Genomic DNA, 70,595 nt, shown 5'->3' with positions numbered 1-70,595 from the left:
TGGGGAACAGATGCAACATGAAAGGTAACATTGTTCCTAACGTATTTTGGTTTTCTCTGGTAGCAAGATTGAGTTTTAGAATTTGAAAAAGAATTTCTGAACATTCCTCCAACTCTTTAGATTAATCAGTATTTGATTTTTTAAATGTTTTTATTATTATGTAACATTTTAAATTACTACGTATCAGAGGGTAACTTTCAGGAGTTAGTTCTTTCCATCATGTGGGCCCCAGGAACTGAACTTGGGCCACCAGACCTAGTATCAGGTGCCCTTACCCCCAGAACCGTAATCTGAATTTGGAATGTTTTGTGTTACAGGTGAAAAGTGGCGTGTCTATGATGGGGCTTCAGTTCTGTGGGTGGCCTGCCGCCGGTGTGCTCACTTCCAGTGTCCCATTCACATCGCCCTTGCCTGGTCTCGGCTCAGGCTTGGGACCGCCAGAAGGAAATGGTAGCAGTTCGTTCTTGACTTCCAGTGTTGCTTCAAGTAAAAGTGACTCTCCAGTCCCGCCAGCTGACAAGACCTCCACTGTTCAGCCAGCGGCTGCTGAAGGAGCAAAACCAGTAGATTTTCCTAGTCCCAAACCTATCCCAGAAGGTAGGTGCAACATGCTGACCTGCAGTCACTTGCTGTATCTGGTGGTTCCTCATCTATAAATGTATCTCCGATGGGTATGTGCGGCTGACAAATCCTGAGATTTACTCTGTGTCACTCTTTCCTACTCAAAATCATGTAAACCATGTATCTACTCTCATGACTTAGAAATGCAGTTCGGTTGGTGGCGAATCATTGACCCCGAGGACCTGAAGACATTGCTAAAAGTGCTGCATGTCCGAGGGATAAGGGAGAAGGCACTGCAGAAGCAAATGCAGAAGCACTTGGATTACATCACCCAAGCCTGTGTCAAGAATAAGGACGGTGTGTGCCCAAGGGATTTCTGCTCTCTTATTTTATTATGAAAATTCATTGTTTTACCCTAAAATGTTTTAATATGTCTCTACCTTTTTTATTTTTCAAGTTATTTTTAGTTTTTGTGTGTGCATAGGCCGAGGTGTTAGCTCTCCTGAGCTTGAATTACAGGTAGCACCTAATTTGCATGCTGAGAATCCAACTCAAGTCCTGGATGAACAGTTGATACTTTTCGCCACTGAGGAGCCTCTGCAGTACACACACACACACCCTTAAATGTCACTTAGCAATGGCCGAATGCTTTTCTCTCATTGTGTCACTTGTCATTTTAGCGCCCACCCACATGCTGTCTTCCATCTTAGATGGTTGCTTGTGTGTGCACAAGTCCATTGTATGTCTTGAGAAGGTGATATATGTAGGGTCCCTAGCATTTTACTTTTTTAGAGGAAGAAATCATTTGTTGGATGGGTTAGAAAAATAAATGTAATAAGTGATTTCTTTTCAAATGTAGTTGCTATTATTGAATTAAATGAAAATGAAGAAAATCAGGTAACCCGCGACATAGTGGAAAACTGGTCGGTAGAAGAGCAAGCCATGGAGCTGGACCTGAGCATGCTCCAGCAAGTAGAGGACCTGGAGCGCAGGGTGGCGGCCGCCAGTCTGCAAGTGAAGGTAAAGCTGCGTGGCCTGAATCTGTGCTTAGGGTAAGGGAAGGTAATGAAGCTCTACTGCGTGCATCGCAGAGATGCGTTACTGTACTAGACATGTTCTCAAAACTGTCCTGAGTGAATTTCTCCCACCTTACAGGTAAGGAAGCAGGCTCAATATAAATAATCCTCCAGTCATCATTTAAGTGACAAAGAGTGTGTGCAGACTACACTCTGAGCTGTATAGACGCTGTGGTTCCCGACAGCTTGTTTCAGTGCTATTTACAGAAATCTTTTCTGGTGTGGAGTTGTTTGCCTCAAGCGAATTTTTGTTTTCACCATGAGAAATACAGTTTTACCTGTAGATCTTATCAGAGTCTTGCTATAGTGTTTCATGGAGGACCTTGAAGCCCTTATTTATAACTGCATTACATGACACAGTTTTACTTTGTACAGTTTAAATTCAAAGACAATACAGACATATTAGGATTCATGTTCTAACAGCTCAGACACACCCTGAGCACACATGTAAGCTCATAGGTCATCTGAGGGGTGTGGTGTATCACAGCAGTGGGCAGAGCTGAGAGAGGCAAGGCAGGAAGGCTTTTCCTGCTACCCATGATGCTTAGGTTTAAAAAGAGGGCAGTGGTAAGGCTGTTCCAGTAGGTAAGTATCTGCATGTTGACTAAGCAGAGAAACCTGAAAAGGTTTTGAAAACTGGGGACTCTTCTGAACTCCACATGCTATTTAAACTTTATTCAGAAGGAAAATGTATGGTATAATCCTGTCCTGCCCACTCATTTAAATCTTGCTTCATAATTTTGCTTCATAATTAGTTCTGAAGGTCTCCCAATTCTGTCATTTTCCAGAGCTAATATGATGTCCTTCTTTTGCCATGAACATAATTACTAGCAACTGTATCACCTCCTCAGACTATTGTGCTGTTCCACAGCACATCTCCTCCTCCTCCTTCTCCCCCTCCTTCTCCTCTTCCTTGTCTGTGCACTGTCCACACGCCTCATTTATCTGGCATCTTCAACAAAGGAACACTTCCACACAAGTTAATTTTCTAGAGAAGTGAAAATTATTCTATTTAGTGCCATAATTTTTTAAGCATGTTTGTTGGATCTGTTAGTTTATGCCTTTCACCACCTCCTTAAATTGAAAATAATGAATGTAATTTAAATTGTCTTGGTGGCATAATATCTCGAGTGTGAAGACCAATTACCAGGCTGTGGGCCCAGGAAATGTCAGAGGGTTGTCCTGGGTGCTGAGTAGAGTCCCTGCTTTCCAGCACACCGTATCTGCTTTCCACATTCTGACTTTGTCCTCTCTTGGTTACTACTTGTTGTTCATGTGGTTTTAATTTTCCTTCACCTTATTTTAATTTGCCAAGGTTAACCGACCAGGAGTTGGGAAAGCGTATCATGCGTTTTTAGAGTTTGGCTGGAACGTCATGCTTGATCCTACCACATCACTGGCTGTCATGCCAATGTTTGTAGTCAGAACATTTTAGGATTCTTGGCAGCTAAAATGAGTGGATTTGTTAAGTGGCATGTCTTAGCATCCTGTTGATATTAAGCTAGTTGTGAATGATGCTGTAATATTCTGAGAACTGGATTATAATTTTATTAGTCTTGAATTGTCTTTAAGTGATGAAAAAGTAGTAAAATAATGAAATGTTTTAGTGTCTATTGAAGACTTTAAGTGTGTGTGTGTTTGTGTGTGGGTGTGTTTCATATAAACAAAATATTTTTAGCCCAAGGAGCTTGGCATTATGAAGGCACATTAAACCATTATATTGGTCTCTAATATATTGATTTGCATTTTTATAATGTTGATGTTTTCTTTGTACATTATAGGAAAGTCTGACCCTAGTCTTGGTTGTTGAGTATGCTGGAGTCCTATTACTCTGCATCCCTTAGATAGCTCTCCTGTCTCCTATTTGTTTTCCCTTCATCATGAGCCTTCTGAAATGGTTTCCAAGGTCCTGGTGTTACCTGAAAACCATGAGGGTCTGCAGCCTCTCTCAGCTATTGAATCCCTAACTGTATATGGAGATATGCACAGGTTTGCATGGGATTGTCTATCCTTGGTCTGACTTTATGTCTCTACTACCACTAACTGAACTGGTGGCAGTTTTTACCATCACCCCATTTGTAGACTTTGCTAAGTGTGAGCCTCAGCAAAAACATCCCTGAACCTATTTCACATATTCTATTTTTTCTGATTTGTTGCTGAAATATCAAAGCTAAAATTTGCATTTCTTTGTTATATTATTATTATTAGTTTCATCTGAGTGTACTTTCCAACATACAGAGATACTTTTGTCCAACTCTGTTACCCAAAGCATTGTTTTCTTTCTAGTTTTAAATCTTACAGACTTATAGCAATCAGCTAAGTTATTCATACATTTTTTAACAGAACAAATCAAATGAAGGCCTTTGGACACTGGCACAAAGGGTCTTTTCTAAAGTGGCACTAGCCATCAGCACTCTTCACGTGCATGCACAGCATGTGGCCTTGCCAGGGACCTTGCAGAAATCAAAATACACTGTATTTACAAGGTTTCTGTTATTTAGCAATGTTGCTTCCCTTTTAGAATGTGGGAAAGATTTGTTATAAGTTATTACTGTTTTCATATAAAGCATTTCTGTGTCTCCTAAGTCCTCCTCTGCCTTAGCCAGGGCCTGATACTTGCAGCCCACAAACTCACCACCCCTCCTGTTTTAGCTCTGCATGACTCTGGGTGTGGCTCCCACACTTCTTTCTTTTCTAAATGTAAATATTCTGTTGAGATAAAGGAGATCTTGTTTTGATGCAGAAATTAAATTAATAGTTTCTAAAGAGATTTAATCAGGCCATAGATATTGCATAACTGGATTAAATGTGCTTCTAGTTCCCAGAAAGCTTGCCTTGTAGTAGAAAGGTAAGGTGTGGGCACATGGGTACAGTCTAGTAACTAACTGTAAAGAAGTACAGTTTTGTGTGTGAATTTTAAAGAGTGGACTGGTTTCTGCTGGGTATTTGGAAGAGATCAGTCCAAGCCATGAAGAGTTGAGACATGTAAGACGGTGGCATAAGACTTTGTCAGGCAGAAACCAGGTGATAGTGAGTAAGAGGTGTGAGCGTGGGCAGCACCGGGAACTAGAAACAGCCTGGTAGAGAGGAGCGAGGCATGGAGTGGGAACGCAGTGTGGAAGTCCAGGCAGGACGTGAGAAGAACCGTAGGCCAAGGTACTCGAATGTCAGCAGCTGGGAACTTGTTAAAGCTGGGTAATCGTTGAACTGAAGACAAAGAATCAGTATGAACAAGTTTGGTTATAAGACTATTCATTTATTCAATCAGTACGTATATAGTGAGTGCCCATTATTTTCTTTTTGCTGTGCTGGAAATAAACAAAGGCTCTCATGGGCCAGCCCTCCTCATGAGATTTAGGGGGAGAAGGATAGGACTGAGGTCATCATGCTGTCGAGAGGGCACAGCCAGGCAAGGCTCCAAGGGACCCTCTAGAAGGAGGATGTCGAAGGAGCTGAGGGAAGGATTTCCTTCAGGGAATGAATGCCCTCCTGACATGGATGCTGCAGGGTGAGTGGACTTACTGGGAGAAGACAGGGAAGCACTTCATGGTCATGGGCAATTGCATATGCCGAGGCTTGGAGCAGAACGGAGTTGGTGGGTATGCGGACCTGCATGGGAGCAGTAGAAGGCATGCAGTCAGAAACCAGGAGAAAGCTCCCCGGACATTCCTTGGCAGTATATGCATAGCATTAATGAACTGTTAGTCTAAAGCTTTGCAATCCTTTGCTGAATGTCATCGCTAATGTAACCAATGTTGCTTTTTAGGCACTTTTCTTACCAACTGCTTTTTGTTTTTTTTGTTTTTGTTTCTTGGTTTTTTGTTTGTTTGTTTGTTTGTTTGTTTGTTTTGTTTTTTGGCTCCCATTTTAACCTAGCATTAGAAACACAAGGTAAATCTTTCTAGTAAAAGATCCTTGGGATCAACTGGTGGTCGCTGCTGAATCTTAAGTAAAGGTAACTCACCCATCTAACATTGCCAGAAGAAACCATAATGACATTATTTTCTTGATGTATAGGGTTGGATGTGTCCAGAGCCTGCGTCGGAAAGGGAGGACTTGGTATATTTTGAACATAAGTCATTTACTAAGTTGTTCAAGGAGCATGATGGAGAACTTACTGGTGATGAAGAACACAGTGCGCATGCACTGGCTCGGAAGAGTGACAACCCCCTAGATATAGCTGTAACCAGGCTGGCTGATTTGGAGCGGAACATTGAGAGAAGGTATCTGAAGAGCCCCTTAAGTACCACCATTCAGATCAAACTGGATAATGTGGGCACAGTTACTGTCCCTGCTCCTGCACCATCCGTTAGTGGTGATGGTGACGGGTAGGTTATTGAGATTAACTTGACAAATTATTGTGCTTCTTTGCTAATTGGAGCCTATTTCTATTTCTATTGCCTGTTATCTATGTATCTTCTTGTGTGTCTGTGATCCGTGTGGATCATGCTATTTGCATGGTGCTTTGTAAAAACTTTTTTTTTTGTTATGTGCATTGATAATCCTGCAAAGTGATCTTACATTTATCTGGTTGTGACTAAGCTTCAAGGCACGTAGCCAGTCTGTGCACTACATCAGATTTAGTTGCTTAAACTTTATACTTATTGGCTGTTACATGTTTTTGTCATTGCTTGGCTTTCAGTGTGATGATTGTTTCACATTCAGTGACCATAAATGTGGCCATGACCTACTCAATTTCTCTGTATCTCAATGCAGAATTGAAGAGGATATTGCTCCAGGGCTCAGGGTCTGGAGAAGGGCCTTAGCGGAAGCTCGCAGTGCCGCACAGGTAGCCCTGTGCGTCCAGCAGTTACAGAGAGCAATAGCATGGGAAAAGTCAATTATGAAAGTTGTAAGTGTTCTTATTTAAGAAATACTATGACTGAGTCCCTCTGTCTTGTTTTTTCCCCAACCTCCAGATCTTTCTTAACTATATATTACTCTATTGTTAAAATGATGTATACTGTACTTGGAAGTATGTCTAATTCTTAAATAGCATGTAATCTTACTCTTACTCTTCCCATACCTTGGGTTTTTTTTTTAGCTACCTGCCAAATATGTTGTCTTCTCTGTTCAGATTTTGTTCTTGACTTCTTTTAATACTTGTTTATAATCCTAACAAGTTGCCTCGTACACTGTATCAGCATAATGGTTGTTAATGTAAATATTTGGAAGGTTATCACTCCTGTAAGCCATTGGCATTTCTGCTCCATCAGACTTAACTGTTTTACTTCTCTATACTAATCAGAATACTAAATACAGAGCTCAGACTTAGTGTTTCATCAGATGAGGTTGCATCAACAGCAGAACTTTTTATCCTTTTCATTAAAATAAAAAACGTTTTTCATCTTTGTATAACTCCCAGTTGGTTATTGGCTAGCAGGCATTTACTTTATATGTCAGGTATCATAATGCTACATATTTTAAAATAAGACAGTTATTTTAAATCATGTAGAAAGTGCCCTATTATCTTATTTATGTTCCGTACATAGAAATACCTATTAATGTATAGACTTTTATGAATCACTTTAATATTTGCTTTTGAATTAAAGACCAGCTTTAAAAGTATTTGAGATTTTGTATTGAGGAAGTTGAAAATTCCTTTATTGAAATAGTCATTCCTAAGAAAAGAAGTTACCTCAATAACCCATCTTGCCTTCCCCATAACCTAGCCTGCCTTCCCTCAGTTTTATCCTGGTGCTTGGACTACTCAAGGTCTTATATGTAATTTGTGCAAATACATTTTGCATCTTGTGGTTTTTCCTTTCTTCCTAAAGATGTGTGTGGACTCTGAGTCTGCACTGTTTTACAGTGTGTCTAAACTTAAGGCCTTTCAACTCATTAAATTTACCATAGACCTGAAAGCACTATATTTCACCACAAACTATTAGAAATATAATTCTCCTAAAAGTATTATTAAAGCAAGTTTAATAATCACCTTGGGCAGATGTATTTGTTAATCTAGACTACAGTGAATAAAAACAATTAATTGAATTTACATTAAAATGAAATTTATAATTTTTTAATCCTCTTCTGAGGTCATGATAATGGTCAGTTTTGTTTTAAACCTAAACAGAGAAACCCATGAGTATGACTCTGTTAGTGTACTTCTCTTTTATTGGTTTGCTTTTGAGGCAGGCTCACTGTGTAGTCCAGGCTGGCCTTGAGCTCACAGTTCTCCTGCCTCTGTTGCCCAAGAAGAAAAAATGGGAGGCAGGTACCACCACAGCTGTACCCGCAGCTTCTCAGATTGGAATTCATGTCTTCCCACATTAGTAGTGCGCATGTATCATCATGTAATATACCCTTATCACAAGAGTCATTTTAAAAATATCCATTACCACATGTTTGCAGCTGAGGGCATGGCCCTGCCTAGTGCGCATTGTCTTAGGTTCCATCCTCAGCACTGCAGAGAGCTGGCGATGGAGGCCATGTGATGGTGGGAATGGTGGTGGTGAAGGGTAATATGACGTGGTTTGCTGCTGAGAGGTTAAGAAGTCCTTTTGTAAATATCAGTCCTCATAATTTTCCTCACAATAAATTAAAACAACATGTTAAGTGCTCCATATCCTTAAAACAGTCTTACCAGGAAAGAGGAACCTGCCAGTTTACTTCTAGGTAATTTTCTGCCTACATATTGTTTTGCTTTTGCAACAAAGGAGTTAATCAACAAATATCATTGTACATGCACTCACACCATAACCGTGAGCTTTTACTGTGATTTTTTTCAAAAACGCTAGGAGTTTTATATTTGATACCTTTTCTCTGAAAAGATTTAATATTTTTAAATTGGGCATGAGATGTCAAAATAGACTTTGTAGTATTTCTGGTGTTTTTCCAGTAAATAAAAAATTATTTTCACAAATACAATTTTTAATATTATAGATTTAAATATAACCTTATACATGTTATTTCTGAACAAGTGTTTTTGCAAGGGTTTTTAAAGGCAGAGCATGGATTTGGTGAAATACCCTCTTAAGTTACTCATGGTACTGCTTTTGCCGTTCATACATGACTATTTTACTAATAACATATCTGATACATTTACTGGATAGATTTCATATTTGTTCTCTTGAATAGTGCCTTCCATTTCAATTAGTTTTGAGCAATATCTTTGGATACATACTGGTTATATAAGATTATTTTAGAGTTTCTAGGCTAGTATATAATGTATTAGAAGCTAAATGAAGTAATTTCAAATTGTAATTATAAATACCTAACTTTAATATAAGCTAATTCCTATTTAAGTATTTTTACTCTTTCTGGAGTATAGGTTTTTTAATTGGGAGGCAGAGGTAGGCAGATCTCTGTGAGTTTATGGCCAGCCTGGTCTATAGAGCATATTCCAGGACAGTCAGAGCTGCTCAGAGAGACCTGTCTCAATCCTGATTGCAGGGCACTTTCTGTCATGACTAGACCTGACCTAAGACAATGGTAACAGGACCTTGAATGCTGGGCAACTTTTCCTTTCTCTTTCTGAAACTTTCTCTATTCATACTAAAGTAATTAATTGCATTATATATTTTTCAATAAAAAAGAAATTATTATGTTTATTTATAGAAAACAAGTTATGACTGTAAATTACTGTATTGTATTTTTCTTGGAAATAATTTATGAGATGCATTTTCTGTATTTGTGGCAGAGATTGACTCTGGTTGATTTTCAAAGTTTCCTGTTTTAGACTCAGTTTTTAGACAGTTATACAGCATAGATGTATAATATGCAATCTAGGAATATCTTCTTTATATATATATATAATTATACTAATACAAGTTTCTGAATTTTGATATTAAAAACTATTCTAACTCTCATTTCTCTCTCAGAATAAAACTATTCTAACTCTTATTTCTTTCTCAGAATATCATAAGGACAGTAAGATAAGCAAAGATGAAACATTAAAAGTCCCATGCACTAAAGCTCCTCATTGCTTCGTGTGCGCTGACGTCATGTTGATGACTTCATATGTTGATGTGTACATGCTTCTGAAGTGTGTGAAAGCATCCAACCTTTAGCTTTGTTCTATGCAGTGTATCTGAGATATGCATTTACCACAAAAGATTGCTCACCCTGTCATGTGGTTCATATCTGTGTAACGAGAGATACATAGATGTGTGTGGCTATTCTACATTTGTTAGCAAGTGGAATGCTTGTTACTAATATGAATGAGGAGTCGTGGTTTGTTTGACATCCCAGCAGTTAGTCCTCACAGCAGAGAACTGATCTTAGCCATTTCCTTGTATTGCAGTACTGCCAGATCTGTAGGAAGGGCGACAATGAAGAACTGCTTCTCCTCTGTGATGGCTGTGACAAAGGCTGCCACACCTACTGCCACAGGCCCAAGATTACAACCATTCCCGATGGGGACTGGTTCTGTCCAGCTTGCATCGCCAAGGTAAGAATGGCCGGAAACTAAGTTGTTTGAAATACCAGAGTTTTGTGGCTTGTTTTGTTTAATGATATAAATCACATTTTAAAAAAGCAATGCATTCACAAAGTTGTGCAATATCACCACTATCCAATTCTAGAGCCTTTTCTGGAAGACTACAGAAATACAGTGTGTCTGCCTTCTTTTCCTAACCACAGTACTTTGAAAGTTCATACATAGTCCAGCACTTCTTTTTATAGTCAGAGGATCTCTGTTATATAGATTCACTACATTTTGTTTATTCATTCATCAGCTAATGAACATCTGAGTTGTTTCCAGATACTGTGAATGATTCTCTTCAGTTCATGTACCAGTCTTTATAACAACTATATCTTGGATACATGACCTGTAGGAGAATGTCTAGGTCAGATGGTAATGGACAACTGTATTTTTAGTCATTTTCAGTCACATTTAATATAGGAACTTGTGAAGCAAACTAAGAGAGCAACAGAAATATATATTTATATATAAATTAGGAAAGAATGGGTTGGGTGTGGTCCCACACACCTATAATCCCAGTACACTGGAGCCATTGACAGGAAGATGAACTTGGGGGCAGCCTGAGCTACACAAATATCTTGACTTAATGAAGGAAGGGTTAAGGCTTTAGCCAAGCTACACAGTGCTTTTGTGCCATTTTTCAAGGCCCTGAGTTCAGTCCTTAGCACCACAATAAAGCCCAAGAGGAAGGAACAAACTTAATTTCAGAACTAACTGGTAAGGAAGAGAAGTGTGTGGAGATCAGGTCGTATTGAGGTCCTGACTGGGGCGAGGTCCTTACATCTGACACTCTTCCAACTTCATAGCTTCCTCCTGTTCTCAAGCTCAGCTCTAAAGTTGCATGTCCCAGGTCACTTCTTCTGTCACTTCAGTTTTCCTCTGTTCTACCCAGGACCTTGATTTACGGCCAATGTCTCCGTCCCTTACAACTTAACTGATCAGTCACTCATTATTAGAATGATTGTGTCCGGCGTTTGGCCCTTTGCCTCCCTCAGTAGCTGAGCGCATGCTGGAGTGGCCCTGGCACTCCATGGTTCTTTTTCCTTCCCGTCTTTCCCTGCCCTCTCTGAACCACAACTTGTAAAACTCTTCTCATTGCGAATACATGTCATTCTTTATCCAGAAAATACTTTTTTGTAGATTTGATCACTTTGAAAATCAAATTTATTTTTGCTTCTTGAGCTCATTTTCCCATTTGTCTAACTTTGTATCACCTCATCATTCCTGCTGGTGACCTCCATGGTTTTATCTCCAGACACACTCATTCCTACGTGTATACTGTGCTCTGAAAGAGCCCTGTGGGCCTCACTCGGTCAGCAGCCTAGACTGCAGGAACACTGGCTCTAACTGCCAAGGTGGAGCTAGAGCTCCAGTCTTTGATAGCTTTTTTCATGCTTTACCAGGAGTAATTCTTCAATTAAAGGAGAAGAAATTCCCAGATCTCTGTAAAAGAATTACCAGTCTTCTAGAGCAGCATTAGGATTTCTTGTTGATCCTATCAAACATTTAAGATCTGAGGTGATGGAGCATCTGTTAGCAGCTGCTGTCTTACACCCCACTTCATTTTTTTTTTAATTAAAGGCAAGCGGTCAGAGTATAAAAATTAAAAAAATTCATGTCAAAGGAAAAAAGACAAATGACTCCAAGAAAAGCAAGAAAGGAAACCTCGCCGGGGACACCGAAGATGAAGACTCCGCTTCCACAAGCAGCTCACTCAAAAGAGGAAGCAAAGATCTCAAAAAGAGGAAAATGGAGGAAACCACTTCCCTCAACCTGTCAAAAGCAGAAAGTGCCACCTCCATTAAGAAACCCAAAAAAGATGAGTCCAAGGACCTGGCTCTCTGCAGGTATCTTTCTTTTGTCTTTTTCTCTTCAGTTGTTGTGGCTGTGTATTTTGTTTGGGCCGTTCCGAGGTTTGGGTACCGATTTCCCGCATTCTGTTCTTCAGTATGATCCTGACTGAAATGGAAGAACATGAGGATGCCTGGCCTTTTCTGCTTCCTGTGAACCTGAAACTTGTGCCCGGCTATAGGAAGGTTATTAAGAAGCCTATGGATTTTTCTACAATTAGAGAAAAACTAAATAATGGACAGTAAGTAATCCATTTCTATTCAGCAAATAGTATCGACAGTGGAGGTTTACCATGGTGACATATCATGGAGTACTTGTAGAGACCACAGAAGCATGATTCTTCTAGTGCATAGGAAATGCTTCCACTCTCTTGGCGGAAGCTCTTGACACGTTTGGATGAGGGTAACAGCATGCATATGATTGGCCAGAGGAATGACTGAAGTAATGGAGCTGTAGAGTCCTCCAGCAAAACTGAGAGAAGTCGGGCAGTAAATAGAATGTGGGAAACACAGGACAGTCGAAAAACATGCTAGTTTTTGTTGCTGTTGTTGCTTCAAGATTAGGTCTTACTCTGTAGCCCATGCTGGCCTCAGACTTACCCGCCTTTCCTCTTCTTCACCAACCAAATGCTGGGATCACAGTTATGTGGTTCCATGCCTGTCCTGGAAAATACCTAGTTTTACCACCAAGAGAGCACTTTGGTTTATGCTGACCATCTTTAATCCAGCATGGCTCAGAGCCTGATGAATGTCATTGGGTGTTGCCTCCGTGGGAGGAGTTATGTGGGGGAGGAGTTATGTGGGGGAGGAGTTATGTGGGGAGGAGCTATGTGGGGGGAGGAGTTATGTGCTCAGGCGCAGCTGCCCTGCTCCTGTTAGCTGGCCTCACCATGTTCAACTTTATTTCTCTGTGTTCGGGTCCACCGCAGCGAAAGCATCCGTAACTGTGTGTTTCCTTTTAGGTATCCCAACTTCGAGACCTTTGCCCTAGATGTCAGGCTTGTTTTTGACAACTGTGAAACATTTAATGAAGATGACTCGGACATAGGCAGAGCTGGCCACAGCATGCGAAAATACTTTGAAAAAAAGTGGACAGATACCTTCAAAGTGAGCTGAAGTTGTAATCTCCTTTTTTTCTCTTTTTTCCTTATGAACAAGGACAAACAAGACCAGCGATGTGAACCACATTCACACAGATGTGCACAGCACATGCATATTAACTTTTTCCTTAAAATTGGTGTGTGTGTATGTACACATGTACATGTATCTGTACATGTGTACATACACACGCATATCTTTAAGAAGGATGAGAAGAATGACACCAGTTTAGAGGCTTCACTCCTCCAGCCAAGACCATTGGTCACTGGTTTGTGTGATTCATCAGCTAATTTAGGTAGAACAGGGAAGCGCACCCAAAGAATTTTCCAAGGAAAGGGTGTTATAGTGCAATAGCAACGGAACTCTATCCAGTCGCACTGAATAGCCAACCCCAGAGCTCTAATGTGGGGAACGGTTCTCCTTTCCCTCTCAATAAATATCTATTTTTCATTTTTTTACTTTGTAGTTTATTTTTTAGTGAATGTATTTAATTTTATGAATTATTTATGATTAAACCACATCCAGAATCTTCGTTTTCTGTGAAAAGGAAGAACTAGAAAATTGCTTTAAATCTTGAAAATACAACAAGGAATGTTTTAAAATATAAAACAAAGCCAAGTTAAACTGTTTACACTGATGTGCTCTGAAAGCACCAAAAATAAACTTTACTGTAGAGTCACAAGTACGTTTATATATAAATCTATATATGTTGCGCATCACTCGTGTAGTTAAATTGTATTTCAAGCCAGTGAAAAATTGACGTGTATATATTGTTCATTATTGTTTATATTGAGTCTTGTTTTAATATGTATTATGTGTATATATTGTTTGGAGACATTATTGTTTATGCCTTAGAAGAACTGTAGCATTTTATCTGAGTCTGAAGGTAATTACAGCTATACAGCTTGTACAGTAATTATCCTCTACCAACACTGTGGCGTCTCCCTAATCTTGGTAGTGCCTGCCTTTGAAACAGGGTGTAGGGGATAGTAGTTTTCCATTTTTCTATTTTGTTATATAATTTTAAGCCACCAGGGCCTAAATTAAAGTATAATCATTTGTATCCATGTGAAATAAAATCGTGACAATTTCCTACACACACAGTATTTTTTCATAGAGACACTTCCCTCCCATCTGCCTTGCCTCAGAAATAAATTTAAAAGACATTTGTAACCACTGTGTTTTATCTACTGTGTGTTGTGGCCTGTTGGAGGCACATAGATCAGAGTTCTTTTGTACCTATGTAAAAGTACTTGAAGTTTTATTTAAAATAAAATGTTGTGGAAAAGGTAGCATTCCTTTTTTTTTTTTTTAGGGGTATTATTTTTCATTACTGTATACTATGCACACATACAATAAGAATTTACAGCTGGGGTGGATTTTAGTTTTTCTCAATGAACGTGAAGACACATTCTGCTCAAAGGCGTTCATTTAGGTTGGGTTTTTGCAGAGTCTTAGAGTGTGTGTTGACTCAGAGAGCAACAGGTCGGGTGCAGAGCCCATCTTAAAGTCACATCTCTGAGTTTTATGAGGATTCACATCTCTCTGGATTTAGTTTTGTTTCACAATTTTCAATATGAAAGCATTAGGATATGAGAAATAGCTATTTATAGATACATAATCCAATTGTCACAAAGAAAGTTAGTCATGTAAATTAAGCTGTGAGATTCATAGTTGTAAATCGTGGGGGGCCAGAGGTGGATAGTGGAAAGCCACTGGTGAACAGGCCAGGCGGTGGGGCTTGTGGGGCTCAGTGAACAGGGTGGGCGGGGCTGGGGCGGGGCTCAGCAGCGGTGTTCATTGCCCAGGCCTGAGGACCTGAGCTCAGATCTGCGGTACCCACTGAAAGCCACAAGTGCAGTGGCACTTGTGTGACCCTCACTGCAAGGCGATGCTGGAGCTCCCTGGGGCTTGCTGGGCAGCCAGCACTGGCAAGTCCATTTGTATCCATGTGAGGTCTGGTGAGGGACTGGGAAAATAAGATGGAAAGCTTTGATAAAAGAAGAGACATATCATCCACCTCTGGTGAGCAGGTATACCAGAGAAGACACATGCCTCTCTCTCTCTCTCTCTCTCTCTCTCACACACACACACACACACACACACACACACACACACACACACACACATAAAGAAAAGGCTAGACATGGTGGTGCACACAAGGTGGATGTCCATGAGTTTGAGGCCAGCCTGATCTATGTACTGAGACAGAGAGAGGCACTGAGGGGGGAAAGCGGAGAGGGAGGGAGGGAGGGAGGGAGGGAAGAGAGAAGATTAAAAGAAGAAAGACGCATGGTATGCACCAGTGGACAGAGGGGAGAGGACACAAAACAGCCCATTGCTCTATTTGCAAACACATGCCTCTCTCTCTCTTTCTCTCTCTCTCTCTCTCTGGGAGGGGTGCAGGGTGGGGAGGTGGTGGGGTGATGGTGCCATTGAACCCAAGTCGTTGTGCTTGGGACAGCATGTCCCATTACTGCTGAGCTATGCCCGTGGCCGTAACTGCTTTTCGTGGTAAAAGAAAAATAAAAATTTCCTGAGGAAATACTGTTTACTTTAAAATACTCTGAGCTAAAAGTACTCTCTGGAATCTCCGAGTTGTCTGTGGAGATCTCTATGAACACCCACAGTCATATAAATCTGTCTTTCTGGTCAAGTGCTATCCATATAGAAACTCTCCATCTGGAAAGAGGTGCTGCTGGGTGGAAGGCGCTGTCTGGGCGCCTCCGAGGGCGCTTGGCTGCACAGGTTACTTTGTATGAGATGATGTCTATCACCTCCAGTTTCTAGGGCTTCCATAATGAGAAAATTAAGTATTTTCTCATTTTCATAAATGAGAAAATACTTAAATCTGTATGCACAAAACAGCTTTCTAAAAGCAAACATTTTCTTCTTAAAACACCACATCTGAACACAGAGGCACGCCCCTGTTGTCCTGATAGCCAGTGGCTAAGGTAAGATTACGACTGGCTTTTATAAGCCAGCTGTGCTGCATCTGGAAACCCAAAACTAAACAAGCAAATAAGATGAGTGAACAAAATATCCCCGGAAGAGGGGAAGTTTGACACTGGCTGCCTTGGACTGGTGTCTGCATTGTTGTAACTGGGCAGAGGTAGCCACTGTGGGGCAGAGGATGGTATCGTAGCAGGACTCCTGCCAGGGCCATCTTTAGATGTGGGCTGCTTTTATAGGTGACTTGTACTCTCCTACCGCCTATTCACAATAAAAATCACCTTCCTTGTTCTTCTCAGATAAAAAAGGAAACCGTCCTAACCCAAGAGCTATTTCCTACACACAGCACACTTCCAGTAAGATACACTAGGCTTTATAACTTTAACCGTTTCTGACTTAGTCCTGTCCATTTTTTATTGTTTGTTTGTTTGTTTGTTTGTTTGTTTGTTTGTTTGTTTGTTTTCAATACAGGGTTTCTTTTTATAGCCCTGGCTGTCCTAGAACTCACTCTGTAGACTAGGATGGCCTTGAACTCAGAAATCCGCCTGCCTCTGCCTCCCAGAGTGCTGGGATTACAGGCATGCGCCACCACCGCCCTGCTAGTCCTGTCCATTTTAAATAACAAGCCTGCCTTCAAGTTCAGATTCAGATGATCACCCAAATAGTGGCTAGCCAAGAATATCTAGTCAGTCCACAATTATTAAACACAGATAATGCCATCAGTGTGAAACAGCAAATTAATGGTCATTGAGTTTCTAACAGTAAAGATTAACTGGGTGAAATTGTATAGGTACTCCTTAAACTCGAGCGAGAATGGCTACATATACAAAATGCCCTTTTTCTTTAGAATCCACTATCGATTAGTTGTGAACAGTAATTTTATTCAAAAGTATGAAAGTTTGTCCTGATTTTGGTGTAAGCCTCCCACCCCCTTCTGTGCCCTCTTGGCTCGTCCCCAGCACTGAGGTTCCACGTGTGTTCCACGTGTGTACCACGTGTGTACCACTGCACCTAATTCGGTGTGTTAATAGGCCTCGCCCTTCACTCTCTTCTCTGCTTCACTTCCACATCCTAGCAACCCAGCAGCCCCACCCTTCTCCTCCCCTCCCAGCAAGAAACCCAAGAGGAGTCATTTGCTCATTAGTATACATTTAATCTCCAGGCTATGGTTCTCAAAAGTATCTGCCTTTTAAAGGTCTCCACTTGAGAAGAACAAGAGACTCTGAGGTGGGGAGCTGAGGAAGACCAATGAGTGTGGGCATACAGTTTTTGCAGCCTACTTTAATAAGAGCCAACTCTCCTCTAGCCCACCACCCAGTAGAGGTAGTGGAATAGAAAAGTTATGAGGGTGGGGGAGGTGGACCTGTTCAGCAATAGTTCTTTGAGGGCGAGCTTAATCTTCTTGGGCTGCAGTTCAGTCTGGTAGCAAATAGCACAGCAGTTGCACACCAGTCCTCGGCCTCTGGCAGGCAGACACCAAGCAGCTGGAGTTCAAGCCTGAGAAAACTGCCAGGCCTGAGGGAGTCCTCAGAAGTGGTGAGCTGCTGCAGGGACTTCTCGAGCAGTTCTTAGGTGAGTTTCTCTCAAAATTGGTGTTAACACAAGTTGAGCTCAACGATGTTACATAAGGAGACCCAATACATGTGTCTTTAGCAAAGAATAGCGAGGCGGAGCAAGCCAAACCAATGCTCAGTGCCGCTGCCCCACTATCTGTGAGGTCATATTTATCCTCCGCCATCCTGGGTCCTTTCGTGTGTTTGCTGTATCAAAACATCTTCTCACCCATGTCTGCTTCAGGAAAACATTCTTTCCCGTGTTTGCTTTAAGTAACACAGCCTTTCACCTGTGTGCCCCAGCAAAACATTTGACATAACTTTCCGAAGAGGTAGAAGTTTCCACCTCAAATGAGCTTTCTCACTAACACACAGCAGAGGGAAAGGAGCAGAGCCTTCCCTGCTAAGAGTCTCCTGTCCTACGATCTCCATCTCATGGATACACTTCAGCCACACTGCAGGCTTCCAGCAGAAGGGGTTTAAGCCTCAGCTGTAACTGTATTTTTTATTGTTTCTGTTACTTGTGACTTGATTATGACTTTTAATCACAGGCAATCCAGAAAAAAAAAATCTTACTAAGAAATTCCTCTAGGGTAAAAACCTACACTGTCTGCAACACTGTCTCTGTGAATAAGACAGCTGTAATTTGCAATTCAGTACCCTAATATAGAAGCCAGTTTCCAAGATGATCCTCACCTTCTGGTTCAATGCCCATATAGAATCCCTTCCTGGCAGGGTGGTCCTTAAAATCAACATTATAGAATGGCACCACATGAGTTCCTAGACCAAGTCATAAAATCCATTCCTGCTTCTTTCCTGGGTCGTTTCCTCTGGAGCTGTCCCATGAGACATTGTAGATGTCTATCTCACTACCAAAGTGCAGTTCAGCCAATATCCTGACAATTGTTCGAGAGATCCTGAGCCAGACCTTCCTACCTAAGCTACTCTTAAAACTGTGCCGTCATTTTGTTTGCTTTCATTTAAGTCATTCATTGTGATCTGTTGGGGTATACAGAAAAGTGGAAGGAACCCATATGTAATTAATTGGAATGGTCGTGTGTATATAGAAGGTGACAAGGCCTTTCTAGTGTATATAAGGGTGGCAGTTTGTCATAGAACTTACAGGAGCTGTGTCACTGTTGAAGGCTTTGAGGCAGGAGAGTTGGTCTTCCTAGAGATGAGGTCGTCTTTGTTCTGCGCAAGCATGGGTCTGTTAGATGACATTCACCCACATTTTGAAAGTATGCTTACTCTGTCTAGTGACCTAAGTGTTACCAACAAAAACACTCAAGAGAATTTTTTTTTGGTCAAATATTTGGATCACCGTTAGGTTGACAGATGAAGTTCATCTATATCAAGCCTACAAACTTGTTCTTCAAGGGTCTGTCTAAGTTTTGTGAAGATTAAATGTTAAATAAGCATTGGGCTCCCTATCAATAAGTACATGGAATTCTGTATTAATAAGAACTTAAATGATTCCTTATACACTTGCCTGTTGTATTTTTCTTTATTGCTTGTCCTCTAACCCCCTTTCAAATTGATAGGCTCATCTTTATTCATCATTGTTATATAATCCATATAAATGAATAACCACCAATACAACCTGTCAGATATATTTAGAGTTACTTATATATTTTTATGCCTGACCAATCAGGTGGCTCATCCGTGAGAAAGAATCTCTCCACAGATGGTAATTGCTTGTAGTTCTTCATCTAGGGCGCCATTTCTCCCATCTATGCTGGGATGTCAACCATGCTGTTGAGATCTCATGAGCCTGATTTCCCTGTTCTGGCTGGAAGGCACAGTCTCACATTCTTGGTCCTGGGGCTTACAATGTCTCTGAACATTCTTCCATGATGTTCCTTAAGCCCTGAGTGCCGGAGTGTGTTTCACCAGTTTGGGCTGCACTGCACACCCCGCAATCAGTTCTCTGCATTTTCACTAGTTGTGACTCCTGCTGCAAAAAGACCCTTCTCTAGTGAGGCCCAAGAGCTGCATGCTCTCTTTATGCTGAGCCACAGGCCAGGCTGGGCCTCCAGGGTGGATGTGCTGGCAACTGGATAAGGCCCTAATGTCTGTTACTTTAACCCATCACCTTTTAAGTAGTTTGTTACACTACAATAAATTATAATGTTAAAGTTTCTCTGAGACTGACTGCTATGAGCAAAGGGATGCATGCATGCTTCCCAGAGCCAACGTTGCCACACTGCTCTGTGGCAATGAGCAGTCCAGTGTATGCGCCTTCCAGCCACAGAAGAGGATGTTAGTCTTGCCTTCGAACTGATGCTTATTGTTTGGATAATTTTCACAGATTTTTGAACTTTGGAATGAGGCTGTCCTGATCATCCCAGCAGCTCCGATACTGGTTTGTTCTCTTGCGGGTTTTGTCCCATGCAGTAAGAAAATCGAATTGTAGATTAGATTTTAGAACTAGGGATGCTGCTTCTGATGGCTGCCTTCAGCCAGTTCTAGTAACAGTTCTGGCTAGGTGATGAGGCTGGCATTGCTAAGAACGTGTGGACAGGATCATGGTGAGGACTGAGAAGTGGTAGGTCTAAGAGTTATAAATTACAGTACTAAGGGGACAGCTGGCTGAATCCAGTTAGGACCTCCTCTGGGAGTCCTATAAGTAATATAGTATTTATTGTTAGCATTTAAACCTAGGAGGAGCTGGTGAGAATCGATGGCTACTGCCCTTTTAGAGATTCTGTTGACCATGGAGGCTGTTTTTACTGGATGCCTAAAGAGAAGCATGCGGAGTGGGTAAGGACCCTAGGCCCGGGCCTCTGGCATCCATACCTGCGCATGCAGCAGAGCACAGCTGGGGCCATGCGCCTGCAGGCAGCACCTCTCAGACACAATGAATCTTCCTGATTATTTCAAACATCTCAATTCCCTTGTCCACCAAAATGTGGCAAAAACTGTGGGAGCCTTGATAGCATTGTGGAGTGATCTCCAGATGGTGACTTTGTAAGAGAGGAACACATTTCGGATAAAAAAAAAAATCTAAAAAGAATGAAAGCAGTCTTTGCTCCTTACGTCAGGAGAGGACCGGGACTAACCTTAGGCTTCGGCTGTAAGCAGTGCCACAGGGCCAAGGGAAATGTTTTCATCCGGCTACGAGCAGCCTAAGCCTGATTTCTGAAGAGCAATGCAGAAAGCTGGCCTTCTGTTTACCCAGGCTTCTGCTTGAAGACGCTTGCTTGCATGTAAAGGAGGATATTCTAAAGAGAGCACAGGAGAGCAGTGTTCAGCTGAGCAGATTATAAGGGTGCCAGGAATGTGGCCATGAATGCTCGCCTATAATCCCACCACTTGGTTGGCCGAGACAGGCAGAGTACAGGTTCAAGGCCAAATGATTACATCCTGAGAACTTTCAGAGCGTATCTTCTTTGTGTCTTTGTTCAGAGTTAGCACATCTGTTAAAGTTACAAAGAGAAAGTGTTAGCATGTGTGCGGCGTTGGGCTAAGAATTTTGTGTGTGCTTATTCACACAGCCAGCTAGCTCCAAGTAAATACTGCCGTTCGGAGCTGTGGAGCCACCCTGAAGGACCCGTGGCTGCTTAGGGAAACTGTGCAGGCTCTGCAGAATTACCTGCTTTCTGCTAGGTGAATAATCTTCTGGGAATTATTTTATCAAGGCTTGAAAGTCTGCGAGGATGGTGGTTGCTACCTCATTAACAAAACCGTAATGGAGCCTATCAACTAGACCATAATGGGAGGGATTCTTTTCCAGTGACCCGGGAACCATGCCTGGGTTTCCAATGTCATGATTCTTGGGAAGAGAATGACTCGCTGAAAGACGATCTGTGCACCGAGTCAGCATAAAGAGCTTGGGATGAAGTTGAGGAGTGTTTTATCCAGATGCTGACAAGGGCAGGGGAGCTGGCCCTTGGCTGTGAGATGGCCAAATCTTTCTGAAACTGGGCCTCCCACACAAAGCATATTTAACAGCCCATTCTGCCTGTCAGACTGTCGTTTGCTTCTACAGAGCTGTTACTGAGGAACTGAAATGCCTCAGCTTTCTTGATGATTACATTTTGTGAGGCTGCCCCTTTAAAATCCTGTCGTGCCTGTCTGAGTACAAGTATGGATCTGCCCAGAACTCACCATGAGTTGTGTGTCGTAGACACACCTTGGTGTGTATGCCGACGTTCTTGCGAGTTTGTGGGAATTGTCTTTCGAGAGTTTCTGTGGGCATGAAGTGAGGATACACATTCTCCTCACCTAGAAGGAGGCAGCCCCTGTCTTACACTGTTCCTTTGGGGGGCAAGGGGGACCATACGTACTTTTAGACCTCGCGTTAATATGGCATTTGCTGTATTAAAGATGCCAATGAATCTTTGCCCAATAGGCCTTCCCACTGAGAGGTACTCAGCCTTTGAGTTCTACTTATCATTTCAAGTCTGCTTCATTAAGACAAACATTTGGCTGTCCAAAACATTTGCTTAGAAAGGTTTGGATATTATTTATTATTATTGTTTTTATTATTATTATTATTATTGCCCCACTTTGTATGGAGCAATTCATTTCAACTACTGAATTAACTTGGAAGCTCTTATTAGAACCTTTATCATAGCCATGAGCCTCTTCAGTATGTCCCCAGGAGCAGAAAAACTCTATTCAAATACTGTGTAAGACAGCATCTCACTCAGTTACCTAAGCTGTCCTGCTAGAACTCCTGGCAATCCTCCTGACTCAGCCTTCCCAGTGCTGGGATTGAAGGTGTGAACCCTCATACCTGGATAAAGAGTTCAGCTTTTATTTGTATAGAAAGCTTGGATATTGTTTCATGAATTCTGCATCATACTGCTTTTGGAGCTCAGCAGTGTTTGAATAGAGTGCATCTGCTTCCAGGGACGTGTTGAAGAGGCTGGTGTCTGTAGCAAAGGGTTCTAATAAGAGCTTCCCAACCCAGACACTATTGTGGATGCCAAGAAGTGCATGCTCACAGGAGCTGTCTTCTGAGAGGCTCTGCCGGAGCCTGACAAATAAATACAGAGTTGGATGCTCTCATCCAACCATTGGACTGAGCACGGGGTCCCCAGTGGAAGAGTTAGAGAAAGGACCGAAGGAGCTGAAGGGGTTCGCAACCCCATAGGAAGAACAACAATATCAACCAACCAGATCCCACAGAGCTCCCAGGGATTAAACCACCAACCAAAGAGGAGGGACCCATGGCTCCAGCTGTGTATGTAGCAGAGGATGGCCTTGTTGGACATCAAAGGGAGGGAAGGCCCTTGTCCTGTGAAGGCTCGATGCCCCATTGTAGGGGAATTTGAAGGCAGGGAGGAAGGAGTGGGTAGGTGGGTGGGGAAGCACCCTCATAGAAGGAGGGGGAAGGGGATGGGATGGGGAAACCAGGAAAGGGGATAACATTTGAAATATAAATAAAGAAAATATTTAATAAAAAAAAAGAGAGCTTCCTGGTTAGTTCAGTAGTTGAAATGAGTAAGTTAATACAAAGCAGGACTTTAAGAAAGTTCCCCAGCCTGATTTTCTCTGCTAATGCTGACTACATTCCTCTTAAAGCTGGAGAACAGTCTTGAAATCCGTGATGGGATTGCAGTTCCTATGTCCTAGTAGGTAAATAGAGCCATGGGGTAGGGTAGCTCTGGCCTACGAGTTTTGAATACAAGCATCACACATTGGTATTTTCTATAGGTATTTTATTACTTACAGTCACACTGCTGGTGAAGATCTAATTGTCCCCGTAGCATGTTCACAGGACTTCTACTCTTTTATTCTGACCAGCTACAATCAACTCACTTCCTACTACCTCATAAAGGACTTGCAGCATGAGCAGAAAATGCACTTTGGCTTTAAGTGACTGAGATAGTAGGTCTTTCCAGGACTACATCATACCTTAGGGTATCCTAGCGTGCTCGCTAGCAAGCCACTGCATTGAAGGGAACAAAATTAGTTCTGGTAAGGCTTCACATCCTGCTCCTCAGATTTCTCCACTTAGCTTGAGGTCGTAGCTTGCACCTATGATCTCAGTATTCCAGAGGCTGAGGCAGGAGGATTGATTGCCTTGACTTTGAGGACAGACAGAAATCTATCATGAAAGCAAAACCCCAAAATGTATTTTGCCCTAGGCTCAGGGGTGAACGATGCAATGAAGATGCAGAGAGGCCAAGAGAAGACCCAAGGAACTTTTGGGCCATTGTAAGTTTGTGTGAATCTATCTAAGAAAATACCGCCATTGTTATCAGACTTAACTATGGAAGACTCTGCTGTTACCAGAATATTGTCACAAAAGAAAGGTCCCCAGTCAACATGGTGTAGAGGAACCGGCAGGGAAATGAGGGCCGTGGAGACTGGAGGAGGGAGGTCAAACCTCTCTGTTTCAGAGGAAGGTCTAATGATACAGAAAGCACTAAGGAATCCACAAAAAAATCTATTGCAAGAGGGGCAAAGGTCAAGAATTCCGTTGTAAAAAAAAAAAAAAAAAAAGAAATCCGTTGTACTTGTGTGTTCTTCTGTGCGCTTGTGTTGATGTGTGAGCTGCAGCATATCTGTAGGAGCCAGAGGACAGCCTTAGGCGCTGGCCTGCCCTCTCACCTTGTTTGGCATGGGTCCCCTGCTGCTTGCTGCTGTGTGTGAGGCTTTCTGGCTCTCAAGCTTTGTCTCCATTTCCTATCTTGCCAGCGTGGCTTCTGAGGATCCAACCTCAGGTCCTCGGGTTTGCACCGCAGGCGCTTTTACCGGGTGAGCCGTCTCCACCACCCTCTCAGTTCCAAGACTAATAAAATCTATGAGTAGAATTAAAAGAATTCCATTGATAGCGCCAAAACAAATTAAATATTTAAAATAAATGTTAGCAACATCCCGATCTCTGTTGTTTGGATGGCTGAGGCAGGAGGATTGCAAATTCAGTGTCAGTCTTGGTAACTTAGTGGGACCTTGTCTCAACATCAAAAGTAGAATGAGGAGGAGAGTGGAGCCCTTGCCTGGCATCCCAGAGGAATCTCTGAGCTTAATTCCTAGGAGAGGCAGGATGAAGGAGGGATGAATGGAGACACAGGAAGGACCGGAGGGCAGATGGGAGGTGGGGCTAACCAGTGACTTGTGCTGTTAAAACCATAAGGCATCAGCAGGGTAATGGTGACACATGCCTTTGCTCCCAGAACTCAGGAGGCAGAGGCAGAGGCAGGAAGATTGTTCCAGGACAGCCTGGGCTACAAAGAGTTCCAGGACAGTCGGAGCAACACAGACCCTGTCTCTCAAAAAAAAAAAACAAAACAAAACAAAACAAAAAACAACAACAACAACAAAAAAAAAGGGTGTGGAGGGGCTATAAACAAATGAATAAATAAATAAATAAATAGCAAAAATAAAAGCCTTAGTTGATGGGAAAAAGATAATGCCATTTTCACAGATTTGAAAGATTTGATGTTATAATAGCAATACGTCCTTAAGTTTGTCTATATATTTCACATAATCCCTCTCAAAACGTAGGCAGCATTTTTTTAATTTATTTTTTAAGATTTATTTATGTATATGAGTATACTGTCACTCTCTTCAGGCACACTAGAAGAGGGCATCCGATTCTATTACAGATGGTTGTGAGCCACTATACCACTATATGGGTGTTGGGAATAGAACTCAGGACCTCTGGAAGAACAGTTAGTGCTCTTAACCGCTGAGCCATCTCTCCAGCCCCTAGAGACAGCATTTTTATAGAAATCGGTCAACTGTTCTCATAGTTCACAGTGAGCTGTAGAGACAAAGAAGAGCCGAGTCTTGAGAGGAGAGTGCACTCATGACAGTCAGAGGCTCACACGGGAATTCTGGATGGGATTTTAAAAATGGAGGCAGGACCGCTTAATGGGTAAACTGTGGACAAGACAGATAAACTGGGCTTTCTCCAATCATGCTTCAGAACTAAGGACGGCCACAGCCGAGACAGACAGTAGCAACTGTGAGGGGTCCTCATGCACTGCTGGTGACTTTGTCAGACAGCACAGCCATTTTGGAAGGCAGTTTGAAAGTTCTTCACAATGTGAAACTTCCATTTACTGTCTGACCCAGAAATATTGCTCCTAGGTGTTAGTCAAGAGATTTAAAAGTATTACCACTTAAAAGCTTGTGCTTGTATCAGCATGATAGGCAAGAATGTAAAGGAAGTAAATGCTACCAGCTGATACATGGATGGAAATGCTGTGCGCATACACTGTGGAATTTCATTAGGTAATAAAGAGGAAGAAACACATGCTATAATACGTAAGAGCACTGAAAATACTATTCTGAATGAAATATACAGTCATAAAAGCCACATTATATCTTTTTCTTTACATGTAATGACAAAAATAGACAATGCTGTAAAAATAGCAAGTGGATCAGTGTATTTGACTAGAGATTATTGCTGAGGGATTACTTAGCAACTTCTAGGGAATTAGATTGTAATGACAGTTGCACAGCTGTGAATATATTAAAAACAAACTTTATATGGGTGAGTTTATGGTGAATTTCATGGTGTTTAAATTATATGATCAGTTAAAAATATTAGGAAGTCAGCCAGGTGGTAGTGGTGGTGGTGGTGGTGATGGTGGTGGTGCACACCTTTAATCCCAGCACTTGGAAGGCAGAGGCAAGCAGATCCCTGAGTTTGAGGCCAGCCTGGTTCACAGAGTTGAGTTCCAGGACAGCCAGGAATACCCAGCTACAGAGAAACCCTGTCTTAAAACACCTTAATTAATTAATTAAATTAATTAATTAATTAAAAATTTTGTAAGTTACAGGAAAGATGGGTCATATCAGAGATGACCCAGACAAAGAGAAGTCATTTGGCGCCTATCCTATATTTTATCAATAGGAAGCTCTCACCTATGTGAGTGTGCAGGAGTTATTGAGTGCACAGGAGATATTTAAGGGCTATATCCTTTCATCGGCTTGAGAAGCATTAACTTCATAGCCATCGAAGGGCAAGACTCCACCAATCTACATGTGTCAGATAAACACACATTGTGTGGTTTTCTCTAGACAGGAGAATTGGATTGAATGTATTCTTTTGGAGCCTTGGGTTGAGTCTTAATATCTCCCTGTGATCTGCATAATAAGAAGACATTTGTATTCTTTGGTCATATGAATTTTGATTATATGATTTTGTTCCTGGAATGTTTTAATTGTGTTCTTTAAGGTCATTGCAGAACCTCTTGTGAATAGATGTTTGTAATAGTTTAGTGGGCATAAGACTAGAAAGTGAGCCGGGCTGTGGTGGCACATGCCTGTAATCCCAGCACTTGGGAGACAGGCAGATTTCTGAGTTCAAGGCCAGCCTGGTCTATAGAGTGAATTCCAGGACAGCCAGGGCTATTCAGAGAAACCCTGTCTCAAAACAAACAACAAACAAGACTAGAAAGTGATTCGCTCTGGATATCAAATGGATCTGGAATTGATTTAATTGATACACTGCTTTGAAACACTTCAGAGTTTTCTGGGGTGGAAAAAAAAATCACTCTGACCTCTGTTAAATAAGACTGACCCATAAATGTCTAGTCCAGCAGTGACTTGATGTGTATGTGTGTATGGAAGCGGGGAGTTTGACACCCAGAGAGGGGCTTCCCCTTCTCAAGTGGGAATGGGGAGAGGGTATGCAGGAAGGGGTCCTGGGAGGAGAGGAAGGGCTGACACTGGGTTGTAAAGGGAATAAGTAAATATATCTAATAATAATATAAAGGAATGACTTATAAATATGAAAGAAGGTTGCATACTGGGAGTTAAAGGGTTAAGGAGGGAGCATGAGATGGGGAAGAAGAGGGTATAGGAGAGTGGGTTATCCAAAACTAGAGATGCATGGGAAGCCATTGAGAAACTCACTAATTAGTAAGCTAATTTCAAGCATAGTTTCAAAAGGAGTTCAAACAGAGACTGCCTGGATGATTGATGCTGCTACTAGAAGACATGGGTGCAAGCAGACGTTGTAATGTCAGGCTTGATGTCCCTTCCTATGAGTCTCTGCATGGGGACACCACAGAGTCCCCAAAAGAACTCGGTGATTGTCATTGCTCTTGGCTGTCCACTATAACTGTATGGTAAGCATCCAGGAATAGTTCTTTAATTTTAAGTCAATAATTATGAGGTTAAAGTTTCCATTATCCCATTTGGTGTAAAGAGAAACTGTGTTAGCAGGTGTGGTTTAATGAGAATGGCCCCTATGGGCTCATGTAAATACGTAGTCTTCAGGTGACTACGTATTTGGGGGAGCATTAGGAGGTGTGGCTTCGCTGGAGGAGGAATGTCCGTGGGGGCCTGTTTTGAGGATTCAAACGCCTTGTGCCATTTTGAGTTAGCTGTCTCTAGCTCTTGCTTGTGATTTAAGATGTGAGCTCTTGGCCGTTTCCGCCACCAAACCCTTTCTCCACCGCCTTGGCCTCTAACCATCTGAAGCCAGAAGCCCAACCAAACACTTCATTTCTAAGTTGCCTTGGTCATGGTGTTTTGTCACAGCAATAAAAAAAGTCACTAAGACATCAAATCTCTCTAAGTAGCTTACAAGAATGAAGACTAATGAAGCGTTAACCATTGGCTGCTGCTCCTAACGCTGAGGGAGCAAGCACTCCGGCACCTTGGGACAGACAAGAAATAGACTGGCGTGAGCCAGGGCCCGGCACAGGGCTCACGCCATAGGGTGTTACTGAGAGGTGGCGGGTCTTCTCCTGGGATCTGACTCTTTACTGGAGCTCAGTCTGGATGGACAGATGGGGCCTTCATTCCTCTCCTTGTGGTCTGGACGTCCTTGGAACTAGGTGATGACCACAGCGCTGTCTTGCCTTTCACAGCCTACCAATGGAAATGACACTTGAGGGAGTCCTAGTATTGCTATGGTTTGGATCTGAAATGTACCCCAAAAGTCCATGTGCTAAAAGCTTGGTCTTAAGTCCCTGGCACTTTCGGAGGTGGCGCCAGTGGGAGGTCTTCAGATCAAATAGTGGAGGATACACCCAGAGGATATATCCAGAGCATACACCTGGAGCATACACCCAGAACTCAGGTTGGAGGATGTATCCCTTTTCTGTTTCTTTGTCACTTCTGTCCATGAAGCTGGGATTTTGCTATGGCATGCACTGCTACGGGTACTTTGGAACTTTCTAGAGGTCGACTATTTCCAGAGCATGGAGCTCATGTGGTTGAAGTCCACCTTCATGGAGGGCTCATTGCTGGTGGCAGTATCCACTTTGATGTCGTTGAGGCCAATGTAGAGACCAGAAGCCAATACACTAAACTTGCTCCCTTCCCTGAGTCCCTTACCCTCTGGTCTCCAGGACTCAGGTGGTGCTACAGAAGACATGCCTGCCCATCTGTCCAGTTGGGAGGAACAGAGACCTAATTCTGTAATCTTTCCTTTAGAAAGTATTCCTATTTGGCATGATATTTTAGAAAGTTTTCCATATCCCAAGGTTTTAGGCAAGAGACAAGCTCCTAGAGAGGGCTTGCCTCTCCCTGACTCCCTGTCCCTTGGGATGAACATTCTGCAAACAGCTGGTGTTTGTAGGCAGGGTCTACTAGTTGTTTGTCTAATTGCTGTGATAAAACACGCATCAAGAGCAACTTAGGGAAGGGACTGGCTCACTGTGACAGGGAACATGGCAGCATGGCTGGGGTAACGGTCACATCGCATCCAAGTCAAGAAACAGATGAGAACTGGCGCTCTGTTTCATTCAACCCAAGACACCTAGTGGGATGGTACCACCCACAGCCAGGGTGGATCCACCTCATTAACCTAATCCAGAACATTCCTCACATCCAGGTCCAGCAGTTTGTTTCCATGGTGATTCTAGATCTGGACACTGACAATGGTAACTATCACATAGGTTTCTTTCATAGATTTCACTATGATTTTATAGAGTTTACTGAGATGATCGCAGCCAATCAGACCTATGGAGATGTGCCACATCCTTGCAAGGGTCCTCATGGGTATGAAGACATGACAGACACACATCCACAGAATCTGAGATCGCATGGTCTGGGCTCTCTCATGGAAAAGGCTGCAGAGCCTTGGGAGCCTTTATTACTTACATACAGTTGGACACAGAGACAGGGTTACAGTTGAACATATAGTTGAATTAAGATGGCAGGGTTTACAGTGTACAGTTGAACAAGGAGACAGGCTTAGTTAATCACGAGGAGCAGTCTCTGTAGGGGAGCAGTCTTTCAGGCTGTTAATATCCTGGAGGACAACATTATACCGTCAACATTAAAACTTGAGACCGGAAGGATGGCTTTCCCACGCCCGTGGCTCTAAGGCATTGGGCTCCTTGATATGGCTATGCCCATATCAAACAAAATACACATTCACCAGGGCTTCACTCACTCTGGAGAGAGAAAAAGATAACACTCAAGTCTGGCAAGAATGTGGAGAGACAGGCACCACTACACATATCACTCAGAGTACAGACCATGCCCCTCTGAAGAGCCTTTGGGTCCTTGGTGTGTAGCGAACGTCTGAGGAACCATTAGGCTCACACACCCAGTAGTTTCATTTCTATTTAGCTCTAGTTGACGTTCAGAAGTGTGAAGATGTAAGTACGAAGGAGTTTAATCTAACTTTTTTTTTCCTATGAGCAAAAATGTCAAACTATCATTCGGCAACATGATATAGTTCCATTTGGACCGTTAAGCAAAGCGAAAACCAAACCAAACAAACAAAGAAAACCAATTTCCAGTTCAATTACCACAGCCAAAGCCCACAGGGAACCGTACTACCGCGGGTTGCCGCGGGCACGCATGCGCGGGCGCAGGGTGGGGCCTTGCGCGGCTCTCCCTGCGCCGCAGCCACGCCCACCTCAGGTCGTTAACACGTGATCCAGTGAGCCAGGCTCTGCCCAGTGAGCAGCCCAGCCCTGCAGCTCAGCCGCCCAGCCCCGGGCCGAGCCCGGCGCCTTGCTGGCTTCCTGACCTCAGAACCCGGCGGTGCGTGCGCCGGGCGAGCGTGACCTCGACCGCGGGGAGCCGTGCAGGGAGGAGGGACACTCAGTCCGGGTGCGAGGGAAGTGAGTGTGGGCTGCACGCCAGGTGGCGTTGGGGCGGGGGCAGGGGCAGGACCGGGCCACCCGGTGGGTTGTGGTCATGCACACCCCACTGGCCCGCTGGCTCGCCCGCCCGCCTGGCCGGCCGCTTGCGAGCCGAGAGCCGGAGCCAGTTCGGAAAGTCTCTCGCTGCATTTGCACTCTGGGGATTTGGACCAGCTCCAGAAAGCTCCATCTGAGTTTGTTTTCCTAGAACCTGCTGGAGTGTTCCTGCTTGTTTTGTTTTTGTGAGGCTTTGATGGGCCTGGAGGGAAGGCTGCTGAACTTTGGGAAGAAGATGAAAATGAAAACATTTACTTGTTTACTGGTAGAGATTTCAGTAAACTAGATGAAGACGAGGGGGATTATGCATTTTCCAAGTCGAGGTCACATCTGTTTCTTAGGGATGGTTTTAGCCACTATTATTAATTTGTTGGTTTTTCTGAGACGAGTTAGGTGGCCTTTACCTCCCTGTTTAGCTGAGGGGGATCTTGAACTCCTGATCCTCCTCCTGCCTCTGCCTCCCTAGTGTTGGTGTTACAGGCTCGTGCCCGGCACAATTTTTTAATCATACCGTTTTTTCCACTGATAGATTTTTGTTTTGGAAGCTTTACTTTCTAAATCATTTCATGCTAGATTTCGTATATAACATTTTTTAAAGACAAACTCAACTATATTTGGAAATATATTCAACGGAGTTTTATTTGAGCACGTTAGCTACCCATTACAGCCTTGCATGCAGTGGTCGCAGAGATAAGCAGTATGGACGAGGTGCCTACTTCTTTGTGGTCCCTGGTGGTGGGACTGCACATTGTTGCTGCCGCTGTAGGAATCAGTATGAAGCATTCTCAGAAGACTAACATACGACCTACCTGTACAACTTCTTATATAGCCAAAGGTCTAAGTCCTACCACAGAGATGCGTGCGGTACAGGGCTGCATACTATAAGAAATGGGACTAAGCGACCATCGGCAGATGGATTTTAAATTGGTACAAGTGGATTTTTTTAAATCAGCACATATATACAATAGAATTTTACTTTGCCACAAAGAAAAATGAAATCGTGATATTTGTGGGAAAATGATGGAACTAGAAATGACCCTGTTAAGTGAAATAAGCCAGACCCACACAAATGCTGGGTTTCTTTCATATAGATCCTGAACTGTTATTGGTGACAATTTCAAACACATGCATAATGTGTTCTGACGACCTCCCTCCTTTACCCTTTCTCCCCCCCCCCCCCTTCTGGTAAAGTCCCTCCCTCTTTCCCTGCAAAGTGCTTTCCCACCTCCCATGTCTTTTTGTGTCATGACCTCCTGAGAGTTTTACCGTGCCTGCGACCACAGATTGAGAAGGATTCGTTTGAGCCTGGTGGGCTCAGCCACAGCTACCTGAACACAATGTCCCGCTCTCCCAGAATCTACCATTGGCCAGTAGTTCAGAAGTAAGAAGTAGTGGCTCATGAACCACCCTCCTGATCCCTGTCTAGACAGGGCCAGCCTCGGGCAGGCTCAGTGCACGCTTATGATTGCAGTGGCTGTGCTATATCTAGGGCGAGGGATTTCAAAGCATGTTCTCTGTCCGCTGCCATTGAATGCTTTTTCTTTTGTTTTTTGTTTGTTTGTTTGGATTTTGGGTTTTTTGTGTTTTTTTTTTTTTCCGAGACAGGGTTTCTCTGTATAGCCCTGGGTGTCCTGGAACTCACTCTGTAAACCAGGCTGACCTCGAACTCAGAAATTCACCTGCCTCTGCCTCCCAGAGTGCTGGGATTACAGGCGTACGCCACCACTGCCGGCTTGAATTCTTTTTCTTACCTATCCTACAGTTGTCCCTAAGCCTTAGAAGGTATGCTATAAACATCTTGTTTTGGGCAGATCCCTCAGCTGTACTTAGCCTCAGGATTTATAGTAGCCGTGAGACTGCATGCACCATCCATTGCAAAGAGAGGTTTCTCCAGAGCCGAGGGTAGCATTTGTCTATGATTATAAGCAGAGATACTTAGAAGGACAGTTTGACTCTTTGTCAATTAAGCTCAACAACAGTAGTAAGTTTCCCCCAAGGACCTGTGACCTCTCTAGGCATAGGTTTCAGACAGGTTTTTCAGTACTGGGCATTGATTCCCACCTGTCCACAAATCCAGTCAGAGAAAGATTGGTTATCTCCCTAAGCGTTGTGTGACTATTACACTGGTGAATACACCTTGCCTGGCAGGGTATGATTATAGTTCACAGAGTTTGCTAGTTAAGACTTGTCTTTGCTCTCCGACAGCCTCCATAGCACCAGTGGCACTCAAAGCTAGCCAGCATGGAGGAGGTTTCTGGTCAGTTGCAGCTTGATTTCTTTGTCTCTTGAAACCAAGAGATGTGGAACCTCCGGCAGTAGAACCTTATCATCTAGGTCTGGAGGAAGGCCAAGGCTTGGCAAGCGCCTGCGAGGGTGTGGGGGCTGCTGGGGCTTCTCTGACCAACCATTCCCATGGAAGTGTGATGGCTTGGGCAAGGATGGCTCTCTTAGGTTCGTCCTTGAATGCTTGGTCCCCGGTTGGTGGGACTGTTTGATGAGGATTAGGGGATGTGGCCTTGTTGGAGGAGGTGTGTCAGCTAGGGGTTTCAAAAGCTTTGAGGTTTCAAAAGCCCGTGCCATTTCCAGTTCGTTCGTTCTCTCTCTCTCTCTCTCTCTCTCTCTCTCTCTCTCTCTCTCTCTCTCTCTCTCTCTCTCTCTCTCCCTCTCTCAATCATGCCCGTGGATCAGATGTAAGCTCTCAGCGACTACCCCAGGGGCATGCCTGCTTCTTACTGCCGTATTCCCCGACATGATGATAGTTTCTGATCCCCTGTATTAGTTGCCAGCCACAATAAAGTCTTTTTTTAAGTTTTCTTGGTCATAGTGTCTACACCACAATAGAAAAAGAACAAAAATAGGTGAAGTCCCACCAGGCATTGAGACTTTTCCCTTAGTAAGTCACTGTGTCTAGAGCAGTATTAGCTAGACATGCAAATTATGTATCTTCAGAACTTTTTTGTCAGTGGGGTTTCCATGACTCTTGGAACCCTTTATTTGGTTAACACTCCCTGTCCCTTATCTCTTCCACCCTCCCAGATTAAGTCTTTCTGCCCCAGTATTTGAACATCTCTACTGTATACTGAGGAGCCCGTGAGACTTTACTTTCTAAGACCGCCTTGTCCAGTGTCCTGGCTTCCACATGTATTCCACGCTGGACACACAAAACTGAGGATTTGAAGATAAGATTCTGGATCTTAATCCTTATAATTGTGTTGGGGTGGGGATATGTGGGTCATGAAATTAGAGCGTGAGAGCAGAAAGCCCAGGGAGGGCCTGGAAGGAATAGAATGCGCACAGCATGAGGCCAGAGACCGGTTAGGAGCACCGGCTGCTCTTCCAGAAGACCTGGGTTTGAGTCCCAGCACCCACATGACAGTGGCCTCTAACTCCAGCTCCAGGGCCCTCTTTAGGTCTCTACATACGCTGTATGCACAAAGTACAAACATGCATACAGGCAAAACACTCAACTGCTACACACACTGATACACACTACTCATATACTACACACATACACATGTATACTGTAACTGTCCAGCAGTCACGGCAAACTGGGTTTACCTGAGAGAGGCTGGCGTTAAGGTACGGGGTGAGAGATCAGTGAGCCAAGGTGAAAGTTCTGATCAAGGCTCAAAGTTTAATTTTCAGTTCTGCGTTTATATAGGTAAAGACCCATCCTTAGTTTCAGCTGGGTTCTTGTTTCAAAACAAGTTTCAGCAGACAGTCTTGTTTTTGCAGGAATACTGTGGATGTGGTAAACAGGAGACTCCACTCCAGGTGGGCTAGGCGACTGTGGCAAAACAAGGTCTGATTAGCCTGCTTAAAGCTGGGGGAAGGGTACAATATACTGCACACATATAATATGTATATTATATATATTACACGTGACATGAAGGCAGAAGGCTGTTATTTCCAGAAGAAGGGGGTTCAGAGATCAGGAAGGAGAATGGAGAAATTAAAAAAAGACAAACTTATTGAAAATGTTGTGATGAAACCTGTAGTTATTACAAACTGAGTCTAAAAATTACCTTGGAATAAACACCAGGAACACCAAAGATCTGTAAAATAAAATCAATAAATACTGCTGGAATTTACAAAAAGGAAACAGACCATATGTTTTTATTTGCTGTCAAGAGGAATTTGAATTTTAGGTTTTTAAATTGTGTTTCCGGATTGTGTATGGTCTGGCCAACACTATCTCGTTAGCATTTTGGTTTTCTTGCCTCAAATCTTTTGTGTCTTTGGGCAGACCTTGACAAGGCAGCTTTCAATATGGCTGCACTTTGAAGGAGACTTTAGGGGCTTTTCCCCATCAATAAATCATATTGCAAAGCCTTGGCTCTCTGGTGGAGGGAGCAGCCGACACAGTTGACAGTAGTCATGTGTTTTGAGTCTGTTTAACGGGTCTGAGGTAAAGCTGGTTTTTAGGCTTCAAAGGTGAAGCAAGTTCTCTTGGGTTCTTTGGTTTAATCATTGCCTCCGAATTATCCCAGGTAATAAATTGTGCTTAAAAACGCAAATGTAGGTACTTTTGTGGAGTCTTTTACAGAGACTTGGACTTCCCCGATTCCTAGGCTGGCATGTAACTGTGACTGGTTTAAAAACTCGCAGGCCGTTTCCTGGGCGTGAGGAACATGGTGAAGCTGCTTCACACCCTGGCGGATCACGGTGATGACGTCAGCTGCTGTGCCTTCTCGTCCTCCCTCCTGGCCACCTGCTCCTTGGACAAGACCATCCGCCTGTACTCCCTGAGTGACTTTGCAGAACTGCCGCACTCCCCGCTCAGGCTTCACACCTACGCGGTCCACTGCTGCTGTTTCTCGCCCTCAGGACACCTTTTGGCTTCGTGCTCCACCGACGGTACCACCGTGCTGTGGAGCGCGCACAGCGGCCACACCCTGACGGTGCTGGAGCAGCCGGGCGGCAGCCCAGTGCGCGTCTGCTGCTTCTCCCCAGACTCCGCCTACCTGGCTTCGGGGGCGGCCGATGGATCGGTTGTTTTGTGGAATGCACAGACGTACAAATTATATAGGTATGGCTGCTCAAACCCTGCCTGGCTTGAATCCCGTTAGGATTAAATTTTAATATTCATTGTGGTAAAATAGACATAGTTGACCCATTTAGTTGAGGACCAGTTGAGTTAGTTAGGTACTCTAGAAACCGTAACCTTCTTTATGTTAACAGCTGAAATCATCTCACGTTCTCCCTGCTTGGTGACTGCAGAGCTGATGTCCCAGCTGGGCAACCGACTGTTGCTCCCTTGTGGTCTCACAGCTGAAGGAAGTGATGCTTTTAAGCGATGTTCAAGGGTTAACTAGCTTAACCACCCAGTGCCTGGCGGGCCGTGGTGGCGCATTAATTCCAGCACTTGGGAGGCAGAGGCAGGTGGATTTCTGAGTTCGTAGGCCAGCCTGGTCTACAGAGTGAGTTCCAGGACAGCCAGGGCTACACAGAGAAACCCTGTCCCAAGAAAGAAAGAAAGAAAGAAAGGAAGGAAGGAAGGAAGGAAGGAAGGAAGGAAGGAAGGAAGGAAGGAAGGATGGATGGATGGATGGATGGATGGATGGATGTCTCTTGGATGCCGGGCTAAGGAGGGCTTCCGCCTGGTGAGGAGTGATTTCCACCTCTGGAGCAGTTTCCTTCCTACCCGTGATTAGCAGCACTGTAATTGCTGAGCCCTTCCCAGTTTGTTTTCTTACCTGAGGGACAGCGTTGCCAGGGCAGCACTTTCCAACTGTCTTCCCAGGAGAACTGTTGTGTGCATGGTTTTTTTTTTTTTTTCCATAATGAATTTGTTTGAAGCTGAGGCACAGGATTTTACTATAGTCTGATTTGAATACAGAGATTGAATGTGGTTTTTATTCTAAGTAGCACGTCTTTCAGTAAGAAATCATTTTGTATATTTTAAATAAGGCTTGGTTGTTTTTTGCTTTTTGAAGCTTTGGGTTTTCTTTTGTTTTGGGTTTTTGCTTTTTCCAAGACAGGATTTCTCGGTATAGCCCTGGCTGTCCTGGAACTCATTCTGTAGACCAGGCTGATCTGGAACTCAGAAATCTGCCTGCCTCTGCCTCCCAGTGCTGGGACTATAGGAGTGTGCCACCACCGCCCCGGCTTAAGCTTTGGGGTTTTAACGCGCTCATATTGACTTGCTGTGAAAATATAGAGATATGAGATTGTAGCTCAGATCCCTGCAATCTAGACTCACGGATGTCAGCTAATGTTTTTCCTCGCTGTCCCCTGTAGAGAATGTGTCAGAGTGTTGTAGCATCTGATGCTTTCTTTTGTAGACATCCTGGTTCTGTCATTTCTAAAGGGACCGTGACAGAGTCCAAGCTGTGAACCTCACGTCCTCTTTTTGTTCTGTTTCAGGTGTGGCAGTGTCAAGGAAAGCTCATTGGTGGCCTGTGCATTTTCTCCCGATGGGGGCCTCTTTGTCACTGGCTCCTCGGGCGGGGACCTGACAGTGTGGGATGACAGAATGAGGTGTCTGCACAGCGAGAAGGCGCATGATCTCGGAATCACCTGCTGCAGCTTTTCCCCCCAGCCTCTCTCTGGTCAGTCGGCTCCCTCTCTTAAGCACGGGACCCTTGAGTTTCCGTCTCACCGTTAGCACTGAGACCCTCTCCATTCTATTTCAGAATCATCTTCTGTCTCTTATCTCTTTAAATCAAAACAAATCGTGAAGAACTCTTATATGAAAAAATTATCTTCTTAAAAATCTGTACAGGACAATTTAGCCCCTCACAGTAGGCTCAGTTGCACAGTCTTGATAACTGTTGCTTTTTTTTAAAGATTAAAACTGTCTTTTTTTTAAAGATTAAAATTGAGGTGATGGGAAATTTGTAAGGTCAGAAAGGGATGGGAAACTAAAGTCGCTAAGCAACTTGCTGTGTGAGCCGGGAGGCACAGGTTTGGGTCTCCAGCACCACCAATAGTCCAGCAGTGGCGGTGTGCTCCTGTAATCCTGTAATTTCAGCTCTGGGGAAGCAGGGTCAGGGAGTCTCTGGGGCTTGCACTGGAGCCTAGCCAGATCAGCCAGGTCCAGATTGGGACTGATAGAGCTTTTCTCAGAGTCTGTGGGAAGCCACCTAATACTGGCCTCTGGCTCCGGTGTGCATGTGCATGCGTGGACACGGACACCCCACACATTTGAAATAGAAGTAACATTTCACCTTTACTAATTTAATCTTCTAAAGACTAAGATGTTTGACAACATAGCTCATTTTTTTTCCAAGATGAGAAAAGAATTCCTGATTAAACTCTTGGTTTTAAATCGAGACATTGAATAGGGCAGTCAGCCTTGTTCATTTTCATTGCGCGTGTTAAAGGAGAAATTCTGCCTCTGCCCTCTCCACTCTTGTCTTCAGATCAGAGGTATCTGTGGCAACAAAGGAGCCACAGGGGTCAATTCCTTGTCCCAGTGGATGTCGGTTGAATGATAATATATACAAATTAATAAAATTTCCCTCCCCTTATAGGAAGCCTTTAAAATCTGGTTTGTGTATCATAGGGTTCAGTACCCACATGTGGGTCTCCATGATGCTAGAAGCAGCCCTGGCACCGCAAGAAGGCAGAGTGGCTTCCGCAGTCCCCTTATTCAGAGCCCTCAGTGACTCAAATACAGTAAAGGTCAAATTTCTGTTCCCCAAGCACACCACATAAGTACCTGTCCGGCATGTCGGACCTCACCCTAACTAAAGGGACAGCAGCCAGGCCTGGCTGCACGTTCTCCTGCCACAGTTTCCTCCATTCCTTGCATTGAATTTGTTTTTCAAGCAATTTCCCTGTAGGCCCTTCACCTAGTGGACACCAGAGCTCGGCTGTCAGGATTGCTTGATTAGATGAAATATCTTCATTTTTAGCCTTTTAACCCTTTATACACGTTGAATAGGTTTTATTTTTATGAACCCATTCTTCTATCAAAGCCTCTACCCAATTTAGTTAAGCATTTTATTTATTTATTTATTTATTTATTTACTTATTTATTTGGTTTTTTTGGATTTGGTTTTTTCAAGACAGGGTTTCTCTGTATAGACCGGGCTGTGCTATTTATTCCCAGGATGGCTTATATACCATTTTTGTGGTACCTTTTCCACATCTTTAAGGCACACACGTGGGCTGGAGAGATGGCTCAATGGTTAAGAACACTGACTGTTCTTTCAGAGGTCCTGAGTTCAAATCCCAGCAACCACATGGTGGCTCACAACCATCTCTAATGGGATCTGATGCCCTTTTCTGGTGTGTCTGAAGATAGATACAGTGTACTTATATATAATAATCTAAAAAAAGGCACACACTTGTTGAAGTTTACACATTGTAAAGAGACACACTAACTAGGCAAGGAACTTTTCACATTTGCAAAGGGGTCTGCAGTGACCTAAGTCAGGAGCACAAGCATACCCGGATGGGATGATCCTCTACCTAAGGAGGCTGTGTGTGTGTGTGTGTGTGTGTGTGTGTGTGTGCATGTGGCGCTACCCACAGGAGGCTGTGTGCGTGTGGAACCAAGCACCCATGTAAAATGGCATCTGTGCTATTAGGCAGCTGCTGTAGAAGAGCGTCAAATGATGGTGTCAATATCTTGTCACCTCCACTTACTCAGGGACTTAGTCTAGTAGATACATAATGAAATTCTAAAATCTGTAAGAAAACATTATCTACTGACTTCCAAGATGCTGACTTGATTTGGTTGATTTTGCTAAACTGTGTAATATTTTCCAGCAGATCAGCTAGATTGATATGATTTTATATTTATGTAATTCAAGTTTTCCTCTTGGTCAAATCAAATGGAAAATCAATTATTATTCCATGTGCATTACAGAAGGCTTTTAAGAATTGGTACTTCAAAAGGCAATTACATTGGGTGTGATTAACCATTTAACATTCTTAAAATAACTGAATTTTTTTTTTTTTTTTTTTTTTTTTTTGCATTAATGGCAGCCTTGTGACTTCTAAAATTCAGTTTGGAAGATATTCTGCTTTCCTGGCTAAATACTAGCTTATTTGATAGTATTATTATATATAATAAATATTTAATATATAATAATATGTTAACAGAACTTTGAGGCTAAAAGGACGTTTTTAAGATATCATCTTTAGACTTAAGTTATAGTCCTATGTAATACATTAGAAATTCTATAATCATTTTATTACTGTCAGCTAACAAACATTCCTGGCTTTCAGGTCATAAATGAGTCACATTAACAGATCTCAGTATGATTAAAACCTCTTGGTTTAAATGTTTTACCAATTCTTTATATTCGTTTGTGTTTTCCTGCTTTGCTGTCTTTAGGCGGAGAACAAGGCCTCCAGTTTTACCGATTGGCATCGTGTGGTCAAGACTGTGAAGTCAAACTCTGGGTTGTTTCTTTTACCCGTGTCTTAGGTATGTTATAATTATCTTGTGACTTATATAAGATTTTATCTTTTTTAAAAAAAATCTTTTTTTTTTTTTTTTTTTTTTTTTTTTTGAGATAGGGTTCTCTGTGTAGCTCTGGCTGTCCTGGAACTCAACTCTGTAGACCAGGCTGGCCTCAAACTCCAAAATCTGCCTGCCTCTGCCTCCCCAGTACTGGGATTAAAAGCGTGTACCACCACTGCCTAGCTGGCTTTTATCTTTTGTTGTTGTTGTTGCTGTTTTAAAAATTCTTTTTAACTTAAGATACTCTGGATATTTTAAATGATAGTAAAAGCCTGTTTTAAGAACGTTTTATTAAGTTGGATGTTGTAGTACACGCTTAAAATCTGAGTATTTAGGAGATGGAAGCAGGAAGATGAAGATAAGCAGTTCAGTTCCAGCTTCAGCCTGTTTTTATGTGTGCAGAGAAAGCGTCCTTAGACTACATTGTCACTCCTGCACCTTCCTCTTGATGGTGTTGTAGCGCAGACGGGCCTGGGCCCTGGACCTGCATAGGAACCCTTCTTCGTATGAGTTCCACAGTCACCCATGATGCACAGCTGACCTCTCTTCTGTTTGACTGTTGAGAAAAAACTCTTGAAAGCTCACCTTGTGTTGTGGAATTTGTCACTGTCTTGATGTTCTTACTGCTCTCCCAGGTTAAAACCGGTTTGTCCCGCTTTGAGCTTGAAGTCTTTGCTGCTCTTACAACCTTCCTGTTCTGTTACATGTTGGATGTCTCTGGCAGCAGCTAGCCCCTCAGCAGAGATGTCACCCACACCCCATAACCGCTTACGACTATTCCTATATGTGGGCATCAAAACATACTGAGTTCTGTGGGTTTACTTTAATGAGAGTTTTGTTTATTCATGAAAAGGATTTAAGGTCATACTTTCTTTTGTTTGTTTTGAGACAGGGTTTCTCAGTGGGCCCGGCTGGCCTCAAACTCACAGAGATCTGCCTGCCTCTGCCTCCTGAGTACTGGGACCAAAGGTGTGCGCCACCACTACCCGGCTCTAAAGTTGTACTTTCTAAGAGTTTTGTAGATGTTGTGGATTTGTAGAATGTGTAAATTACCAGCGATTTATGTACAGAAGACAGGATGTTTGGTAATGTCCGGTTTTACAAAATGTAAGCATTTGGTATTTTTAAGACTTTTAGGCAGTTGGCCAAACCCATCTTTATTTTATCTGGCAGGTAAATTGCACGCACTTCACATGTTAAAAATGTTGGTTATTATAAAATTGTTCTAGCCTAATTTTTGCAGAGTATCATTTAAAATAGCCTGTCATTGGCAGCACTGATTGGATTTAATGGGTTATAAGAAAAAAATTATTGTTGGAGCGCTTGTGTGTGTGTGTTGGACTTAGGGATACATACCCAGCTTTTACTGATTTTTTTTTTAAAAAACTTTCTCATAAAACTATATTATATTATAATTATCTGATTATCTGAATGGATACCAAAGCTACATGGATATTTTTATGTTTTTGTCTTTTTTTTACATTATCAAGTGTATTAATGAATTAGTCTTGACTTAAACTGCAGGCATAATCAACCTACTAATTTCACCCTGTTAATTGCAGGCTTTGAATTAAAATATAAAAGTACACTAAGTGGGCACTGTGCCCCTGTCCTGGCTTGTGCGTTTTCCCACGATGGACAGATGCTCGCATCAGGGTAAGCTGTCTACAGTTAACCCATTAGCACTTCTAGAAAAGTTCTCTGTTGCTGGAGGCTTTATTACATTCATCTGCTTGCACGTGCCATAGTATGTGTGCGGAGGTCAGAGCACGACTTGTAGGAATTTTTTTTTCTCCTTCCGCTGGATGAGTTCTGGGCCGGGGCTTGAACTCAGATCATCAAACTTGGTGGCAGTCACCCTTACCTGCTAAGCCATTCCACCAGCCACTGTTTTTTATCCTTTCCTATAGGTTATATTTTGGGTCTTCTAAATTTTATCCATTGAGTGGTATAGTTCTACTTTAGCATGGTTAGTTTGTATTCCCCCCAAACAATAATGGTAGAAATTAATTTTTATTGATTTATTTTTAAAACTTAAGAGTTTTTTCAAGACAGGGTTTCTCTGTGGAGTCCTGGCTCTCCTGGAACTCACTCTGTAGACCAGGCTGGCCTTGAATTCAGAGGTCCACCTGCCTCTGCCTCTCAAGTGCTGGGATCAGAGGTGTGCACCACCACCCCCCCCCTTGTTGTGATGTATTTGAGTAACAGATTTTCTCCCCATGTGTCTTCTAAGATGTTAATTACACCCATTTCCAAGGTAAACCAACCTTGCTTGCAGCCAACAGGCTTGGGCATATTTAAAAGGTCTGTGGCTGTAGAGAAAGTTGCCTTTGGGTCTCAGGGCTTGGGATGTGAGTCATGTTTTTCCTTCTAGATGGTGCTAAAACTTTTAGTGTGTGGTGTTCCGTACACTCACGTTAGTATACCTATACCTACACATGGGCTTAGTTTTACCTCACTAGGAGTTTTTGTTTAGACGATGAGGTGGGAACAGGGCAGCGTGCTGTCTGTGTGGAAGGCAGAGAACATCTGCGAGAGTGGGTTCTCTCCTCTTCCCTCGTGGGTGCCAGGCACTGACCTCACGTCCTCCGGCTTGGACACAGACACCTTTACCACCGAGCCATCTGGCCAGACCAGGAGGCCCTGGTTGGATGGAACTTGCTATGCAGACCAGGTTGGTCCTAAACTCTCGGGGGATCGCTTATCTGTCCCTCCTGAATGCGGAGATTGCATGGTGTGAAGCACAGTGGCCAGCGGTGCTAGGAACCCCTTTAGCTCCCTAAATCTGCCGAATAATGTTCCATCAATTTTTTGAAATTCTTATCTACTCTGCAATTGCCTTTGTCCCTTTCTCCCTCTCTCTAAGATGCCAGTTAGGTGCAAACTGTACCGTCTAACTCTTAAGTGTTATGTCTTTTAGCCTTCTTTGTATTTTTGTTTTTATCTTTTATTTTTATGTGTATGAGTGTTTTGTCTGTATGGTACACGTGTGCCTGTTGCCCATGGAAGCCAGAAGACGGTGTCAGATCCCCTGGGACTGGGCTTACAAATGGTTGTGAGTCACCCTGTGGGTGCTGGGAATTGAACCAGGTCCTTCGCTAGCTTAGCCCATGCCCTTAACCACTGAGCCATCTCTCCAGCCCGTTTCTATCTTTTTTATGTTTCATTCTTGATTTCTCCTTTACTAATGTTTTCTTCAACTACTTATGCTACTTAACATTTTTAAATTAATTAATTTTATGTATATGAATGACTGTTTTGCTTGCGTATATGTATTCCAAGGGCATACATCAAAGGCCCTGGAGCTGGAATTATAGATAGTTCTGAGTACCATGTAGGTGCCAAGAACAGAACTCAAGTCCTGAGGAAGAACAGCCACTGCTCTTAGTTAGCTGCCGGGCCATCGCCAGCCCCTACTCTACTACACTTAATAGTCTCCTGACTTTTAATTTTGCTTAAACTTCAGTTTTGAAGTTTCAAGTCAGCATTTTTTTTTAAAGACTCTTTTGACAAACTTTATGATTTCCTATTCTCAATTGGAACATTGCTTTCAAACCTTTATTTTACGAAGCTTTATTTGAACATACACGATTGGTTCAATTGCTTTCTAATCTTTTTCTCTTCATAAAATTTTTATTATAGTTTGACAACCTAGCCTGTTTTCAAATGAAAACAAAAGATACGAGTCCTTTGTTGTGTAGATTAAAAAAATTCTTAGACACTTCCACGAGACAGACTCCATCCTCCTCTGACATTAACTTTTAAGATTTATTTTATCACATACACTCATGTGCATGAGTGTGTGACCATATTAGGGTGTGTGCATGCGAGCGCAGGTACGAAGGATGTCAGTGGCGGACGGAGGTGGTAGAAACCCTGGTAGTGGTGAGGGCTCTGGGCGCTGAACTCAGATCTTGTGCACCAGCACTGTGCCATCTCTCTGGCCCCCACCTGACATTGCCTCTGTCATTTTTTGGCAATGCTGGGAATCAAACTCAGCACCCTGCTCGTGCCAGGCACTACCCTACCACCGAGCTAAGCCGGGGACTGACTCAATGGCGGGAGGAGCCTTGCTTCATTGCCTAAACATTCTTGAAAGTTAGCATGCGCTGTTGCCCAAAAAGCCTTCTGAGGAAACTCTGCAGAGCTTGCCGTCTTGTTCGCCCTGTGCTCTGGAGCTAGCCTGTGCAAGGAGCATTGCATGTGAACGCTGTGTACAAATCCATCGCTACAGTTCAGTCAGAGGCTACTGTTCTTCATGATCTTAAGAGTTAGGTCACCACAGAAGCCAGTTTTAAAAGTCCTCACAAATGTTCTGAGTTGAAAAAAAAAAAAGGATATTTTGTTTTCTTCTTATTGAAAAATGGGAAAAACAAAACAAAAAACCCAGATACCTTGCCTTTGGCTTTTGGGCAGTATGGGTCCCACACTTTATTAATTAGTATTAATTAGATCATAAATTATAATTACTACATAGTAAATCATACTTAATCAGATCAGGAAAATAGTAGATGCAGGGGGAGCCGAGCCACATGGCTCACCGCCTTTCCCAGACTCCAGTCGACTTATTTCTGGCTGCCAAGAAAGAAAGAACCGGAAGGCCCAAAACCTTAGTCCCGAAAACGTGCGTTCTGTCTCCCCTACCAAGGCACCTGTCTCTATTTTATTCGGCATGTGAATGCTGAGGTCCTGTTGTTCTGTGAATCAGCCAACTGTTCCCTTATACCCCACAGCGAGTAGCAGAAGGTGACTTAAGACTGCATTCCCTAAAACTCAGTCCCTGCCTTTCCCTTCCTCTCATTACACTGACCCTTGTCCCAATCCATAAGTCACTGACAGTATAGTCCTGCTTCCTAAGTGACTTCACATCTCAGGCAGTATCACAAAGTGGCATTCCCTTTTTGTTTCGTTGTTGACCTGGCACCCAAGCAGTGTATACATTTGAGACACGGGCCAGCTGCGAGGATTGTGCTTGATATAGACTTACGTGAACAGGCTCTGGTCCGCTGTGCAAGGGAGTGGCTCATTCCCTTAGAAGCTCAAGCACATTTGAGCGTGTGTGTGTGTGTGTGTGTGTGTGTGTGTGTGTGTGTGTGTGTGTGTCTGTCTGTGCAAGTCTGCATATGTTGGTGCTATGAACTTTTCGTGTGTCTTTCATGACCTCTTTAACATTTAATGTGGTCCTGGTGTCTGGCCACACTGCCTGGCATAGCAGCGGACCTGAGTACCATAGCCCCAGAGTTAGAGGCTGCTGTGTGCAGCTGTGATTTTTCTTGGATAATTGTCCACAGTGATGTTGCTGTGAAACTGGGAAATCCTATTTACCATGTTACCTGCTCTGTATTTTTATTTATTATTTTAATTTTTAATTTTTATTTAATTACTTTTTGGGGTTTTTGAGACAGGGTTTCTCAGTGTAGCCCTGGCTGTCCTGGAACTTACTCTGTGGACTAGTTTGGCCTTGAACTCTCAAGAGATCCACCTGCCTCTGCCTTCAGAATGCTGGTATTAAAGGTGTGTGTTAGACCAGCCTGACTTGTTACTGATGTCACTCCTTAGTGTTTATTTAAAAAATGCTGAAAAAAAAAGATTTTTTTCATAAGAATTTTAGGTAGTTATTTCAGAAACAATAACTTGTAATTTACAGAATTCAGGACAAAAGTCTATAAATTTTGGCATATGCGATATTTGGTAATTTCCCTACTGTATTTTGGATTTTTTTGTATGCAAAATATATTAGATGCTTCCTGTCATAGAGTTGAAGTTTTCAAGTGTAATTCTTATTTTGAATTTATGATGGAGATTCTGAGTTTAGTTCACACTGCTACTATTCAGTCACTTACTGAACAGGGACCATTAAGGTAACAGGTGTGCCGCCTTTACTGTAGCCCAGTCCATTTTCATAACGACGAATACAGACAGTTACAAACATGGTGTCAGCCCTCACCTTGCTGACCTCACCGTGGGCATAGTGCTAGCAGAAAGACTCTTCTAAATAAAAAAGTGACATATTTTAATCAATTGTGTAAGCCGCGTGCATTATTACGGTGTCGTAGGTTTCTCTGTATTAGTTCTTTTTCCTACAAGAGCCCCTCCGCCACATGGCCAGTCCGTTCCAGATGCTCGCCTGTCCAACTCCTCCTTTCCAGGCGGCTGCACTTGTTTTTTATAGAACTTTTCACTGTTGTTTTCCTTTTTCTTTTTTAAGGTCAGTGGATAAATCTGTCATCATATATGGTATCGTAAGTACTTCAGATCTTCTGCATGAACTATATAAATTGTTTATGAGACAGCTGCACTTCAAATTTAGTTATTTAGACATATATACTTATTTTAATATAGATATTTATGGTGCCTAAGAATATAATATTACATACATACTCACAATGCTGAGATAGTAAAGTACTTGGAAAAACCTTAGGTATTTCAGTAATGTCTTTATGATGGACGGCAGAGGCATAACTCCTCAGAGTGTGGAATCAGCCAAAGATTAGTTCTCCAACAGGAGCTAAAGTCATTTGTTCCTGTAAAAATTGGGAACACTAAAGCCAGATGAAACAGAATCGGTATTTCCTACCAGCTTGTTACAAGATAGTTTATATTCATAGATAGTTATAACCTTGCCTATTATCTATGAAACATGTGCTACTCCTTGATAAATACACCAGTCCTCACTATCTAACCTCAGAAGAGCAACCTCAGTTGGGAAACCGCTTCTGCCATATTGCCTGTGGGCAATTCTTTTGGGCCTTCCTCTTAATGATGCATGTGAAGCCACCAACCCTGAGATCCTGGTTCTGAAAGAAAGCAGGCACAGCAAGCCATGGAGAACAGGCCAGTAACGGCCTCCACGGCCTCTCCTGCCGCCTCAGCTCCTGCTCTGGCCTCCCTCAGTGATAGACTGTGGATTGGAAGTATAAGCAAAATGAACCCTTCCCTCCCCAAGTTGCTTTTAGAAATGTGATTTATTTATGACGATAGAAACCCTAACGAGGACAGTCGCTGTTCCTCGATGGCTGCCTAAGTGTAGTCAGAGTGCCAACGACTTTCATTTGCTGAATCTGCATCTGTACGGATCAGACACCTCGGCAGGAAGACTCTAGACGTCACTTACTATGCAGTTGGGTTTCTATTAACAGTCTTGATGAAATTGGCAAATGTCAGGGGGTCCCTGTATAGAACGCTCTATGTCTTAGTTAAGGATGTCGGCTCCCCTGTTGTCTCAAGGTTCATTTCAACAAGTTAGTTACTAGTAATTTACTCAGCATGTGGATCCTGGCGGTGAGGCGTCGTCCCTGGCCCGTCTCCTGCCCGGGTAACAGTTACTCTGTTGTCTTTCAGGGCGCTCAGAGTGTGCTGCACACGCTGACTCAGCATACCAGGTCAGAAGGGGGTCTCTCTCTGTTTTAATGTGATTAACGAACTAGCCGGACGCTCTGTAACGGCTGTGCCCCCCCCAGGTACGTCACCACCTGTGCCTTTGCACCTGGCACCCTCTTACTTGCCACTGGGTCGATGGACAAGACAGTGAACATTTGGCAGTTTGACCTGGAAACACCTTGCCCAGGTCAGTAAGATGCCCCCATCGCCCATCCTGTTCTGCAGTGCTCTTAAAACCAGGGCCTCCATCCTGCAAGTACTCTGCAAGCTTCAGCCCCAGCCAAAGCATTGCGCATCCTTACCCAACTCAACACTAATAACTTTATTTTTTGTGGTCCTAGGGATTGAACCTGCAACCTTGTACATGCTAGGCACATGCTGTACCTCAGAGCTATACTCCCAAGCCTAAACTTGAATAAATCCTTTGGCACGCTCCTCCTCTTCCTCCTCCTCCTCCTCTTCCTTCTCCTCCTTTTCCTCCTCCTCTTCTTCTTCAAGATTTATTTACTTTAGTTATATGAATACACTGTCGCTGTGTTCAGACACACCAGAAGAGGGCATCAGATCCCATTACAGATGGTTGTGAACCACCTTGTGGTTGCTGGGAATTGAACTCAGGCCTTTCGGAAGAACAGTCAGTGCTCTTGACCACTGAGCCCTCTCTCTAGCCCGGCATGCTCTTCGTATCGCCTTTCTCATACAGATCTAATTTGAATGTACCTTAAAATTTTAGAGGGTCCCATGTTAGAGTGGTGTTAAACACCTGCGTGTACACTCACGTGTGTCACGATGCCCATGGTTTTTATGGTTTCCATGTGGAGCTGGGCGTTTCTGGTAAATGTAGCCTGAGGACAGAACAGGAATCTCAGATTTACTGTGCTGGCTTTCTTCCTTGGCCTCACGGAGAAATGCAGGCACACCGTTTCAGCACTGTCTTCACTGTCCACAGTATGCTGCTATGCAGGTGATAGAGCAAGCTGAGTTTCCCCTGACTGGTGGAGGGTCGTAAAGTGTAGAGAACTTGGGCTAGACGTGAAGGCCAGCGTGGCCAGCATGCACGAGGCTCGGGATTTGATCCCAGCGCCACAAAAACAAAAGTTGTCTTCTGAAGAAGTTCCTAGAGAATAGCATTTCCTCACTACTATAACAGCTACTACACTTCTTAAAAGGAGGTTAAAACAGCACAGCCTGTTCAAAGTGGGACTGTGTGGAGAAGCAGCGTGTGGTTTGCCATTCACTCGGCCTGTGTGTTTTAAAGCAGGAAGCACGAACGATCTGCCGAAACATCTCGTTGAAGACTGGTCAGAGGAGGATGTCTCAGTATGGCTCCGTGCTCAAGGCTTGGAAGACCTGGTCAGCATTTTCAGGGTTAACAACATTGATGGGAAAGAACTGTTGCACCTCACTAAGGAAAGTCTGGCTGGCGATTTGAAAATCGGTAAGGCTAGAGGAGAGCTAGTGGAGAGGGCAGTCTTCAGATTCTTGTGAGGTCCCCTGCTGAAGGGCTTAGCTGCTGCTGGGTCCCTCTTCCCCTCTTCTAATCCAGGCTAGTCCTTCCTAGGAGAGTGCACTTGCCTGCTTAAGAAGAAGAAAGCATGTCTTCATATAACCAAACCTAGTTTTGAATTTTAATTTTAGAAAGTTACATATTTTAAAACTTAATTAGAGTTCAGATCCTTAATATTTTCTTTTTTAAAAAAAAATCTTTGTGTTTGTGTGTCTCTGTCCATGTACATAGGTGTGTTTGTGTGTCTCAGTCCATGTGCATAGGTGTGTTTGCATGTGGGGGTGGGGCCCAGGGCACCCTCTGTTGGCCCTCTGGAGCCAGCCACACTGTTTCTGCGACAGGCTGTGTATCCTCGGTACTAAGATTATAAACATGGGCCACCATGCCTGGCTTGTCACATGGGTTCTGGCTGTTGAACTCAGATCCTCAGGCTTGCGGGACAGCTGACTGACTGAGATACCTCACCAGTCAGAATGACTCTCTGAGGTGAGGTTTACACTTGGCAGCGGTGTGTGTATGTGCAAGCATGTGTTCACAGAGCAGTACAACCATTACCACGGTTTAACTTTGGAACATGTTGATCAGTTCATCCCTTTTGTCTTCCCTCTCCAGCTTTTGGAACCCGTATGTTGTGTGCAAACCCACCTGTTACTGACATTTTATGTTAGCACTCTGTACACATGACCGCGTCTGTCCATTCTTTCTCCGTTTGCTTGTCATCAGCTGATAGAATTCAGGACAGTTGCGTGCTTTTAGATGTAATGAATAATACTTCTATGAAGTTTTTGTATGAATGTCTTTTTCAGGTTTCTTGTGTATCTATTCAACATAGAATTGGTGAATCATAGCTGATTCTATGTGTGACGCTGGGGGAGGGCCTGGGTTCTCCCAGCACCCGTCTCCTCTTGTTATTAGCACCATCCCGCAGTTGTGGTTTCTCCTTTAGGCTTTGGATTGCATTTACTTGTTGACTTGTTGCCTTAATGCATCTGGGTTGCTATGGCAACACCCCATAAACTAGGTACCACCAGAAACTGATTTCTCCATTCTGCCAAGTCCAAGATGAAGATATTGGCAGGCTTGGTGGCTAGTCAGGAGTAATTTCTGGTTTATGGGCAGTACTTTTCCCAGTGTACCTTCACCCGTTGGAACAGATGTGTTCACTTTCTGGGTCTCTAAGAGTTCTGATCCTGTTTGTCCCCAGAGCCTCACCTTTTAACACCTCTGTATGATTTGCTTCTGTTCTTTCTTTCTTTCTTTCTTTCTTTCTTTCTTTCTTTCTTTCTTTCTTTCTTTCTTTCTTTCTTTCTCTCTCTCTCTCTCTCTCTCTCTCTCTCTCTCTCTCTCTCTCTCTCTCTCTCTCTCTTTCTTTCTTTCTTATATTTTTATGAGTACACTATAGCTGTTTATAGACAAACCAGAAGAGGGCATCATATCTCATTACGGATGGTTGTGAGCCATCATGTGGTTGCTGGGAATTGAACTCAGGACCTTGGAAAGAGAAGTCAGTGCTCTTAACTGCTGAGCCATCTCTCCAGCCCTGCTTCTGTTTTCATATTTGGTCTTGGCAAGGCTGGAAAGCAATGTGAAAGATTTCAACATATGAATATTCTGCTGCACATTTGGAAAACTGGCAAATTCAGTAATTTAGAAGCAGAATTAGAAAATATGTTCACTAGAACATCTGGTCCTTCATATCACTCTAATATTTTAGTATTATGTATCAAGATCCCTGTGATCCTCCTGCCTCAGCCTCTCGCAGGCTAAGATTATAGGCATGCACACTGCATACCCAGCCATTCTGAAGGGTATTAAAATGTTCTATTTTATTTCTCTTCGGGATAGAAGTTAACTTTTAATCTTTAAATGCTATTTTGAACTACAAAGTATTTTCTTTAGTCTTGAATCTTAGGAAAAGCACTTTTTTTCCTTAAGACAGTAAATTGGGCTGAGACAGAATTAAAGTTGGGATTGAAAGTAAATAGAAAAGGCAGCCTGGTGGCATTGGCATCCATGCTGATGTTTGCCTTTTACCCGCAGGAATGTTTGCCTGCACTTGTCACTGTAGCTCATCTCTCAGTTCCTAATGCCCTGTAAAGCCCAGATCTGCTGACCAGTCGGGATGTGGGAGCAGCCCTGCGCTACAGAGCACGGTGGCCTGGGGCGGTGCCAAGGGAGTGAGCACATCCACCACAGTGGACTCAAACTATTGCTAAGAGACTGAGCACTGTCCAGCCCCTTGCCAGGAGACCCTCTATAAATGTAGGAAACGGGGCTTTTAACACGCTAAGGCATTTGTGAGCCTGTGCATTGGTGACTGCTGTTGTCTAACTGTTAAGTATGAAGTATGCACGCTAAAGAGCAAGAAAACCAATTTCTGCAGGATTAGCAGAGCCCTCGGGGCCAGTCACGAGACTGGGGTGTGCTCGCTGGCCTTGGTCATAACCAGGCCCTCGGAAGACTGCGCAGTGCTGTGGGCCTTGGAACTTGGCGTTGATAAGCTGGGGGCAAATGCAGATTAACTGGGCCAGAGCCCTGTACTGAAATGAGTAATCAGACACTTAAAATAGGAACGATGGGGTGTTTGTTTGGCTCTTTGATCTTTCCTGCCTAAGAACTCATAAAAGCCCACGAGACTCTCTTTGTGTGTCACTTTCTGGGATGCTAGGGTGTGGCCATGCACACCTCGGCATCCACGAGCTAAGCTCAAGTGCCAGTGTGGTGCTGCAGGGGGATGGACGGCAGAGCTTTGGGAACTGAGGCTCTGTGGGCTCCGGTTAGTTCAAGGTGGTGTGGCCCTGCAGAGGACACTGGGACTCGCTAGCCCTCCCTCTCCCTCTCCTGCTTCCTGCACACCAGGAGGTCTCCTTACTCAGTGATCCTGCTGAGGCTGCCTGCCGGCCTCTGCCTCCAGCAGGTGTGCTCATCCCTCAACGCATCAGTGAAAGATAACACTGATGGCTTCGTGTGTTCCCGTCATGGAGCCTTAAGTTTTGAGAGTTCATTAGTTCATTTCACTGCCCGGGAACATTTCGTTGTATTCCCTTGCGGCCTAATATAACGGGTGTTCTTTCAGAATCTCTCGGGCTGCGCAGCAAAGTCCTGAGGAGTATTGAAGAGCTCAGGACCAAGATGGAGTCCCTTTCTTCCGGAATCCCCGATGAGTTCATCTGCCCAATAACCAGGGAGCTCATGAAGGACCCGGTCATCGCTTCAGGTGTGTGTGGGGCTGTGCTACTCGGAGGACACGGGACACTTCTCATAAGCTGGTAGTAACTGGGCCGGGTTCAGAATTCCCATTTGGTTTTTCTTAAGTGGGTTTTATTTTTTCCTTTATTTTTTTTTTAAATAGATCCAAAGTAAAAAAATGTATATTTTTATAGTAAATAAACTGAGTATAGTAAGTTTGGAATTGAGACAAAGTGATTTAAGTTTTGAAATTTCACTTAAGTTCATGTGGCCATCAGCTGTAAAGACTGCATGTGTTATGTGTTCCTGTGCATGCACAGGTATGCGTGCACACATCGAGGCGGACACTGGGTATCTTTCTGTTACCGTCTGCCTTACTCCAATAATTCCCTCACTGGAAGCCTGAAGCTTGCAGACGCTTCTAATTGACGTTTCTTGCTTTACATCAGTAAATTGTTTCTTTTCATTGCTTTAGTGTTCCACTGCACTAGATACACCACAGTACATCTCTCCTCCAGCTGGCAATGGGCTGTCGGGTCTGAGGTCGCCGTGACATTCATGCACAGAGCTCTGTCTGGGCAGGACTCATTTTCTCATGATAAAGTATTTAGCAGTAGAGCTTGTAGGTTGTTTACTAAGTGCATGCATGTTAAAACAGCCCAAATGCTTCTCCAGGTGGATACAGCATTTCAAGTTCATAACTGAGAAGTCCAGTTTGTGCCATGCTCATAAACACATGTGGGTGTTGTAATCCCGAGTCACATGGTACAGTCAGTCCTCTCGCTGCAGTGAAGCATCTCTTCATATGCCTCCTATCATGGCTTTCACATACACCCTCTAGCCCTCTTTTCATTTTGTATTGAGTTATCAGTTTGATATTCTAAGTGTGTCTTTTGTAAGGCAATGTATGGCATCTTTGAGAAAAACTGATTTTGAAGGAGTCCACTGTACCATTTTTCACGTTGATTCGTCACTTTGTGATCCCAAGAGTCTACTGGCGCAGGTCTGACTGCTTGGCTTGTTGTCTGAAGTCCCGGCAGTGGGAATCGCACTCGGGGTGAGTGCACAGTCATTGACTGCATTGCTGCCTGTTGCTTCAGGCATTGATACGGCGGCATGTATTTGTCCTCTTTTGTTCAAGGTGCTCTCTCTCCCGGACTGGCATTTCTGGAGGAAAATGTCAGCTATATTCTTCTTTCCCACCTTTCCTCTAGACAACCTTCACAGCCTGGTCTACTAACGCTCTTACCTTCCCACTGAGACTGTGCTCAAAACTTGAGTTATTGAGTCATTTCTGGACACTGCTCTTAGCACGCAGAATATCAGTATAGTCCAGAGCCAGGCTGCCTGGTTTTACAACTCAGTACTATTATCTATACCTGTGTGACCTTTGAAAGTCTTCTCGATTGGAATCAAGATCCGCCTGTGATACAGGTCGAATCTAGGTCACAGTTCTTTATAATGAAGTAGTATTCACTGTATACTGAGTAGTAAACATTTACCTTCATGGACTCTCGTTTAGAAAGATGTTCAGAGGTTGAAATCTGTATCTTCATCAGTGCTAACCCTGCAGGGCAGCTGTCCGTCGTAAAAGTATCTTCATTTGGTACATGATGGAGCAAGAAAGTTTTAGGTGTACTCAGTTTGCTTTCTCTCTAGAAGTTAAAGTCTAGGAACGGGAAGGTATGAACTAGCACCGTGGGACCAGGGTTGGCCAAGCCTGATGACCTCGGTTTGACCTCTAGAGGGTAGAGGTTTCTTTTGGTGAAAAGACAAGGTCACTCCTACGAGTTGTCCTCTGACCACCACACTCACCCTAGTCCCATACAGAGTCAATACCGCGGAAGCCAGAGGGGACTTGACCCATTGACGACTCTGGGGGCCGCTGTCAGGGAATGTGGTTGGACGCAAACTCCCATCAAAGATCAGAGGACAGCTCTGGTTCTGGTCCTCACCTTTGACCTTGCTTGAGACAGGGTCCTCAGCTCTGTTGAGGAAGCCCAAGCTTCTGTGGATCCATTGCCTCCACCCATCTCACTGGAGGAGGACGGCCCTGCCCTACCGCCCGGCTCTCTTTACATGAGTTCTTGGGACCCAAACTCAGGGCTTCATGCTTGCACACTGCATATTTTACCCACTGGGCCATCTTCCCAGGATCTCCAGGATCTTTTTATTTTAGAACTTTTCTTCATTTTGTGGAAAGTCTGGAGTGCTCAGGTCCGGGCTGGGAATATATCTCGGTGGTAGAGCACTTGGTAGTTGTATCAGGCCTGCTAGGTAAGACCCTCAAACCCATACACACAGGAATCATAAAGCTTTAACGCGTAGTGAAAACACGCAAACAAGAAAAAGTAGTTCTTCCTGGTGACCTGTTTGAGCTTAGTTATCTGTCATTGAATTTTACTTATACAAATCCAAATGGAAAATCACTGTCCTACCCCTGTTCTTAGTTGTCTGTCTGCAGGGTCTTGAGGTGTTCTGGGAGGCAGTGTAGACCGTTTGAAAGCTCTGGTGGTCCTCTGAACCTGGGAGTTCTGTTTTGGGATGAACTTTGGTAGGATAGCTTAAAATGTCTGGTGTGAGGATGTGTGGATGCGTGTTGGCACTTGTGAAAACGTGTTACATGTGTGTGAGACTAGAAGATGATGTTTTCCTCAACCTCGTAAACAGAAGCAGGGTCTTCCACTGGAGTAGAGGATATGAAAAGTTTACTGATAGAAAAAAAATACGTAATAAATATGTGGACAGGATAAAGAAGATTATTAACTAGGTTATTATTTATTTATATTATAAAATAGGTTCCAAATGGACACTATCTTATAATGTCCTTATTTAAAAAAAAAAAATAGGGTAACTAGCAGGTCAAAAGAAATTGCTAGAAACTGTTTCTAGAATGAAAGAATTTGTGATCCACAGAAATAAAAGAAAAAAAAGCTCACAGCACAATCTACCTGCAATCTGAAACAGGACAGCTGCAGCTAAAACAAGGGCTCACATAACCCAGATCTCAGGAAGACACGAGAATACTGTTTACGTGCACTGGGGAGGCGGCTCAGCCGTTAAAGAGCTCTGGCTGCTCTTTCAGAGGACTGGGGTTCAAATCCTAGCTCCTATTGCAGCTCACAGCTGTCTGTGACTCCAAGATCTGACACCTTCACCCAGACACGAGTGCAGGCAAAAAACCAATGAACATAAAATGAAAATATATTATTTTTATTTTTTTAGGTTTTTTTTTTTTTTTTTTTTTGGTTTTTTTCGAGACAGGGTTTCTCTGTGTAGCCCTGGCTGTCCTGGAACTCACTTTGTAGACCAGGCTGGCCTCGAACTGCCTCTGCCTCCCAGAGTGCTGGGATTACAGGCGTGTGCCACCACCGCCCGGCAGAAATTATTATTTTTTTTACAAAGCGAATACTGTTTAATACCACAGCCCTTGCCTCTCTGGGAGTGTGGCCGTCACAGTTGCAGCAGCAGCTTCCTTAACGAAGCAGCTCCGTCCAGTGGGAAGAGAGGTCACAGTGACAGAGTTAGTCACGCCTCTCACTGAAAGTGTGTAGCGGGCAGAGGGACACGAGGAACGGAGCAAACAGAAGGTAAAGCTTCAGTTTGAATGCAAAGCATCCAGAGATATTAATTCTGGGTAAGTAAATTAACTCTGCAGCTAAAACAAGGGGTCACATAACCCAGATCTCAGGAAGACAGAATATTGTTTCCGTGCACTGGGGAGATGCCTCAGCCATTAGATAAGAAAGAATTAGCAAAAAGTTGGGAAATAAATGCTGGCAAAAAGAAATTGGAATTGTATTTTGCCAGAGATAACAGGAAGCTTGTTACCACAGCGGTTGACAGGAGCTTTTAAAGGTCCTTTACCCCTGCTGAGATCCACGGAGCACACTCACCCATCTGGCCTGCTGGCTCTGGAGTTAGTGGCCATGGCTCTAACAGCGGGGCGCTGAGTAGGGCTGACAGCCCTACTCATCAAATGCAGTTCTAACAATAAAGTGGATGATTTCCTGCTCAAACTGTTGCTATAACTCAACATCTGATCGTTAGGGATGGGCAGGTGCCTGTAATTCCAGCGATGAAGAGGCAGGAGGATTGCTGAGTTTGAGGTCATCCTGGGCTATACATAGTGAAATCATGTCCTTTAAGGGGAGAGGGGAGGGAGATAGTTTGAATAAGGCTTTTCACAACGGGGCAGTGTGCACAGTATCACAGTCACTAGAGAAATGGAAGTCAAAGCCACATGGCAATTGTATTAACTAAAGGCTTAGTCTTAAAAAGTTGGGGAAAAGAAAGAATTAGCAAAAAGTTGGGAAATAAATGCTGGCAAAAAAGGACAGAAATTGGAATCATATTTTGTTGGTGGGAATTTAAAAAGGTCTGGCCATCGTTGAAACAAACTGGGTATTTCCCCCAAAACACACCACATAGTTCTTCGGTGTGTGCCCAGGTTCACGGGGGAAGCTGGGCAGAGGCCGCAGCATCGAGAATACCCCGAGACTGGGAGCATCCAAGTTTGCTTCTGGCAGGAGGAGAGGGGGACATGAGATGCACGATCCAGCAGAATGCCACTAGCGTACAGGGCTCGGAGCACACACAATGGAATCAGAGCTAAGGCACACACCATGGCGCGAGGCTTGTGATGCTCGCACGGGCAGCAGGAGGGCGAGAGGCCCAGGCGTGATTTGCAGCAGTCGCAGGCGTTGTGGATTTAGCACAGAGAGAACAGGACAAGATCAGCAGTGAACGTTAGTGCAGAAACTCTGTCACCCACACTCAGCCCTCCTGAGGGCTGGGCTTACAGTTTGCTGTCCCTTTACCCACCTCAGAGACCACAGTCTTCACTGTGTGAGGGCAGACGGCTCAGCAAGAGCGTGGCGTTAAAATGGTGGTGACTTAGTTCCTCCGCGCCACAGCTCTTCCTTCAGTCTTTCTTGTGCTGTTTGATACACTGAAGTGTCTTGCCGAGTTATTCCTAAGGCTCTTTCTCCTCTCAGTTTGACCAAAATTTATCTTCACAACGCACCAGCCCCCCTTTCAACCCCAGTGTCTGAATGTCAACATGGTTCTGGCTGCTGTGTGTCAGAGGAACTAGGGAAGTATACAGTGGCTCTGTTCTGGACTAAGACTTCACAGACCACAGTCCTGGCTTGGCATGCCTCCGGGCTACGGGCTGGCTGCTGCGGCTGGCGTATTTTGGACGCGGTACGGGAAAAGTGATGACCATGTAGCAGACGTCGCAGCAGACGCCTGGCTTGAGTGTAGCCCATCTCACTCATCCTAATCGCTGCTCCCCACCTGACGGAAGCAATGTGCTTTTTCAGATGGCTACTCCTACGAGAGAGAAGCAGTGGAAAGCTGGATCCACAAAAAGAAACGCACGAGCCCCATGACGAACTTGGCTCTCCCTTCGCTGGTACTGACCCCAAACAGGACTCTGAAAATGGCCATCAATCGATGGCTAGAGACGCATCAGAAGTGACCGTGCGCACAGACATCGCATACACCCTCAGTGATGCCTGCCAATGATTCAGAGTGCTAGGCAGCCATTACAAAAGTGAAATAAAAGGAAAAGACAAATGTTAAATTGAGTTATTTTTAGAAACTGTCAGTTATAAAGGTGGTGCACACCTTTAATCCCAGCACTCAGGAAGCAGAGGCAGGTGGATCTCTGAATTCAGGCTAGGTCTTCTTGGGCAAGTTTCAGGATGGCCAAGGCTACACAGAGAAACCCTGTCTCAAAAACCCAAAACCAAAAATAAATAAATAAATAAATAAAATAAATAGTTAACTATCTTTAAAACACAGATTTATATATCCTTTGTCATTGCTGTTTCTGTAAAGGTGAAAGTTTTGTTTTGTTTTGTTTTGTTTTGCAATAATGAGAAAATGTGTAGAAATAAAACTTTACTATGACTTTAAATTGCAATGCCTAAATGTGTTCTTACTGGGTGTGTAGGCCATATTCTGTAGCATCTATACCCTGGAATGGTCTAGATTCTGTGGGTGTTTCCATCTTGGAGAGCAGTCATGCCATAATTTTCAGTAACCTTTATAAAAGAATTTTGACAGTATAATTGTAAACTGTTTAATAAATTGAAAAAATTATCATTCCAGGCATGTTGGATAGCAATTTTGTTGTATTCTAAATCTGTATAGCATAAGGACTTTTTTCCTCCATTTTCATCCCCAGAGTGAACTGTATCAGGCAGTCCAGTTTGCTGAAATGGAAGAAATAGCAAGCTAGTTTCCTGTTAAAACTTGGGAGTGCTTACAGTCTCACACACTGGGCTTGCCTGTGCCCAGCAGTCAGCCTGGGACCTACTGTACCACCAGCACACCATCTGTATTTACCACAGAGGAACTGAACTGCAGGAAGGCTGTCTGTACTGACCATACAGATGCCTGACTAAAGCTCTTCCCCAGAGCAGAGTCATCAGCTGGAGGCTTACTACAACAAAACCACCAGGCCGGGAAGTAGAGCGCTGGCTGTCTTTAGCCTTCATCCCCATAGGACCTCAAACACAAAGTGTCCAAGAACGTTAAAGTTAAGAAAGAAAGCCATACTCTGGAAATCCTGGATATGGATCTGACCAGTATCCAATAAAGTCTCTCATTTATTTTAAATTTATTCATGGTCACATTGGTGAATATCTAAATGACCCCAGACCCCATAACAAAACTGGCACCAGACAGCACTTCTCAAGATGCAGCACCAAATTACATTAGTCAAGGGTTTATAAAGGCAGAATTTATAGGCATGTGCTTCCTGCATGTGTGTAATCAGGGGCAAGCACACATGCTGATGTACTCCCTACATGTCATCACACACATCCCACCTGCGTGCAGTCAAGCATGCGTCCTGCCTACATGCCACATGCCGCTGGGCAAGCAAGCTGGTTCACAGAAGGGAAAACATGGTTTGTATAAGACCAGGCGATGACGAGAACAGCCTCCAGTATTATAGAAAGTTGTCATCCTTGGGCAAGCAAGGCCTACGGGTTAGAGGCAGTTTTTTGTTTTATAGTTCTCTTAGGCACAGTAATCTCAAAAACTTTGAAACATAATATTCACCTTGAGAGATTGGTTTCTCTAAAGGTGAAACTCATCTCAAATATCATTTGCCTTCATCTCAAACGTTTTTTGCTAATTTATGGTTCTGTTTTCCTGAGCCAGGGTTTTGCTCCTTTGCACTTGGCCTTGTGCTGGCTATGTGGCTTAGGTTGACTGGAATTTGCAATCCTTCTGCTTCTGTCTCCTGAATCCTGGAATTTTAAGAATGTGCCATGAAGTCCTGCCCCCAGCCTCCTAATTCTTGGCATCTCTGGCTGAGCTAATCAAACTTCCCCCTTTTTCTCCCTTTTCATGGCTCTGGCTCACTTCAGATTCAGTATTTCTGGCTTTTTAAGATTATATTTTAAGGTTTCATTTTTACCTTGGTGTGGTGGCCCAGGCCTCTGTCCCTGCAGTGGCAGGTAAATCTCTGTGAGCTGAGGCCAGCCTGGTTTATACAGTGAGTTCCAGGCAAGGTAGGGTTACATTGGGGCCACCTTTTCAAAAACAAAACAAAAGTTATTATATTTTATTTCATTTTGCATTTGTATAAGTGTCCTGGTGCATTTGAACGTCAGAAGAAATGGACTGGCCTGGAGATGAGGTTGGTTTGGGACACTACGTGGATGTTGTGGGTGGAGAATCGGGAATCTGAGGAGTCTGGAAGCCAGTTTTAGAAAAGGTGTGTTTGACTCCAGAGGTTTTTAGACTTTCTGGCACAGGTGAGTCTTGGTGGCACCTTCCTGCAGTTCTGCATTTGGGAGAGCAAGGCAGGTGGACCCTGAAGGTCACCTTAGCTACAAGGCCTGCTAAAGGCTGGCTTAGGACATGTGATAGCCTGTCTCTAAGGAAACAAAGCACACGTGGAGCAAGCAAACAGGACAGGACAAAGGAGACTTGATGCCTGAGCTGCCTGCCGTTGTTGTCACCACGAGACAAAGCCACCGAATCCGCCCACAGGGCAGACTCGCAGGGATGATCTGCAGCTTACAAGGCACATAGATTCCTGCTCGTCTGTTGTTGTTTTAATGTACACTGGTGTTCTGCTACATGTGTGTCTGTGTGAGGGTGCCAGATGGCCTGGAACTGGATACGCTGCCAAGTGGCTGCTGGGAATTGAACCCGAGACCTCTGGAAGAGCAGCCAGTGTTCTTAACCACTGAGCCATCTCACCGGCCCTCATTTTTGGTTTGTTTTTTTGGGGGGGACAGGGTTTGACTGTCCTGGAACTCTGTAGTCCAGCCTGGACTCACAGAGACCCACCTGCCTCTACCTCCTGGATGCTGGGATTAAAAGTGGGTGCTAGTAATAAACATTCCTCCGTGGCCTCTGCATCAGCTCCTGCTTCCTGACCTGCTTGAGTTCCAGTCCTGACTTCCTTTAGTGATGAACTGCAACATGGAAGTGTAAGCTCAATAAACCCTTTGTTCCCCAACTTGCTTCTTGGTCATGATGTTTGTGCAAGAATAGAAACCCTGACTGAGACAAATTGGTACTGAGCTGGGCAGTGGTGGCGCACGCCTGTAATCCCAGCACTTGGGAGGCAGAGGCAGGTGGATTTCTGAGTTCGAGGCCAGCCTGGTCTATAGAGTGAGTTCCAGGACAGCCAAGGCTACACAGAGAAACCCTATCTCAACCCCCCCTTTCCCCCCACCCCCGCAAAGTGAGTACCCCCCCCCCGGGGGAAGTCCCTGCTCATCCAGTACAAATGCCTCAGACCTTGGTTGTGAGTCAGGCTTGTTTGTGTTAAGGGTACCATATCACTAGTTAGAGCCAGCGTGGTCCACAGTGTGAGTTACAGACTAGCTCTGGATGCATGTCTATTCTGGACTCATGAGAGAAACAACCTGTTACAGACGCTGCCTATAACCTCAGTAGACTGTGGCAGGTGGGCAAGTTCCCATGTATTTGTACCTAGCCTGTCTATTTCAAGATTCTCAGAGCAGCCTGCACGACTGATACCATTCTTGAGCAGATACTCCAAAGATGCTCCACCATTCTGCAAGGGCGTGTGCTCCACTATGTTCACACAGCTTTAATCTTAATATCCAGAAACTAGAAACAACCCAGATGTCCTTCAACTGAAGAACGGACACAGAAAATGTGGTTCATTTATGCAATGGAATATTATTCAGCTCTTAAAAACAAGGACATCATGAAACTTTCAGGCAAATGGATGGAACTAGAAAATACCATCCTGAGTGAGGTAACCCAGACCCCAAAACACATGGATGGCGTGTACTCACTGATAAGTAGATATTAGCCAAAAAGTACAAGATACCCGTGACACACTCAACAGACCCAAAGAATCTGATCAAGAAAGCCCAAGGGTCTTGAATCTTACTCAGAAGGGAGAATAAAATAGTCACAGGAGGCAGATGGAGGGAGGGAACTGGGTGCGAGAGGGGAATGGGGGTGTAGTGGGGAGAGTGTCAGGATGGGGGGAGGCTCCCGGAAGTTAATGCAGGTGACCTTAGCCAGTGCCTAACAGTGGGGACATAGAACCTGAAAAGGCTCGTGCAGCTAGGCAGGACCCCCAGTGGAAGGATAATGACACGAACTGGCCCACACACAAAACTTTTGACCCCAAATATGTCCTGTCTGAAAGAAATGCAGGGACAAAGATGGAGCAGAGACTGAAGGAATGGCTAACCAATAACTGGGCCACGTTGAGACCCCTCCCATGGGCAAGCACTGGTCCCTGTCACTATTGAGGACACTGCTATGCTTGTCCACAGGGGCCTAGCATAACTGCCCTCTGAGAGGCTCCACCCAGCAGCTGACTGAGACAGATGCAGACGTCCACAGATGTCAGGCACTCTTCTGGAAGAGTTGGGGGAAGGACTGAAAGCCCTAAAGGGGCTAGATCTCCAGACAAGGACCAACCAAGTGAACTAACCTGGACCCCTGGGAGCACTTAGAGCCAGCAACCAAACATCACGCACAGGCCGGTCCGAGGCGGCTGGAACGTATGGAGCAGACATGCAGTTTAGTCACCAAAGCTGTTTGCTGCCTGTGGAACCCATTCCCCAACAGGATTACTTTGTCTGGCCTCAGTAGGAGAGGATATACCTATCCCCACAGAGACTGTGTGTGTGTGTGTGTGGTGAGGGCAAGGTGGGAAATACTGGGGCAGGCTCTCAAAGGAGAAGGGGATGGGGAAGGGGAGAGACCCTGTGTGGGGGGGGTGTGTGTGTGCAAGGGGTGTTGTTTGGGCTGTAAATAAATAGACCTTGTCTCAAACAAGATGAATGTATGGGTGAATATACAAACTAATAACTGAATGAAAATTTAAAAGGCCCGTGGGAAGGCCCAGTAGGAAAGTGCTCTATCATTCATGCAGCACCATAGAAAATAAAAATTAGAAAATCTTGTAAATGAGGGGTTGGAGAAGTGGGGCAGCAGTTAAGAGTACTGGCTGTCCTTCCTACAGCTAGGGTTCAGTTTCCAGAGTCTACATAGTGGTTTACGACCCTGCCACTCCAGGTCCTGGGAATCCAGTGCCCTCTTCTGGCCTCCACAAGCATCAGAAATACACAAAGCAAACAGACTTAATTCAGAAGGAAAAAATACTGGAGGTCCTGAGTTCAATTCCTAGCAACCACATAATGGTTCACAACCATCTGTGATGGGATCCAAAGCCCTCTTTTGGTGTGTCTGAAGAGATGGATAGTGTATTCACATACATAAAAAAATAAATCTAAAAGGAAAGATTTTTTAAAAAAATACTCATATAAATAAAACAAACACACCTTAAAAAGCATTTTCTAGCCAGGAGTGGTGGCACACGCCTTTAATCCCACTTAGAGGCAGAGGCAGGCAGATTTCTGAGTTCAAGGCCAGCCTGGTCTGCAGAATGAGTTCCAGGACAGCCAGGGATACACAGAGAAACCCTGTCTCGAAAAACCAAAAAGAAAAAAAATATTTTCTAAATGAAAAGCATTGTGGACATTTAATTACAAGATTGTCCCAGTCTGCTGTGCATAAATAAAATACCTCTTAGAAATTAAAAAAAAGAAAAAGAAAAGGAAAAACAGCTGGGTAGTGGTGGTCCGCACATTTAATCCCATTGGGTAGCAGAGGCAGGTGGATCTCTAACTTCGAGGCCAGTTTGGTCTACAGAATGAATCCAGGACAGCCAGGACCTCACAGAGAAACCCAGACCCCAAAACAAAACAAAGAAAACAAAAAGAAATTGGGGGCAAATGAGGTAAAGACACCGTTTACTTTCTCCTATTTCATAAACACACAGTAAATTCCTTCACAGAAAGTTGCCAGCTCTAGCTGCCAAAAAATGCCCTTTCTGTGTAATCACCGCATTGTGAGCTGGACACATGCTGAGCTGGATTTCTTTTGTTTCCCAGGCAGACCCCGTCACCATCTATTATTGTAGGTCATATATCTTATTCTACGTGACTTACAGTTTCATTGTGAGCAAAACAGTAAAAATGGGTTCTACAAGGTGGTGCTCCACATTGCAATCTGGAGAGAAATTGTTATTTCTAACATTCTAATTTAGAAGAGAGTCACCATTAAAGCATCTCTCTCTCTCTCTCTCTCTCTCTCTCACACACACACACACACACACACACACACACACACACACAGTTGCTGGAAGCTTGGCTAGGTTTTTACATAAAAGGTAACAATCACTGAAAGTCACTGCTAGAAAGGGCAATTTAAAGGCATTTTTTTAGATGTCTTAAGTGCTTATAAAGCAAAATCCCTGAAAAACTAAAGTTCAGCACTTTTTATATAAACAGAAGATACCAAACAATTCCCTCTTCACAGCCTAATGCAAGACCACATCACCGGAAGGGTCAAGGCGCGCCCCCTGCTGGACGCTGCGGGCCAGGGTTGCTTCAGGCGAAGGTGGGGAGCAGGGAGAGCCCAGTGCCTCTGACCTGGAGGTTCCCAAGCTTTCACTCCTTCCTGGATAATGAGCATCTGTCGTTACCAAACTAAGTCGGAACAGCAAGGTAATGCGCTCTCTCTCTCTCTCTCTCTCTCTCTCTCTCTCTCTCTCTCTCTCACACACACACACACACACACACACACACACACACACACACACACACACACGCTGGCAGGAGAGTCAGGATGAGAACTGCCCGCCCTCCTCGGGCCCTCCTGGCCCATCCTTGTGTTTTCTCTCTGAAACAGTGCGGGGTGGGGGGAATGGGGGGTGGGGGGTGGGGGGGTTGGAGGGGTGGGAGGGTGGGGGGGTGGGGGGGGAGATGCTCAGGCTTGTAAGCACTATCACCAACAAAACAGCAACCTAAATTAATATTCGGCTGCAGAGTCCAAGTTACCCTTTCCTGGCAGTGGCAGCTGCCAAGGGGGGAGAATCTTCTGGAAGGTGTTTCCGGTGCTAGGTTCCCTTGCTCCACAGAGCGCCCCACACCCACGCGCAGCACTAACTGCGCTTAGTAGGTGAGTGAAAACAAAGCAAACCGTGGGGTTCTGAAGACCCGTGGGCGACAGGCACGCAGGGACCTGAGGAGTGAAACTGGAGGAGTGTGTGCAATTCTCAAAAAAAATTTAAAAAGAACTTTTAAAAGAAAAAACCCCAGAAATGTGCCAACACTGATGAGGGAGATGCATTACATCCGAGCAACACTAACTGGACTCAACAGGTTAGGTGTGTGTGTGTGTGTGTGTGTGTGTGTGTGACAATAACTGAAGGATCATGAGTTTGAGGGAGCACGGGGGGGGGGGGGCACCACGGGAGGAGGCCTTGGATGGACGGCAGGGAACCAGAGAGATAGTGAATACAGCGTGCATATGGGAAAGTCTCGAAATTTTGTTTTGTTTTTTGGATTTGGTTTTTTCGAGACAGGGTTTCTCTGTGTAGCCCTGACTGTCCTGGAACTCACTCTGTAGACCAGGCTGGCCTCGAACTCAGAAGCCCGCCTGCCTCTGCCTCCCAGAGTGCTGGGATTAAAGGTGTGCGCCACCACCGCCTGGCTCATATTTTTTTAAATGAAAACTATATAAATATAAAATACTTCGAGCAAGAATTTTATCATGATACAACCAGAACAATCTCTTTTCTTAAATGGTCTGAGACAAACCGGTGGTCATAAAGACAGTTTCGATGGGAAGAAACAGCTGAAGCTGCAGCTGTCCCGAGGGCGTGGCGCGCCCCCAGCACTTACAGTGTCCAGCTCTCCGAGGCCAGAGACGTTACTCCACATGCTCGTCCCGGGCTTTTCTCCTATTTAAGGCAAAATCACTAATTATGAGACTAGAGTGCTTTGGAATTTCTAGAGGCTTCTACCTTACTCTGACATGTGCTTGTTGCCGTAGTAAAAGTAAATGTGCTTTTCAGTCTTCAGGGTGACAGGGCGAGGCAGAGCCATGGGCGGTGTCCCGTTTGCTCTCCTGTGGGAAGCATCCCTGTCTGCTCACCGCTGAGTGATGAAGGCCAGCCCACTTGGAGTAATGGTTTTTATTCCACGTGGAAAAGTACAGTAGTTGTGCAGAAACAAACTACATAACAAAAGAGTAAGACTTTCACAAATATTAAGGAAAACAATAAATAAGCCATAGGAATCGGAGCAGAACTCAGAGCGAGCTTATAAAAACGGCCTTGCTGTTTGTACAAAGCGCTCTGCACACAGGAACGGACACACTGAACGACGCTGCAAGGTTCCTTTGCGTATAAAACCTTAACCATGTTCACGGGAGCATCGTGGGTACTCACGTTTAAAACAGTCTGCAAATATAGAACTTCCTTCTCCCCGATTCTAGAAAATACATTTCACATCTCAACATATAAAATACTCCCCCCCACCTCTCTCAAACCAGCATTTGAACATCTTCCAATAACACCATTTTCATATAAAAATACCTTAAACCAAGGTTTATTCCTGTACCTTATCTTTACAGATGAAAAATATGTGTCAGCTTGGATTTAAGTAACACCTCGGAGGTGTCCATTCAAATGAGATAAAGTGCCTTTGCGGGTACACTGTCGCGAGCCGTGATGGCGCCCCGCTCGCCCAGTGCGGCGGCCAGCGTGGATGGAGCTTACAAGGAGCATGCGGAGAGACGAGACGGCGGCGGGGTTCTGTTGTCGGTCTTTAGATTAACTTCCCTTCAGTTATATTTACACGCCTGAATAAAACGGGCTAGCTATTTATACATACACACACATATATATATGACACTTGGCTATGAAATAACGGGCTGTGTAGGGAAATGAAAACCACCACCCAGACCTGAAGGATCCTGTCTGAACACTGTCTCTGGAGGACATCAGAGGCTTGTTTTGGGGACCGTCATTGTCCAGAACACTTTTGGAACCAGTGAGAGCTAATTGGTAGCCGTCACCAAGAGTACTGGCCTTGGTACTTTTGCACAACTCTGCCCTGGACACCAATCAAAATTCTAGCTAGCCTGTTCCTTCTTATCAGCAACACCATGAAACATACGTATAGTCCCAAAAAGGGGGCTATAAAAATACTCTACAAATGGCTGTATCGTGGAAGTAGGCGTGTGATCCTCCCGAGTCACCGCCATGACGGGAAGACTCTTGGCAGCGCTTGTATTGCGCATACAGGAGAAAAGTCACATTTACATCCAGTTAGAAATCACTCAGGCTGCGATTTTTAAACATATGTAAGAACAGGTTGGACTCAAGGGATCTGTGTCTTAAAAAAAAAAAAAATCCCACCCCCATCTTTTCCAGAATACACTTCCAGATATTATGCCAGGAGTTAGACACTTTTACCAGTGGACTTTTTTTTCCTTCTCTAAGTACGTGTGCTTTTTACACAGAACACAATGATCTCCTAGGAGAAGGGCAGCAGCTGATGTCTTCTTGGCAGCCTTTAAGTCGCCAGATAGAAGCCGACCAGAGTTTCCAACGCTGTTTAGTGTTTGTTTTCTGTATGTATGGTTGATTTCTAGCTACTGACTAGAGCTGTATCCTACAGTTTTAATGTCAATGGCATCAGATCCACCCAAGAGGTGGAAAATATGGCTAACATGTAATTTTTATTATGGAAAAAAAAAAGACACTATTTATTACCACGAGCCAACAGACTGCCTCCAGATTCTACACAGGGGTTGCTAAGGCTCACACATTGGACTCTATGAACGATCGCTTTGGTTTCGCTGAAGTGAGGTGGCTCCTGTGGGCTTCCGAACTGACATGAAGTGGCTGCTTAGAGCCGCCCTCTGGATACAGATGAGGAACACCCTTAGTGATCCTGTTGTCTGGACAGAGGGCTGGGATTTGGCACTTGTTCCCTTCCAGCTCCTTCACCTGAGCCCCATTGTGGACAGCCATGCTCAGCGGGGAAACTGAGCACGGTTTGGCTTGGCTACAGTATCCTCCTGCCTTGAGAGTGGGTTTCTCAGAGTTAGACTGCAGCCCCTCTGCCGCCGGGCAGTGCCAGGAGCGGTTGGGCAGAGGATTGCTTTGCTGCTGGAACCTGGCGGTCTTGTCCATGATGCCCATGAATGGCGTGTTGCGGGGCCGGTGCTCGGCAGTGCCGCCCTGCACCTGGGTTGTCCCTTTGTCTCTGATTCGGGAGTCTGGTCCTGGGACCTTGAATCCGTCGGAAACACTACTGCTTGAAGTCAAACTACTGGTAGAGCTTGACATCTTTACACTGCTCGATGGGGAGCCAGAGGAACCGGAGCCAGAGAGGGAAGCCGGGGGCCGCACGTCGCCGCAGCTCACCGGTCCGCCCTGGCCTGGAGGAGCCACGTCCACAGCCACGGACGCGTGGGCCAGGAGCCTCTCGGCGGCTTTGACCTTGCTCGGCAGAGGATACGCAGTGCCGCTCTCACTGCGTGGCAGCTGTAGGCTCTGGCTGGCGCCCAGCCGATCCCCGAAGTGGGCACCACCAGTTCCTGCAGTGAAGGGACCTGTTCCCTCTAAATGCTGGTTTCTGCTCCCGGCAGGGGCTGCAGATCCTCTACCGGGCATCGGACTCGGGGGAGGGTTCTGAGAAGAGACTTGTGTTTTTGTGTTACTGGTTCTCATGCTAGACTGCCCAGATCCTAGATGCTGGTTGGTCTTCACTATCTGAGCCTGTTTGGTAGGCTGCATAACCAAGCCGGGCTGAGCTACAGTCTCTCTCAGGGGCTTGCTGACTCCTGCCCTGCTCTGTGGGGACGCTGGCCTGCCTTTGGACTGTAATCCCTCTTGAAGGTTCCGGATATATGGAGAGGGGACAGACGGTGGAGGCTGGGGTCTGGGAGTCGGGGAAATGGGCTCTTCCTGTGAAGAGGTTTCTTCCTCTTCTGCCTCCTCAATGGGGAAGTGGTCCTTTAAACTGGAGGCTGGTGCATCCTCTTCATTATCCGAGTCGTTGGGTGGGGCAGGCAGGGCACCCTGCTGTTTTTGCTGCTGGTTCCTCTGGAGTTGCTTGCACTCTTCTTCAACGCGGGCCAAAAGCCTCTTGATTTCCTGATTGGTGGGACAGAGTTTCACAGCCTCCTGCAGGTCAGCCAGAGCAGCCAGGAACTGCCTTCAGATGAAAGCATACGCCGTGATTAGAGGCACACATGAGCAGGCTCTGGGGGCCCCTTTAGGCCAATGTCCTACAGGGAAGCGGGGGAGGTCCAGGGACTTGCCGGCTAAGCCCAGAGTTGACTGGCACGGGGTGAACAGTGCTGCCCTCCAACCCAGGGCTTTGTGACTCTGGGCCTCTGATCTGGGTGCTCTCAGAACCCTGTCCCTCTGAACGCTGGTTTCTGTCTGAGGCCCTCTCTGGCCTTTCTCATGTTCCTTTCTAACTCAGAGTTCGGACCTAACCTCCTCTGTTCCTGGGTCACCCCTAATTGTCCATCCCATATGAGACAAGAACTCAGCAGGTGTTGTGTTGGGGGTACAGTGGGGAAGACACCAGAATGTCAAGAAAATGAATGCTAGCCACTAATAGTAACGTCCACGACCGTGCCTCTTGGAAGCTACTGGTTTTTATTGAAAGGAATGAGAAGTGTCTAATAACTCTGATGAAGGAAAACACCCTCAAACTCAACTAGCAGGTTTGACCTCCCAGGAAAAAATGCCCCAGGAGTCACGTGGGTAACCCCAGACAGTACCTGCTGTTCCTTTTTGCTCTTGCCCGGGCATAAAAGGCTTCGTAGGATTTGGGTTTCAATTCCAGAGCCTTTGAAGCAAATTCTTCTGCCAAGCCAAAGTCCTGGTATCAACAGTTGAATAAGGTCAGAAGCAGCACTGAGAGAAAGGCCTGTCTCCTAAGGGTAGCAGAGCCTGGGTCCCTGCGGGGTCCTGAGAGCAGGGCAGGTACATCCCCTTACCCCCCCACCCCCGTTTCTGCCCTAGTCTGCCCTTAAGCACAGAAGTAGCAATTGTGGCTCTGGAGAAAGTTGTGCAGCAGCACACAGAAAGTAAAGTGAGCAGGAGCCGGGCCAGGCCAAGAGCCAGTAGGTGTCTGTGTGCAGGCAGGTGTGGACCCCAGGGCAGGTGCCTTACAAGGGCTGGGAGCGGGGTGGAGGGGCGGGGCTAGAGGGTGGGGCGGGGCTAGAGGGTGGGGCTGAAGCGGGCTAAGGGTGGGACTAGGGGGGTAGGGGGGGGTGGAACTAGGGGCGGGTGGGGCTGGGAGCAGGTGGAGGGGCGGGGCTAGAGGGTGGGGCGGAAGGGAGCTAGGGGTTGGGCTGGGAGTGGGGCAAAGTTCAAAACATCAGGAAGAAGTACACAATGTCTACTACTAACAAGTACAAGTTGACCACTACAGGTTATACACTGGCAGTATTTACTAAACAAACCCAAGAGCCACAAGGCAGGTCAACCGTAATGGACGTTGGACTTTTCTTGAACGTGGAGAGAAAAGGCCCTCCACCATTGATAACTCTGGCAGTCACAGCTGGCAGGGACAGGGCACAGCCTGCATTTGCTGCTTCCACTGAAGCAAAGGAAATTCAACCTAAGCACATTCTATCAATCTAAGTGCTTCCCATCAGCACTCTGTGAGGTGGACAGTGGCTGTGACCTAGGAGGGGTCCCTGAGAGCAGCAGGTCCCTACAGCACCCCAGTCAGTCACAAGACTGGGCTGAGGACCTGGCCTTCACCTACAGCCAAAGAACTGGGAGGGGCAACAGCTACCAGCTTACGTTTGTTTTCCTTCGGCACCGAGACAGATTGAGATAGAGGGAGACTCTCAGTTCATTGAATGACCTCATGTCTTCTCCCAGCCCTTCCCGAGGGAACTTCCGGAGGGCATACTGGTACCTCTGGGCTGCCTCCTTCATCTTCCCTTTCTAGGATTCAAAAACCATAAAGTTATTCTTTCCCAGGGGCTAGATCTGAGATGAACCACCATGCTGAAGACCCTCATGTAAAATCTTCACAGCACATGAAAAGGACCCAGATGACTAGGTGTAGGGACCAGGACACGGCAGTCTGAACACTCAACTCTCAGACTGCACGGTCCTCACAGGTCGTCATACCACAAGGAAAAAAACATGGCACAACAAGA

At 44.5% G+C, this 70,595-nt stretch overlaps 3 protein-coding genes across 26 annotated transcripts in view; 2 read left to right on the top strand and 1 right to left on the bottom strand.

Annotated features, from left to right (window-relative positions):
• Window positions 1-14,302, top strand: part of Baz2b (bromodomain adjacent to zinc finger domain 2B) — a 211,325-nt gene extending 197,023 nt beyond the window's left edge. For 13 of the 19 annotated variants that reach the window (XM_052182534.1, XM_052182538.1, XM_052182533.1 and 10 more), the window contains 9 exons: window positions 318-597; window positions 763-918; window positions 1,421-1,581; window positions 5,655-5,965; window positions 6,354-6,489; window positions 9,883-10,029; window positions 11,644-11,909; window positions 12,011-12,154; window positions 12,875-14,302. In XM_052182534.1, coding sequence (XP_052038494.1) covers window positions 318-597; window positions 763-918; window positions 1,421-1,581; window positions 5,655-5,965; window positions 6,354-6,489; window positions 9,883-10,029; window positions 11,644-11,909; window positions 12,011-12,154; window positions 12,875-13,028 — 1,755 coding nt within the window. In that variant the 3' untranslated portion in view covers window positions 13,029-14,302. Of the gene's footprint in view, window positions 1-317; window positions 598-762; window positions 919-1,420; window positions 1,582-5,654; window positions 5,966-6,353; window positions 6,490-9,882; window positions 10,030-11,643; window positions 11,910-12,010; window positions 12,155-12,874 lie in introns of those variants that run through there. The other 6 variants (XM_052182539.1, XM_052182537.1, XM_052182532.1 and 3 more) reach the window with 2 other exon arrangements.
• Window positions 14,303-30,309: 16,007 nt separating this feature from the next.
• Wdsub1 (WD repeat, sterile alpha motif and U-box domain containing 1) lies at window positions 30,310-57,947 on the top strand. 5 transcript variants are annotated; one of them, XM_052182553.1, is made up of 11 exons: window positions 30,310-30,430; window positions 35,197-35,617; window positions 36,955-37,139; window positions 39,878-39,970; window positions 41,569-41,662; window positions 46,215-46,248; window positions 47,348-47,388; window positions 47,467-47,573; window positions 48,645-48,824; window positions 51,970-52,110; window positions 57,407-57,947. In XM_052182553.1, the coding sequence occupies exons 2-11, from the start codon at window positions 35,220-35,222 to the stop codon at window positions 57,562-57,564; spliced, it is 1,431 nt and encodes a 476-aa protein (XP_052038513.1). In that variant the 5' UTR covers window positions 30,310-30,430; window positions 35,197-35,219; the 3' UTR covers window positions 57,565-57,947. The 5 variants fall into 5 exon arrangements, with proteins under 5 accessions (XP_052038513.1, XP_052038512.1, XP_052038515.1 ...); XM_052182552.1 differs by having other exon boundaries at window positions 30,310-30,499; XM_052182555.1 differs by having other exon boundaries at window positions 30,310-30,510; window positions 48,648-48,824.
• Window positions 57,948-65,571: 7,624 nt separating this feature from the next.
• Tanc1 (tetratricopeptide repeat, ankyrin repeat and coiled-coil containing 1) overlaps window positions 65,572-70,595 on the bottom strand; it is a 236,520-nt gene continuing 231,496 nt past the window's right edge. For both annotated transcript variants that reach the window (XM_052182540.1, XM_052182541.1), the window contains exons 25-27: window positions 70,231-70,377; window positions 69,198-69,298; window positions 65,572-68,620 (exon numbers count right to left, since the gene is read on the bottom strand). In XM_052182540.1, the coding sequence (XP_052038500.1) occupies window positions 67,219-68,620; window positions 69,198-69,298; window positions 70,231-70,377 (1,650 nt within the window). In that variant the 3' untranslated portion in view covers window positions 65,572-67,218. The remainder of the gene's footprint in view (window positions 68,621-69,197; window positions 69,299-70,230; window positions 70,378-70,595) is intronic.

Source organism: Apodemus sylvaticus, chromosome 5 (genome assembly GCF_947179515.1).
Source record: "Apodemus sylvaticus chromosome 5, mApoSyl1.1, whole genome shotgun sequence".
Taxonomy (NCBI): Eukaryota; Metazoa; Chordata; class Mammalia; order Rodentia; family Muridae; genus Apodemus; species Apodemus sylvaticus.
The sequence above is the reverse complement of the archived record's forward strand: the minus strand, read 5'-3'. Positions and strand labels throughout refer to the sequence as shown.

Excerpts from the sequence above, each read along its gene's own strand:
- Wdsub1 (XM_052182553.1), top strand. The coding sequence starts at position 35,220 with ATGGTGAAGCTGCTTCACACCCTGGCGGATCACGGTGATGACGTCAGC. Across the intron at positions 48,825-51,969 it reads GGCTGGCGATTTGAAAATCG|AATCTCTCGGGCTGCGCAGC; the intron begins GTAAGGCTAGAG and ends GTGTTCTTTCAG. Across the intron at positions 52,111-57,406 it reads GGACCCGGTCATCGCTTCAG|ATGGCTACTCCTACGAGAGA; the intron begins GTGTGTGTGGGG and ends GTGCTTTTTCAG.